Here is a 71,599-nt window from a genome sequence, read left to right as displayed (position 1 = left end):
TTATCTTCGCGCTGCAGGGTGAGCAGACCAAAAGCTTCGCGTTTTCCATGCTCATAAGACATTTTGTTTCAGCATTTGGTCATCGAGAGAGGGAAAAAAATCACGTCGGTCCGCCATCCCCCTTTTCTTGCAGGTGAGCAGTCTAAAAGTCTAGCGTTCTCCTCGCTAATAGGTTTTTTTTTTCGATATCTGAAAAGGTCACCAATACCTAGCCACCTCGTCACCTGATCGTCGTATATCTACGAATATTGCCTAGCCACCCCATTCCAATCACGGGCCACCTCGTAATCTGATCGTCTGATATCTACGAATATCGTCTAGCCACCTCATCGCCATCATTTTTACTCGTCACCTGCGCTCTCCCGACGACCAACAGCATTAATACAGTGCAGACTCGCTGCAAGTTCCCTTAGCCTTGGTTCACAATGTGACTCCCTCGTCAAGCATTCCGTTTTGCGAAAGAATGTGCGCTCTTCAGAATTATGTGGCTCAGTATACGGGTTCTAACACTAGGTACGTCAGGTATGCACCTCTCCAGCGTCGAGATAGTAACAGAAAACTAGGCTAGATCTTGCAGCCCTACCCGTTTCCAGCAGGATGTAGTCGACGTTTGAGGGTTTGGAGCCTGAAACCAACAAAGCTGTTTTTGTTACATAAAAAAAAGAAGGGTGGAAACCTGCGAAGTCGCCTCGTTTCTCACAAGAAATAGGTAAGAGGTGTTTCATTGCTTCGTCTACGAGATGTAGAGAATCCATTTTGTTTCATGGTCCCTTTTATTGTAAACAATTTGCAAGTGACATTGTCAAGGAGTTATCTGAGACGCGAGGACTGTATCGCGCGTTGCTCGTGAGATGTCATTTCACAACTTTTTTGCCTCAGATGTGTCTTGAAACTGCTTGTGTTGTACATATTTGTGTAAAGTGTGTTCAATGGTTTCTTTGTTGCGTAGAGTAAGGAACAAATTAAGCGCCGTATCTGTATTTATATGTGTGCGTGTTTTTAGAGCGTACAAGAATAAAACAAAAATGAAACACCATATCTGTCTCTTCTTTAGCGCGTATGGATGCGGCCACGCTCCGTTCCATATCCCACACTGCTCCGTTCAGCAGACAGATAACGTTAAACTAGCTAGAGATGTCGCGTGATAATGGTAAAAGTTCACGGCAGCTAAGGTATTCAGGTGCGCGCCATCTACAAACGGAATCGACCACTCACACGCACAAAGGCCGGACTTAAATTGCTCGCGTGCGAAAATACGGATGAGCAGGCCTTAGCAACACGAGCAATTTAACTTTTCAGCAACAGATGTCGCAAGGTCACACCCACGCCACCAGATGTCACGCATGTCCCAACAACAAAGACGCTTAGCAACAAAAACGCGCACCATCTATGAACGGAGGTGTCAACTCATACGCCTAAATCCTGGATTTAAACGGTGCGCGCGCGAAATCGAGAAGAGGAAATGGTATCTTTATCTCATTGAAGTTTAAAATAATCTTCGAACTGTTCAAAGTTTTAACGCTTGGTGTCGGATATACCACAATTAACTGGGACTGTGTAAAGTTTTACGCTCTAGGCTGGAAATTTTATCAGGGCCAATTCAGAGTTTTACGCGCTGGGGCCAGCCCCCAAAGTATGGCAGTACCACCTCAAGACTTTACGCTGTTTCTCAACTTAGCACGGTTCGTGAGTTTCGAATTTTTACCGTCACCCCTTTAAATTTAACTGGATGCAGTTGACCATGTGTGCTAAGAACCCGTCATGCCACGCCCAAGTTTAGCGGGTCGTAGCTTTTAACACCATATGTAAACAAATTTACCAAAGAGCACTTCAAAGTTCTAACACTAGATGACACCTATCCCGAAATTCACTCGAATCCAGCACGGTCTGTGAGCTCTCAAATGCTTACGCTGGGACCCAATATTTAGCAGGGCCACTTGAATGTTCTACGCTGGGACAAGATGTAGCACGGCCTGCGAACTTCAAAGTTTTACTGTCACCCAAGCCAAAATTTAGCGCTGTCCAGCTGGTGCTAGGGTAATCTTCAGATGACGCCCAAATTTAGCGTGTCAAAGCCTTTACCACCAGATGTCAGCAATTTTAGCGATGAGCTCTTGAACGTTTTACCGCTAGATGGTGTCTATTCAAAAACAAATCACTGTGTCCAGCACGGTCTGTGAGTTTCAAGACTTTGCCCCAACGCTACCCCAGGTCCACTTCAAAGCTTTACGCTGGACCAAGATGTAACACGGTCCGCCAGCTTCAAAATTTTACCGTCACTTCTCCCCCAATTTAGCAGCACCCAGCAGATGCTAAGTGGACCGTCACATGACGTCCAAAGTTTACAGCGGATCGAAGTTTTTACCACCAGATGGGACCCAATTTTGACGAGGACCACTTCACAATTTGAACACTAGATGGCGCCCATTTCTAAAATTTGGTGGGTTTTTGCAAAGTTTTTCGAGCTGGCCCCGAATTTTCACAGGGCCACTTTAAAGCTTTACGCAGGATCAACATCAATCAGGGTCCGCGAGCTTTAAAATTTTACTGTCACCTCAACCCCAATTTAGCGGGAGCCAGCTGCTGCTATCCGGGACAGTCACATGACGCCGAAATTCAGCGGGTCGAAGACCCCAAGTGCAGCAGCTAGGGGGGCGCCACGAGGCTACACGTCCGCAAGCACCGTTTGAATCGCGCGAAATCACGTGATAGGAAGGCGAGCAATGTTAGCGCCCAGCGATGCAAATAATATTACACGACCATCGTCACATGACCTGCGGCAATGACGTATCCTGTCTTTTAACCCTATTCCAAAAGCCAAGTAGCCGGAAAACACGTGATCGGATTTGCACACACACGGACAACTAAGACGAGTTAAGCGCTCTAGGAAGCAATGTGCCTCTAGCTCAGGGGGTAGAGTGTAGGGCTGCTGCGGACAAGGTAGCGAATTCGATTCCCAACCGCCGCAGAGCCTTTTTTAGCGAATACATTGCATTTACCGCGAGGCGATTCAAATGTTACATGCCCTTCATCGTCATGTGACCGTCCCGCGTTATGACATCATCATGTGGCGTCACCCTCTGAGGAATGACCTAAGTTAATTCGTACCCTCTGGGAACATACTCATTTCTGGACAGGTCCCGAAATTTGGGGCCGAGGACCGGGCCATGGGCAGGGGCTGTGGGAGGGACGTCACGGCCACGTCGGAGGTTGATACAGGATGGAACCAGGTGCCGAGTGTCGTCCCAGCCTCTGACGTAATAATCACATGACTGCCGAATGATTTACAGGTCCCGAAATTTGGGGCCACCCGACCTCTGACGTGACTCTGCCAAATGAATGACAGGTCCCGAAATTTGGGGTCCGAGGACCGTGGGAGGGGGCGTGGGACGTGACGTGATGGTCACGTGGGAGGATGATACAGGATGGAACTGAGTACGTGACAGGAATTTCTTTACTTCTGGTTCGTGTATCATATAACACTACTCATCCCCAGATTCTCTCCCGGATCTTTTGACGGACGTTATTCAAACCCTTGTGAAAGCTGTCGCGTGTGCGACCAGGTGGCCAGCAACTGCACTCTTCCACGCTGGCTGGGACCAGATCATCCTTCCTTGTCGGTGACAACCAGGTCTACTTTGTCTTTGACACCCCTCATCTGCTCAAGTGTACACGTAACGACCAGCGCAGGCATGACCTCCGAATTGGCAGCAGATTGATCAGATGAAAATACATTGGGGACTTCTACAAAAAAAAAAAAAGCACCCTCTTCGATTGACTCCATTCGGAAATATGAAAGTACAATTTTTTGTGCAGGTTTTTAGTGACAAGCTTTCTGTTTCCCTTGCAACCCTTCTTTCACTGAAATAGCTGCCCCCTGAGGCTCAGGCCAAATACGACTTCCTTGAGCACATGCATGGACCAAATTTTTACTCTGGAATGCGGTGAACAAAAAAATGAGATTCACTCTAAGCTCTTCATTAAGACATTAATTTCCTAATGGGGAAAACCTTATGAATTTCAAAGTTGCAGTTCTTATTACCAGGAGGGCCCCACACAGTGAGGGAATGGCAAATTGCCATCAATGCCGTCCTCTTACAGGATCCGTCTCTGCAATGCCGTCTCTTACAACTTTGACTTTGATCCCTTACTAACAAGACGGCTCAACCAGGACGCACTGGAAAATTTGTTCGAGATGGTGCGACAGCAGCATGGGTCTAACGAGACGCCTAATTCCTACTAGTTTGTGGCAGGCCTGAAACACATTTTTCTTGGAAAGATGTTTCAGCCTTCCAGTTGAGGGAACTGTGAGGCAGGCGCTCCCACATTGCTGGTGGAATTTAGGCACCTTCCAGGGTCGACTGCAGCCAGCCATCAGTCCGAGCCACTGCCAGCAATTGAGACCGATGAGCTTGGCCTACCTGATGAGTCATATGACGGCCTCATCCAAGAAAATGTTGAATATCACTTCGCCAGGTTCCTGGTAGAGTCGTTTCTTAAGAAAACGTTTGTGTCATCTTTGCCCGGACTTGTTGAGTGCTGGAAGGTGAGTGCTCACCTCTGAAGTGCAGTTCCATGCTCTCCTCCAAGCCAGCGCTCTTGGGTCGATTGTCGGCTCTTTCTGTCCCCCTCAGGTACATTCTTTCAGTGTATCAAAACTGTAGAACAAACCTTTCTTCAGAAGATCAACGAGCACATTCAGTTGCCGAAGGTTGCTGAACGCATAGCCCATTCCCTGGTCCCTCATTTCGAAAAACAATTTTGTACCAAAGAATGCGCGAAGCAGTTTCTCGATCTTTACGTTAAATAGCGCCTACGTTGGCACTTTCGCCTGATGAACGGGGAACTCCTCACAAAGCGTGCTCTCAAAACACCAGCGCAAAGAAAGACGAAACATTTTGCACCTTAACCGCATCAATAATACAGTTTGATTTGGTTTCTGCACACTGTACAGTAGTTACGGAATTTCTTTTGCGTGAGATACATAAAGACTGGAGGTTCGCAGTCGTAATGTGTTGACAAACTTCCTTTCTATATCAAAAACAGTCATCTCATTTCACGGCAGATTGACATCACGCTGTCTAGACATTTATTTGAACAATTGAGCTTTGCTTTGCGATAGAACCTAAGAAATATTTTATCAGAGCTGAATTGATCAAGCCGTGATATTCAGTGGTTCAAAATGCTTCTAAAATTTAAACAAAAAAATTTTCAAACATGTCGTCACCACATAGCGCCCATGAACTGCATGGTATTGGGGCTGTGTGTGTTCAGTGACTTTACTCATTAACTTAGTTGTTGGATAATTTTAGTTCAGGTACGCTCAAGGACTGCTTGGCAAGATTACGAACGCTATGTCATAAGGAATGGATGCCAGAGTGGCTACTTGACATGCGGCGATTGAAATAATTAACACCATGAAATACTCAATTTGCTGCGTGTTACATTTTCATCAGTTCATAGTCGCAGGGGCCATCACAATTTCTACCACACATGTTTTAAGCTGTGGACATCCCGATTTCCCATTGCAGGTACTTGTCCTCCGGCGACTTGATTCAGGACATGGCCCTCTTTTTTTGAGTGGGCATATTGGCGGCCCGGTTGGCGGTGTGGGTCACCTGCAAGGCTCTGTGGACCAGTCTCCAGCCACTCTATCTGGCGGTAAGTGCCGCATCTTTTTAAGTTGCTGCAGATGCCAGACGCACAGAATTTGTTTTATCGTGCAGCAGTTAGCTCAGGCTTATGTGAAGTGCATGTATTGGCGACGTGAGCGATCGAAAGTGTCGCTGTGGTCGGCCCACCACAATTGGTCGAATGCTGACTATGAGGTCAGCAAAGGATGTCAAAGGCTTTGTCAGCAAAGGGCGTACCTGTGACAGCAGGTGTTTGGTGAGTAGCGCCCCCACGGACCCCAGCCACGTGGGCCGCCATAACCACACGCAGGGGGCACCTACCTTGGTAGGTGCTTGGTGAGTGGTGCCACCGCGAACCCCGAGCTATGTGGGTTTACCCACTAACGCCTGACTTTGCGTGGTTTAACACGTGTCCGGGGAAAAGGGGATCCTGGTAGTTGAGCTGAGCCCTGGGTACGTTCGGACACTTCGGGGTCCCCCGGGCGAGGCAAAATACCGCTTCGGCCCCTGCTTCCCGTAGACTTTGTCCTGGCTTGGCCCGACCAGGATGATTTAGTCAGTCGCCTCTACTACACTATTCTTCCTTCTTTCATTTTTTCTCCCACCTTTTTTCTTTCTTTTTTTTACCCTCTTCCTTCCTTTTTCACCCTGTCAAGTGGCAAGGGATAACCGTGGGTGGCCACAGACACCTTGTCCAAAACCACACTTGGTTATAGAGACTGGGCAGCACTAATAAAGTAACGTCTTCAGCCAAGCCTTTTCTGTTATGATGCGTTACCTACTCCCTTGTTGCGCCCTGTGGTGGGCGGTGCGCCACAGTTTCCGAAAACCCGCCCCATATGGGTCCCAAACTTAAACCTCTTGATCGGCCCCCCAAAAGGGTCCACACCGAAGCACTCAACACATTGAGACAATCTTTTGAACTGCAGAAATTCCCGAAGTTTCTTGTATTGCACTCGGAGAGTGACAAGCCACTTGGAAAACTTCCCCCTTCCTGGTCCCCATAGTTCTTGAGGGTGTTATTGGCGCCAGTCACAGTGCAAAGAAGATGGGAACCGATGATCTCCTTGTCGAGGTCACTACAAAGCAGCAAAGCGATGCCCTTTTAAAACTCAACCTTGTCTCCGACAACAAAGTAACCGTGAGTCCTCACCGCAAACTGAACAGTGTTCAAGGGGTCATTTCTGAGGATGACTTGCTTGACTCACTTGAGCCAGAGATAATTGAGGGCCTCTCTAGTCAAGGAGTTATAGCTGCACGACGAATCACTATCCGCCGTGATGGTGTGGCACGGAAAACAAAACACATCATTTTGACTTTCGATTCGACCACTCTGCCACAGACTGTAAAGGCAGGCTACCTTCAGTGCCGGGTCCGACCTTATGTGCCGAACCCCCAACGGTACTTTTAGTGCCAGCGGTTCGGCCATCAGTCACGGAACTGTCAAGGAAGGGACATTTGTGCAAAGTGCTCCAGCAAGGAGCACGTTGCAGATGCGTGCGATAATGAGCCTCATTGTGCGAACTGTAGTGGCCACCACCCGGCATACTCCCGTCCTTGTCCTCTGTGGAAAGAAAATAAAGAAATTTTTACGTTTAAAGTTACGGAGAATATCACCTAAATTGTGGCAAAGGAGTGTTTTGCCTTTGTATCAAAAGGCTCTTATACCAAGGCCATGCGCAGGGGACCATCGCGGCCAGTGGTTTCGATGGGAACGCAGACGTCTCCGGACGACCTGCATCTCCCGTCACGGTCCCCCTCGAAACCCCGAGGAGCGGCGCTAGTGGCACAGCCTCCGAACCGCAAGGTGAATGCTGCTTTGCCAGCACCCACCCAGAACAGGAGATGACGTCTCCTGCACAACCAGATGCTTCCAGCTCTCGGGGACGGGGCCTACCTCCCCATATGTCTGCTCTCCAGAGGAAGCCCGAAAAAGCGCCAAGGCAGTCGACCTCCAATGGCCAACAGCCGGCAGCTGCAGGCGAACCCATGGACGAGGGTGGGCTGAGATATGATGAGGAGGCTCTTTTCTCAAGATCAGAGTTCACTCCTTCTGCTTCCGGTGATTCTAATTGTAAACAGAACGACCCCCTTAAAAACAAGGTGCGCCATGTGTGAAAATAGATTTTAAACCCTAAGGAACATAACTTTTTAATATAATTTATGTTCTACTTATTTTGTATTTAAATGGTTAAAGATATAGGTATGATGCAGTGGAACTGCCGCGGTCTTTTTCGTAATATCGATGATGTCAACTTTTTTCTCGTTGAGCTCCAGCCTGTTGCCATCTGTTTGCAGGAGACTCATCTTAACGAAACTTATACACAGGTACTACGGCGACATAAGGTTTTTAGAAAAGACCGTTTTTCTTGCAACGCTGTGGTTGTGCAGAGTGGTATGGCCTGTGCTCCTGTCTCTCTCGCAACCCCCGAAGAGGCAGTACCGGTTCGTGTTCTGCTTGACCGCCTAATCACAATTGTCTCGCTTTACCTACCACCAAACCTTCCAGTGCATCAACATGACCTGCAAGGACTTGTGAGCCAACTCCCACAACCTTTTTTAATCTTAGGATATTTTAATGCACACCACCCCATGGGGTGCAGCGGTCGTCAAGACTCCAGTGGCGGTGTCATAGAACGTTTTTACTGTCATCTGGCCTTTGCCTTATAAACAAAAGACAACCGCCTTTTTTTAGTGCACCTCATAATACTTTTACTTCCATTGATCTTTTCATATCGTCACCTACTTCTTTCTTTTTCTTGGAAGGTTCTAGAAAATCCTTTTGGTAGTGACCATTCTCCTGTCATTTTAGAAAGTGCAGTATCACTTCCTTCTCTTCGAGCTTGTGTTCCCAGGTGAAAGTTATATAAAGCCAAACGGCCTTTATTTTCTCTGGAGGCAGTGGTCGATCCCACTGATTTTTTTAGCTATGTCTCCTGAGGAAGCGACTCTTAACCTTACTGAAAAAAATTATAAATGCTGCGTCGGTGACAGTTCCCCGAACTTCTGGAAATACTTCCAAGAAATGTAAACCTTGATGGAACAAGGACTGTATGACCAGAATGAAAGCTCAGAATCAGGCTTGGGGAAGGTTTCGGCAGAACCCGACTGTTCAGAACAAGATCGAATTCAAACAGTGTGAAGCAAAAGCTCGTTGGACACGGAAACAAGCCAAGAAGACCTCATGGGTGAAATATGTGTGCTCTCTAAACAGTTTTGTTCCCGCAAAAGAGACATGGGATCGCGTTAGAAATTTTTAGGTACTTACCACTCCTTCAGTATTTCCCTTTTTCCCTCATCATTCCCATCACTAAAATACCAGGCTAACATTCTTGTTGATCCTTTTCAAGAGGTCTCCAGTTCCTCACATTACACTACTAAATTTAAAAAGTTTAAGTGCTTGGCAGAAAAACAGCATATTGATTTCTCTGGAAGTGATACTGGTTACAATCGGCCGTTCACAGTCTGTGAGCTTGAAATGGCCCTTGCAGTAAGGAAGCAGTCAGCACCTGGTCCAGATTTGATTCATTATGAACTGCTGAGGCACTTGTCGCCTGAATCCTTGGTGATTTGTTGTCTTTAATCATTTTTGGGAAACTTCTTGTTTTTCACAGTGCTGGAAGCGAGCACACATCATTCCCATCTTGAAGACTGGCAAAGACCCCTCCCTAGCAGGAAGTTACCTGTTTAAAGCACTGACTAGTTGTGTAGGGAAAACTTGTGAAAGGCTCATAAACAAAAGGCTGGTATACATTCTCGAACAAAAAAAATTCGATTAAAACCATTGTGGTTTTAGAAGAGGTTGCTCAACCTTGGATCACCTTGTCCGCTTGGAGACTTTCGTATGTGAGGCTTTTGCTAACCGGCAGCATTGCCTTTCTGTGTTTTTTTTTTATATACATAATGCTTACGATACTGCATGGCGGTACGGAATACTTCAGGACCTGTATAGCTGCAGTGTTCGATGTCGTGCTGCGTTCTGTAAGGGACTTCTTGACAGACATTTGTTTTTTAGGTCCGCCTGGGATACACTCTTTCAGATGTTTTTACACAGCAAAACGGCGTCCCACAGGGAGGTGTCTTGAGTGTTACCTTGTTTGCAATTAAGACCAACAGCCTCGCTGCAGTGATACCACCGTCAGTTTTCTATTCATTGTATGTAGACTATGTCCACATTGATTTCTCCTCATGCAACATGTCAATTTCTGAGCGCCAATTGCAGGTAGCAATAAATAGGATGAGTAAGTGGGCCGATGAAAATGATTTCTGGTTTGCACAAGAAAAAACGCTGTGTGCGCCTTTTTCATTACGTCGGGGGTTGTCACTAAATCCCAGCTTGCAGATGAATGACACTGACATTACCGTTAGGCATGAACACAAGTTCTTAGGTGTTATTTTTGATAAGAAGCTCACTTTTCGGGTCCATCTAAAGGAACGGAAGCGAAAGTGTCTTAAATCTGCTGATGTTATCAGAGTACTTGCACACATGTCCTGGGGTTCTGACAGGAGATACATCCTGCGACTCTACAACTCGTTAGTTCGTTCCCGTCTCGACTATGGTGTGGTTGTATATGGCTCGGCACGAAGATCATCTTTAAAAATGCTAGATCCTGTCCATCACCTTGGAGTTCGATTTGCCATGGGGGCCTTCTAAACGTCGCCTGTCCTGAGTTTTTATGCAGAGACGGGCCAAATGCCACTAAAAACGAAGACAGTACCTCAGCCTATGCTATAGTTATAAATTCAAATCTGACCCTGAACATCCGTCCTTCCACTGTTTTCAGGCAGCTCCTCTTTCACGTGTTTTTGAGAACAAGCCGAGGATAGTACAGCCTTTAGGCCTCCGGATTCAAAGAATGCCTGCATCCCTGCAGCTGCACTCCCTGAGCGTAGCTTGATGTCGAGAGTTCGAAGCATTGCTCCTTGGAAGGCGGTGCACTATACCTGTGACTGCACGCAGGCAAAGCACAATAAACAATATGTTGCGCCACTAGTTCTTCAGCAAGAGTTTATGATCTTGCAAGCTAAGTATAAGGACTGTGCACAATTCTTCACTGATGGTGCAAAAACTCCCCACTTTGTTGTTTCGGCTGTATATTCAGAAAACCTTGCGAAAGCTCGACGGCTTGACTCTGTTGCCAGCATTTTCACTGCAGAGCTTTATGGTGTGCTCATGGCTATTGAATATATATTAGGCAACAATATCAGGAAAGCTATTTTTTTTGTTGGACTCCCAGTGTGCAATCCTTTCTCTCTCTTCACTCAATGATTCTAATAATTGGCTTGTGCAACAAGTACATGTATAGTTAAACCTGGCTTTCCAAATGGCATATAATGTCAAGCTGTGCTGGGTACGAAGCAATGTGGGAATTTCAGGTAATGAAAAGGCAGATAGGCTAGCAGCCTCTGTCAGGGATGCTCTGGAAACACCCGTTGGGATGCCTCAAGAAGATTTTAAACTAGTTCTCAAAAAAGCAATTTATAACCCCTGGCAGGACAAAGAAATAGATAATAAGCTGCATGTCACCAGAGAGTTCGCACCATAGAGCCCGTCGCCATGAAGTTTTAATGTGTCAGGTTGAGAATTGGGCATTGACGTGCGACCCATCGACACCTTCTTTGTTGTGAAGGCACCCCAGTGTGCGAGCATTGTGGTGAATTGCTAACTATATTGCACATTCTATGGCACTGCAAATTCTTTGATAGAGAACGTCAAACAAGTTTCCCCACACTTTCCGGATATCTCCCATTTCATCTAGCTTTCTTGCTGGGAGATGAACCTTTAGTTCCTTTTGGTCACATTTTAGATTTTCTTTAAAAAACCGGCGACCTGCACCAGCTATAGATCTTCGGAATAGTAATTCCTTTCTTTTACTATAGACTCTTTTAATTCATTTTGGCGCAGCATGGCCTATGTCAAAATAACAAAATCAAGCACAAAAAACGAAAGAATATTGTCAGGACAGATCTGCTTGCATAATCGCGCTGGGTTAGTCCTATAAAGAGCGCTTCTGACCGAGCGCCCATTTAATGCAGAAAAGCAATGAATGCGCTCTTCGTAGGTATTTCTTTCCCACAGTACACAGTGCTCGGTGAGGAGTGCACTGAATGGGGCTAAACCGCCACGAGGAACAAATAGTATGTTTGAATTAAGCTGCTTATAAATGCATTGAAAACTCAGAGGAGCAGGCAAAATTTTTAATTTTGTTTTTCGAATTAAGCGGAAGTACAAAATAAACGAGTTTGAATTATTGCGTGCCCACTGTACCCACACTGCCCTTAAGTAAAATAATACTGTTCGTGTCATGGGATCTATTCTGTTGTACTGCTTGCCGTTGTCGACAGTGACTACAGGTTCGTTGTTGTGGATATTGTCGCCTACGGGAAGCAGAGCAATCGAGGGGTCCTCCAGCGGTCTGCCTTGGGCCAGCTCCTTGAGCAAGGCCGTCTGAAGCTGCCGAAGGACTTGCCACTGCCCAGCACAAGGCTCCCTGCTCTGTGTGCTCGTGGGGGATGAGGCGTTCCAGCTGAGGCCGGATTTCCTCAGGCCCTGTCCCGGACGTCGGCCTTGACGGCGACAAACGTCTCTTCAATTACCGCCTTAGCCGACCAAGGTGAAATAAACTAGGTCTAGACTCTTGTAAGGACAGAGTTCCTTGAAAATCTGCATGTTCAATGTACTGTAAATCACTTCATTTTCATTCATTTCGAAACCTGACGATGGTGGCATAGAACTAGCTCCGCAAATATATTACGCCACATTATGAATACATACCAAATCACGCCACATCGCAAAATATTGTGTCCGCGAATTATTTCCAAAACTTGAATTTTTAAAGATATAAAATATGCAATACGAGATTTTAGTCGCACAGTATCGAAATTCGTAAAACTCTCACGGGACACCTGTGGCTCGGAACATGCCTTTGTGCCTGAACGCAGAAATGTGCAGTTTGATATCGGCCTTAGCCATTATCTAAAAGGCCCATGTCACAACTACATGTCGCTTCATACATTTCTTTGAATGGCATGAAGTACAGAAACTTCACTGTGCAAGTTTCTTTTTGTGCTCCTGCCCTATAAAACTTGACAAAATATAGAAATGCCGCGAACCCTGCATGTAAACCGGAAGCATGTGCTATTGCAGACAAACATCCCCTGGACGCACGAGCATTCACCGAAATGCATAGGTGCGCTATCCGCTGGGGGCTCACCTGGGTTTGAGACCACATAATAGCGCACGCGAGTCTTTTTTAGCTTCTCATGCATATCTCTTTCGTCTCTTCTTCGATATGGTGCTTTCCCTAGAATCCGACGCGAGGGCCTACTTCGGCGGCCGTTGAGATGAGTGTCTGCTCCAGATTACCCCGACTAGAGATCGCGCTTGTGGTTTTGCGGCAGATATCACCGAGCGGGCCCACCAGGTGTTAGAAAAAAATCTGAGCTTTAACTTGGCTGTTACATTTTTTTTTAAAATCATGTGCATGTCACAGGCTTAAATAAGGAATCGTGAACTCTGTAAGTACAATATCTCACCCAGCAAGCAATCTGCTCACGGTGGCTGTTAGTAAAAGCCCATACGCCGTGCTCCGAAGGTGAGAGCAAGGGATGTGCACAACAACAAAAGAGTTCAAAGAAAAGCAAATACAAGCAAATACGACTGATGACCAGTTAAGTTTCCTTCAACAGCAATCACCTGCTTCAGTCCTTGTGTCGTGATATTGCATCTCAAAAGCAACAACTAAGGGAGAGTCGACTGAGCAATAAGCTCGGTTCTTTCTAAAACGTGGCACACCTGCTCGGCGATATGCAGCGCAAAGCCGTAAACGTTATCTCCAGTCGGGGGAATGCGTAGCCGGCGCTCATTATGGCGGCCGCCAAAGTGGGCCCTCGCGTCGGATTCTGGGGAAAGCACCGTGTTGATGAAGAACCGAAAAAGACACATGCATGAGAAGGACAGAAGGACACACATGCGCTCTTATCTGGTCTAGAAACCAGGTGAGCTACCAAAATATCGCGCAGCAATGCACTTCAGTCGCGGGTGGTGCGCCCTGGGATTTTTGGTTGCATTAGTACATAGGATGCAGCGACTGGATGTATGGCGAGAAAAGAGCGGAAAAACTTGGTCAAGTCAACCCGTCTATCACACTGCTATGGAGTGGGGATAGAAACAATAAAATATAAATTCCAGATATATTTTTTAAAGAACAGAAGAGCTGTCGGTGACAGGTTATGAGGTATATGCCCAGTGCAAGATCAGTAAGAGAGGCAACATCCATAGAGAGATGGCAACAAACACAACTCTCAAACGTTATCAAACATAGATACCTGTACCTGGTGACACAAAAAAGGAATTAAGTATTAGAACTGAAAAACCTCTCCAGTACAGATACAAATCCTCAATTAGCATTGTCCAAAGAAACCATTCCCAACAATAACAAATATACCTCTTGCTAAAGTTCGACACCAATGCAGCCGCGTACAAACGTTAGCCAGCACAGATCCTCGGAAAACAAAACGTGTTGGCTTTTTAATGCCGAGTCCAGTTCGACGATACTGAAACTCTTAAACCTTGTCAGAAGATCACTGCTGGAAGATCTCTGTCGCTGTTGAGTGAAGGGTTGACACCCCACTGCCGCACGCACAGGCTTCGAGAAAGGGAAAGAACACGCCACAGCGGGAAAACTAAGCAACAGCTCAACAGCAAAACGATTCCCACTCATTCACCAATGAGACGGAGGACAAGCAGAGTCCATCAGCCAGGGCTGTCCCACTCCTTTCCCAGAACGGTTGAGTGTGTAACTAAACGCTTCAGGCCACACCATTCTAAAGTTAATCCTCAGCCAATAAACATTCATAAATAACAACAACCATATTTACCGTAACAAATATTCTCATACCACGTCCTCCTAAAAACTCAAGTTAAGCCTTTGAAAGCAGAGAGATCAAAGGTTGAAAGGTTCATAACTGCAACCCATGGGTTAAGCAGTAGACCGCTTGCATCCTCAAGTGTACTACTAGAAAAAACAAAAATACAAATTTGTGCATACCAAAGACAGCCTCGAGTGATTGGCCCCTAACAGGAGAGTCACCCCGGGAACCGAAACAATCGTGGTCCTGTGAAGGCTGAAAGACAATAGACCCTTTGCGAAATTCCCAAAAACCTGCAGGCACCGCGCGACGACTTACGGGACTTGTCGGCACGCCCCTCCCATCGTCTCTCCTCCCGCTACAATGTGACAGGCACGAATAGACGCAGGTTGCCAAGGCAACAACACTCGAGCAGCCGAGTCGCACGAGCCAACGCCTAGATAACAAAGCCGTAGTTCTGATAGAGATGTCCTCAGCGAAGGCTAACGCTGGTTACAGATTGGACACGATGATTGCGTTAGCGTTCGGTTTAACCTTTACTCGTAGCGGAGCGCTGACATTTTTTGCGACGCCAGCGAAGGACAACGCTGGACACCAGCGTTGTCCTTCGCTGGCGTCGCAAAAAATGTTAGCAATATGGCCTTGTCTTCTAGGTGGTGTTGGACGAGCACACGGAACTGGGGGAGGAGGTATCATTGGCTAGCTTGCGGCTTGCGAGGCTGGCCCTTTCTCATCCCCCTCCATTGCACCGGTTCCGTTATCTATTATGTGGTCCGCGACACCAACGCTTTGTCGAACCTAGTCTAACCCTGTCGCGGTTGCGGTACGAAATAAGTGGATTCGGTGACACTGCAAGACGTGAAGGAGTTACGACGCATTACGTATTCAAATCGGTGAATAGCTTCACCTGTCGCAATACATTTAGGCTGCCATAGGTATCGTTTCGGTTTAAGTTTCTAAGCACAACCATGGCTGCTGGCGGTAGCTGCAGCGACTCACGCGCAATCACGGAGACGCAACGAGAAAGTGCGTGATTTGTACCGAGGGTTCATAAAACCCGTGCTGTCGTGGCGCTGTACGTATTGGAGGCAGCCTCTTCAGACGTCTCAAGCTAGTCCCAGCAAGTGGGGCAAACAACTCTAGAGGTTAATGTAACGTGACCTTTGGGACACTCAATACTCGCCAAAACATTTGACACTGACCGTAAACTCTACCAGAGAAAAATAAACACCACCACATATCAGTGAAATTCATAACATTCACCACAAATAGAGGTGGTGGGTATGAGGATTGTGGATGTCTTGCATTTTGACGAATGGGCAGCAAAGAGACAGACAGGTGCAATAGTGATTGCAAACCAACGTTATTATAGGTATAGGTTCAGAAGTAAGGGAAACACCTCCCACGCCTCCTCAGTTTAGAAGAGAGAATGCTGGCGAGGAGGCAACCTCCTCCGGCATTCGCTCTGCTGAAGCGGAAAGAACGGGGAACTTCCCCTGAACTCTTAACCTGTCACTGATTGTAGTTTGCCTTACTTGGCAAACATCCAATTGGACATAGACCCTGTCTCCCTCTCTCCCGATGTTCTTAACCAGCTGGTGCAGTGTGCAAGGTGCAGTGTGTGTCTGAATCGGCAGTCCAGATGGCGAACACATTGTGCAAAAAAGTTGTCTCCTCGGTCTACAGGGGACAACCTTCGGGGAGGAGAGTGGGCTTTGGCTCTTGTAAGCAGCTATCTGTGGGACTTAGTTACGGCACCTTGTGGATCGTAAGGCTCTTTCTCTGCACTTGTCAAGAGGATTTAGTTACGCCACCTTGTGGGTCGTAAGGTTCTTTCACTGCACTTGTCAAGATGTTTCACAACAAAACGTTTATGGTAAAATAGAATGAAATAATTGTGGAATGAGGCCCAAATTCTTTAACTTGACGTAACATTTTGGAGAGTTGACAGGTATGTTCATTTATCTAAAGTGGAAATTGAAGAAATAAACTCTTGCTTTGTCTTTTCTCGCACTTAAAGGAGATGTGTGCAAATGCCTTCGGCATCCTGGTTACCCGTTGGCGGATACTTGAAAAACGACAGGGGGAGAGCCCACAAAACGCTGAGGACCTTGGCAAGGCACTGTGCGTTCTCCACAGTTTTTTGATGCAGCAAAACGTAGGAGATAATGTATACTGCGCAGCTGGAGATGCAGATCCTGTTAATGCGACTGATCAAAGGCAGGGCGGCGAGTGGCGCAAACTGCTTGTTCAGCCACCGATGCAGGTGGCGTGAACACTGGCGCGGAACTTTGCCGACATGGCCCAGTATGTGAGGGACCTGTACAAGTTGTACTTTAACAGTGCTGCTGGCGAAGTGTCCTGGCTTTATGCCGTGCTGAAGTGTTAACCAAGAGGCCCAATTGCAGGTTAAGCATTTTAGTACGGCAACCTGCGCTTTCCAGACTGTGACCTACAGGAGAAAATTTAAACGAAAGACCAGTGGCATCTGTGATATGTCGTATAGTGATGTATAGTCTCAGAAGTCGCCTTCAGTGCTGGTAAAGGCTCTAGTGCAAGCTTGGCTCTGCAGATTTTGTTTGTGAAAATACTTGCGCATAAAAATTTTTTTTGGAAAACCATGCTTGTTCAAGCAGAATTTCTAAGAAACAGGTTTTTGGCGGAAGTTTTCCCCTGTGGGCCACAGCCTGGAAAAAACTGGTAACTGTGATTATGTTCCTTACTAGTATTGAAATGTAAGCTTCTATCGTTAATGACAGGTTAAGAACTCTAGTTCGGCAGAAGGCAACGAGTGTGTGCTGCAGGTGAAGCATCTTCTGGGTTCTTAACCTGTCAATAGCTATAGACGTAATCATCATGCAACTTTTCTTGGAATGTGTGTTTTATTTGGTTGTTTTGTATTGTGTTCTATTGCTTCATGGACAGTCTCGTTTCGTGGCTGGAAGTTATCAACCTATGAATGCAATTGTTTTCCCTCAACTTTGTCTAGGGGAATCTAAAATTAGAGTATTTTTGCAGTGTTTATCTTATAGTTGTGTTCCAGTGGTGAACTCAAGACACAAATTATTTTACGGTTAGCGCAATTATATTACTTCCGACGTTACATGGTCCATTCGTTGGTTAGTAAGAGTGATGAAAGTTAGTAGCAAGCTCAGGCATTATGTTGTGGTGTAGTGCAAAAGTGTCATTTAGAGGTTGTGTTATGTGATAGTTGGTGATTATCTTGTGAAACCAAAGAATAAAGGATAAGTTGAAAGATTGGGCAAACAAACACACCTGTACATCTTCCTTCCCCCCCTCGTCTCATGTGCATTTCAAACGCCCTTAAGAATGTTATTTGCCTGTCCTCCAAAGCAGACGAGATAAGAGCATTTAGTGCTTCCCAATTTGCTCTCTGGGACAGGGAAGTTGCATTCCTAAGGACACACGACAGGTGCGTGTGATGATGGGGGAAGAACTTCACTCAATACAATGTCTTTACTACAGTGCATTATTTAGCAGCCCTTGCACCTGCATCAGCGTTGTAGGTATTACACTACTTCGGTAGTGCAAGACTACATCCAGAAGATGGATCCGGCAGTAGCCGTACGCCTGCAGTGGCACGCTGTGGCTAGACAGGTAAAGTAGGAAGTGTTGGGACGGAATTTTTTTTTTGTAACTGCCGGTCAATGTCTTGGATGAGCTCAGTGTCGCTAGCAGTTGTTTTACGTCTAGGTGGCCGTATATGCTGGAAAGAGTGTTTGTTGAGACCGGGTTTGCAAAAGCAGCAGAGATAGACTGATGAGAAGGAAGGGAACGGCATGGAGCAGAGACAGAACCTTGAGGGTGAAGAGAGGCAGATTGAGAAGGCAGGGCAGGAGGGACATGCGGGGAGTGGGTGGAAGAAGAGGAGTCCGAGTGCGCAGGGCGGTCGTCGTCATGCCCGCCCACGATGGCAGAGAGCTGTTGCGATGCGTTCTCCAGCTCCTCCTCGTATCCTTGTAGGAACCTGTAGGAAACAGAGTTTTTACTCTCCACAACCTATAGCTTGATGTTGCTGGTGCTCCTAAACGCACATTAAACATTTTTATTGGCTGTTAAAGTGCGTTAAAATCATCCACATATTAAAATGTAGTAATTTATAAACACTTGAAATATTGGAATACATACACGCATGGCTCCATGGAGTCCAAAAGGAAGAGCATTTTGTTGAAATATTCCCATTTTAGGTTGGGCTCTGGTGCTCCAGCACCGCCCATTTTCTTCCTCTCGCTCGGCTGCATGCCGAACGTATCTCTGAAGTTTTTCCACCTCTTGGTGACAGCCCTGATGTCTCATAAGGAAAGATTCACATTTCAGACATCTTTAAGTACCATGTGCCAATGTCTGAAAAAAGATTCTTCGTGGAATTGCGTGCAGTGTAGTTAGCGGGGGGGGGGGGGGGGGGATTGTTTGCTGGTGCAGGTTACTAAAGACACTCACTCCACATTAACGCATCATGTAACTGCTGCTGCAGACTTTTCAAGAAAAGGGCATGCACTCACTGCTACACAAAGGCATTTGGCATTGAGCAATATATGCAGTTCAACCTAATAGATATTTTGCCAAATTACCTAAATTGCATAGAGAATGCTCTGAATGTAGGTACTTCAAAATCAGGTGTTGCATAATGCATGTACAATCAATGTAATTTATTCCAAGTGTATGCTGTAGAAAAGATGCTGCAGACGCCAGCATGTGTAGCGCATGCAACTACACTCGAGGCATGGTCCTGTGGGCTCGGCTGGCACGACGCAAAACGTTTTGCTTGTCTGGTCTTACAGGGTTTTCGTAAACACCGCTAAATGAATCACGCACTAGGTTTTAGCGGCTTCTAGAGGTAATTACGCAAAAAAATGCGGTGTATGAAACGGATTGTCAAAACGGTCTGCCCAAGTTGAGGCGTTGCTCTGTGGTGACGGCTGCTTCACACGCAGCGGACCCAGGGTCCAATCCGAAAAGCAGACGGTGCACATTTTTCTCTTTTTTTGATCAGTCATTTGGCGATATCGACAACGTATTTTATTTTACGATTATCATTAAAAAAAATCAGACACTTTCTTTTTATTTCGAAGTTTTTTTAAAAAAAAAAAAAAGATGTGCAGTAGCCAGATAACGCCACCAACCGCTATTCGCGCCCATGTTTTTGACCGCTGATAAGCCCGCCCAGTGCGGCTCGAGGAATCCTCCGCGTCAGACGTGTCAACCGGTGCTCTTCCCGGCAAAGGGCTCCAGCGGTCACCGCCTCGTCGTCATGTGAGACCCTCTTCACTTTCGCAGCCCCGCGTGGACCCTGTGCCTCTTTTATTTTTACCGGTTCCCGTTTTATAATTACCACATTTTCGGCGTGCTAGAATGGGATAATTTTTTTTTCGCATTTTGAACTTCCGCGTCCGTTAGGCCTGTTAGGCTTCGCAGCCGGTGCTGCATTCCTTTGTTCGAGAACGTTCGATGGAGCCCTACTCCCCGTCCGACGGACTGGACGTGTATTATTTAGTTCCGTTTTTTTTTTTTTCTATTTTTTTTCAGGTTCCCGTTTTTGTTGATTTTCGACAATGGCATCCACGGCGTGCAGAAATCTCGCTGATTTTCTACCCACGCCCATAATATGTTTTCGCATTTTGAACTTCCGCGTCCGTTAGGCCTGTTAGGCTTCGCAGCCGGTGCTGCATTCCTTTGTTCGAGAACGTTCGATGGAGCCCTACTCCCCATCCGATGGACTGGACGTGTATTACTTCGTTTTCCGTTTTTCTTTTGTTTGTTCTTTTTTGTTTTGTTTTCAGGTTTCCGTCTTTGTTGATTTTCGACAATGGCATCCACGGCGTATAGAAATCTCGCCGATTTTCTGCCCATAATGTTTTTTTCGCATTTTGAACTTCCGCGTCAGTTAGGCCTGTTAGGCTTCGCAGCCGGTGCTGCATTCCTTTGTTCGAGAACGTTCGATGGAGCCCTACTCCCCGTCCGACGGACTGGACGTGTATTATTTAGTTTTCCGTTTTTCTTTTGTTTGTTATTTTTTGTTTTGTTTTCAGGTTTCCGTCTTTGTTGATTTTCGACAATGGCATCCACGGCGTGTAGAAATCTCGCCGATTTTCTGCCCATAATATTTTTTCGCATTTTGAACTTCCGCGGTTGTTAGGCTTTGCAGCCGGTGCTGCATTCCTTTGTTCGAGAACGTTCGATGGAGCCCTACTCCCCGTCCGATGGACTGGACGTGTATTATTTAGTTTTCCGTTTTTCTTTTGTTTGTTCTTTTTTTTTTTTCAGGTTTCCGTCTTTGTTGATTTACGACAATGGCATCCACGGCGTGCAGAAATCTCGCCGATTTTCTGCCCATAATATTTTTTCGCATTTTGAACTTCCGCGTCCGTTAGGCCTGTTAGGCTTTGCAGCCGGCGCTGCATTCCTTTGTTCGGGAACGTTCGATGGAGCCCTACTCCCCGTCCGACGGACTAGACGTTTATTATGTAGTTTTTCGGTTTTTTTTTTTTTGTTTTTGTTTGTTTTCAGGTTCCCGTCCTTGTTGATTTTCGACAATGGCATCCACGGCGTGCAGAATTCTCGCCGATTTTCTACCCACGCCCATAATGTTTTTTCGCATTTTGAACTTCCGCGTCCGTTGGGCCTGTTAGGCTTCGCAGCCGGTGCTGCATTCCTTTGTTCGGGAACGTTCGATGGAGCCCTACTCCCCGTCCGACGGACTAGACGTTTATTATGTAGTTTTTCGGGGTTTTTTTTGTTTTTGTTTGTTTTCAGGTTCCCGTCCTTGTTGATTTTCGACAATGGCATCCACGGCGTGCAGAAATCTCGCCGATTTTCTACCCACGCCCATAATGTTTTTTCGCATTTTGAACTTCCGCGTCCGTTGGGCCTGTTAGGCTTCGCAGCCGGTGCTGCATTCCTTTGTTCGAGGACGTTCGACGGAGCCCTACTCCCCGTCCGACGGACTGGACGTGTATTATTTAGTTCTCCGTTGTTTTCTTTTTTTTTTTTTTTTCAGGTTAGCGTCATTGTTGATTTTCGACAATGGCATCCACGGCGTTCAGTATTCTCGCCGATTTTCTACCCACGCCCATAATGTTTTTTCGCATTTTGAACTTCCGCGTCCGTTAGGCCTGTTAGGCTTCGCAGCCGGTGCTGCATTCCTTTGTTCGAGAACGTTCGACGGAGCCCTACTCCCCGTCCGACGGACTAGACGTTTATTATTTAGTTTTCCGGTTTTTTTTTTTGTTGTTTTTGTTTGTTTTCAGGTTCCCGTCCTTACTGATTTTCGACAATGGCATCCACGGCGTGCAGAATTCTCGCCGATTTTCTACCGACGCCCGGCGAGCCGGTAATGCCGAGGCTCACGTGGAAGCGAGGTTTTCTGAATCATCTCGAGTCAGTCGATGCCGACAGTTTTCCGCCCAAACGAAAAAGAGCAATTTCGTTGTCTCATTCCTTGGCGAAGAAGGAAATCGCGCTCCGCCCGTTGGCGCGACTCAGGATGAGTTTCAAGTTTTGCTGTCAGCTTTGGACGCGTATTTCGCTGCCGCTCTGGACAATATTGTTAAGTGAGGGAACTTCATTATTCGAGCACAGAGTCCAGGAGAGGCCGTCCTCGAATATCTTGTGGCGCTCAGATGCCTAGCTTCGTTCTGCGGTTACGGCGAGGCTTTGGAGAGCCCCGTCGCGGAGGGGTCCTTATCATTTCGTCGAAACTCGTTTCGTAGAATTGCGTTTCGTGGACAACTTTTCGTGGACAGACGTTTCGTGGAGACACGTTTTATGGACACACGTTTCGTCGACAGCACCACCGTAAAACGTTTCGTCGACAAAACTTTTTTTTTTTTTTTTTTTACGGTTTCGAAAGGAATGCCGGAAACTTAAAGGGTAACTGCAAAGAAAAAAAAGTTTTTTTTTAAACAGCCTAATTGGGACAAGCATGTCACAAAACAAATGTTCCACGAAAAAAATTATTTTTTTTTATCAATATTTACGCCACAGGACGTAATTTAGTAGAGTCAGAACCTTTCCACATTTGAAACTCCCGCTCTTTCGACCCCAGCGGAAGAGGAGTACGCCCCGCCCCTCACTCTCCTTGCGTTGCGGAGTTGAACGACGCAGCGCCTCGACTTCCGGCAAGATCTGGCAACTACGCCAGGCCGCGGTATGGCGGTATTGTCAGTATTGTTTTGGTTTGACGCGGTTTGCGAGCACATGTAGCGAAGACGCGACCGGAGAAGTGCCCCTGTGATGTTCCCGGAAGACGGAAAGTATCGTTCGTAATCGTCGTGCGCGCTTTGAAAGCGAAGGGAGTCACAGAATCCACGAGTGCGCAGCCACAAGCCAAGGTTCACGGCAGCGCTGCGTTGGTTTCGGCGATCTCGTTCTGTTTGGTGCAACACGGCGATGCGACAGAGCTGAAACAGCTGAAACGTTCGTGGTGTGTGTAATGTGGTGCTAACACGGAGCGCAAATTGGTTGTTGTGGGGTTGACGTTCAACCAGTCAAGTCCCGTCGTCGTCAGCTGATCCAGTCAAACTGGTCCGGGAGGACGCTGGGAGCGTTTTTAAAAGTAAATCTGCCTCGTTCTGTTTCAAAATGTGGAAGTTTCCCGACGCATACCGTGAGTAAAAAGCTGCGGGCGTTTTCAACAAAATTACGTCGTTTTAATTGAACAATGAACTCCGAATTGTTGTCCTAAATCTGCCGTTTTTATGCTTCGTGTTGGACTGCGTTTGCACAGCGACGTGTTGCATCGTGCGGAGTGAATAAATTTGGGCATGATTTCGTACCTGCCTACAGATGCATGAACTGAGACCACTTTTTACGTAGTGGACATAGTGCTTTTTTATTTTCTGTCTAGTCGCGGACGTTAGGTGCACACGGGGCGAATCTCGACGGCCTCCAGAGCGATATGACGAGAACGTAACTAAACACGTTGGTCGCTACGCGAACGCCCGATTGCCTCCAGCCAAATAGCATTCCTTTCGGGGCGACATGGCTGCTGGAAGGCTCACTGTCGGGATCACGCATCTGACATCTCCGAAAAGTCAGCATTTGCACGCGCAAACAAGCAAAACAAACAAAATAAAAAAAAGCACGCTAAGCAAGCAAAGAGGAAAACGAAAGAACCGCGCTATGAAAGCCAAAACCCAGCGTCGCTTCCTATCACTAACACCTGCGACAGCTGCTAGACACACACTACTTCACTTCAAGTCTCACTCAAGCACCTGGGTCAGCACGAAACACTGATCACTTCGGCGAAACGATTAGTCGAGGTAGGCGAGACAGGCGGGAGCAGAGACTTCGGCGGCCATGAAAGAATGGCGAAGCTTTTGTTTGTATGAATCCAAACGGAAGTGCCCGTCTTGTAAACCTTTTTTAAAGAATAATAACTCTCATCACATGGGTTATTCTTTAAACGTAAAAATATGCCGCTCAAAAGGAAATTGCAACATATAACAAAGGTTTAAGAACCAAGATCTAAGCTGTCAATCAAACTCTTAGCCAATGAGAACCTTTTGGGATTGACGTCACATAATCACAACTTTGTGGCGCGCGATTTAAAACGGACGAAATAGCCGCAAACTAAAATGAGTCTCACGCAATAAATATTGCTGTAAAAAATGTTTTTTCTCGCGGAAAAATTGTTTTTTGACATGCTTGTCCCAATTAGGCTATTTAAAAAAAAACTTTTTTTTCTTTGCAGTTACCCTTTAAGGTACATGCGCTTGTAAGAGATGGAAAAGACGATGCCTATCTCCAAGGTGAGCAACTGCGCTATCCTCTCGCTCTTATCCGTGTCAGATGGAAAAGCAAGAGCGCGCAGGACTAAGCGCGCGGCCTATTCGGATATTTGCAAGTTCCGATGCCCGTTTATAGAAGCGAAAGTTACTGGAAGAAGAAAAGCGGTGGAGAAAAATGCGTAGGCACAAAGCAAAACTTCGATCCAATGGTGGGTTGCGGAAAAAGGCGTAATCACTGTTTTTTTTCTTCTTTATGTTGGTTATTTTCAAACCAAAATACAGCTTGCAGCTTTTTACTGGAACATTACAACCCTAATATTTGAATTGAAATTAAGCATGTTCATTACCCTCAATTATTCAAAAGGAAAAGTGCTGCAGTGTTTTACTAGCTAGTGCGACTTATACGTGAAAAAACTGTTTAGTCACACTCGTTTCATCGTCATTTATCCTTAAGGGCCGATTAAAAAGGACATTACGCAAGAAGGGGGCTGTAAACAATGTCAAATAAAAATAAATAACAAAAGCACGAAAACCAATAACACTCGCACTTCCGGGAGCACGCTGCCCGCGAGTAAACCTTAAAAAAAAAAAAATCTGCATTGCATTGCAATAAATAAACACGAAAATTGGTAACAGTTAAATAAACCAGTACACCAAGTTTAGTCGTATTACACAAAGTAAACCATAGTTAATAATAATAATAAATGTCTTTATTTTTTTCATCACATGATGAAGGGTAGGCCGGGGAAAAAAGCTGTTAAAACAGCTTGACGGGTCCCCGACCTCCTACAGTGGCAGAAACATAACAGCTCAAACAAACAAACAAAAGCAAAGACAAAAAAATGGCTGTTACAAAAAGAGCCCCGGCATGACAGATTGTCACCAAAACCGTTACACTGTGCGGTTATTGTACATAGTAATTTCGAAGCTCATTCATAGAAAGCGAGTCCAGTTGAAAGTCACGACTAATAAGGCTGTTAAGTAAATGTGGTAAAGTATATTTTAACATTTGCAGGTTATAGTTAGTTCTATGAGGTACCATCCTCCAATATTCAGCGTGCCGTGTAGGATAGGTTACAGCATTTCGAGTTAACCTCGCGAGAGTCGTCAGGAATAGTGAGTTTCGTTTTTGATCTCTTTTAAAACCAGCGGTCAACCTGTAACTGTACAAGTTATGTATGGTTATAACAGCGTATTTTTTTAACAAACCAGCAGTATGAAAGTCATGTGGGGCATTGCAGATAATTCTAACCATTTTCTTTTGAAGCAGGAATATCTTTTCTAGTTTTCCAGCTGTGGTCGTGCCCCAGATAAGGTGGCAATAGCTGAGATAAGAGAAAAAAAGAGAGTTGTAAATAATCAGTTTGGCAGAAGTTGGTAAGATAGAGCGGTTGCGGTTTGCTAATCCAACAATGCTAGATAATTTAGATATTACATATTGTACATGGTTATCCCATGACATGCTCTCAGAAAAGATGACTCCAAGTGTCTTAAAGCTATTAACGATTTCAATGGGCATTGTGTTTAAGATGAGGCTATTAGTGCATGATAAAACCTTACTTTTCGGACGAAAAAGAATGGCTTTCGTTTTATTTGTGTTTATTTGCAATGAATTTGCCTGTGCCCAAGACTCCAGTTTTGATAACGTTATATTTGCATGGGCTGTCAGTAAATTTGGCTCGTCAGCGGAAAAAAATATGCTAGTATCGTCCGCATAAATGACTAGTTTAACCGTTTGATCTATGTTCACTATATCGTTTACATATATATTAAATAGAAAGGGACCTAGAATGCTTCCTTGAGGGACACCTGACGTGATAGTTCTCGTTGCATATGAATGGCCGTTTAGGTATACGTACTGTTGTCGGTGTTTAAGGTAAGAGTTCAGAAGCATTAACGGGCCGCCTCGAAAACCATAATGTTCGAGTTTCTGTAAGAGTATTTTATGATTTAGGCTATCGAAAGCTTTAGTGAAATCGACGAAAACACCAAGTACTAGTTTTCTATTTTCGAATTGCTCTAGAATATGTTCTTTTTGTGCTAGGAGGGCCGCTTCAGTTGAAAGATTTTTTCTAAAGCCAAATTGAGCCGAGTTTAATAAACCACACCTGTCAGAAAATTGGCTAAACCGGTGATGTAGCACTTTCTCAAGAACCTTTGAAAAGACTGGGAGTATCGAAATAGGGCGGTAGTTTCCTACGTCATCTTTCGCACCCTTCTTATGCAGCACTAACACTTTGGCCAATTGCATCCCTTTAGGAAAAACACTCGTAGCAATAGCAACATTAAAAATATGCGTTAGCAAGGGAGCAATAAGATCTATAACATACTTCACCGGGCGAATCTGAATATTGTCGGCGTCAGTGGAACCACTATTTTTTAATAGCATTGTTATAGAGATTACTTCCATCGGAACAACTGGGTCCAAAAAGATAGAGTTAACATTGCTTTGATCAATGTGTCTGTATGCATTAAGGTTAGTTGGAGTGTTGCCAAATTTAATAAAGAATTCATTAAACACATCTGCCAAGAGGCCTCCCGTTAATTTTTCTCCATTTAAAGTCAACTCGTCAACAGAACCTGATGAGCAATTACGATGTAGCAACATGTTTAGGTTTTTCCACATGATATCCGAACGCCCCTCGGATGACTTAAACAATGCATTGTAATAGCGCGTCCTCGCACGACGTAATTCTTTTGTCAGATTGTTGCGGTACGCTTTAAATATCCGAAGCTTTTCCGGCTCTCTTGTTCTTAAAAACCGCTTATATAATAAATCCTTGTGGTTAATTTGACATAAAAGATCTTTTGTTACCCACGGTTTTCGCGCATTTTTTGATGCCTTCAAAAGTTTAGACGGGAAGTGAGAATCATATATATGTTTGAATTCATTCATGAACGCGTCATAAGCATCATCAGCATCATTTTTAAGGTATCGAATGTGCAACTTAATGCATTATATAGCTTCTCTCGAGCAGCCGCCACATGCAAGGCCTTGGAGGAGGTAGTACCACTACACGAAATCTGTCAGTAGCAGCCGACTGGTCCTCACACGCGACATTAAATTGTTCTTTTATCGATGCCAGCAGACAGATACCTGGGGCAAGTTTGTAGCTCTTTTCATAAAAGAGCGGCTTCCAAATCTAATGTTCTTTGGTCACATATTGGTTTATCTGGATGCAAAATTTCAGTACAGGCATAACATATGCAGAACTATTGTGTCATTCATTATCCAGAAGCTAATTATGCTAAAGACGAAAAATCGTATGCGGTCTGGTAAGTACAGTACGTCGAATACGCAGTGTTTGGAGGAGAAAACAACCGTGTTTTATCACCGTAAAAGTAAACCACGCGTAGGAAAATGCTCAGTCTCCTTCAAAGTTTATTGCTAGCGGCTAAGACCAGATGCCAAATAGCTTGAAAACCGATTTTATGCCATTTTCAACGGTAGGAAGGCTGTGTGCACCGCAAACAGTCTTCGTTTATTCTTTCAAATTTTCTTTAAGAGCTTCAGTGTTTTGACGTGTGGACTATCTATGCTATGTTCAGGCGGCTCTTGAGTGTTCTGCCAAAAGACGCGACGCGCGGAAAGATGGCCTTACTCTGGAAATGACCCAGCCACTTTTTCAAAACAGTAGAAGTGCCGGCGGCCAGCCCGCGAAGGGTTGCATTCGATGACGTACAGACACCTCGATCACGTATGCTGCCGAAAGCGTAGCCCTCAAGAGCAGCGCATATTGTTGAATGTTGTAAAAATCTAATTTGAGAAAGGACACTTGGGTGGGGGTCGATAACAAAACTTCCCGGCTTTGACAACGCTTCCCCAAAGGTTCGGGCAAAGACACCAGCGAAACCATTCAAATCGTAAGTTCCGAAATCAGTGCAATCGGCAAGCCCCCCCCCCCCCCCCCCCCCCAAAAAAAAAAAAAAAAAAAAAAGGAAAAAGAAAAAAAAGTATCAACAAAAAAAAAATGGCGATAGTTTAAGTTGGTGAGGCAAGATGGCTGCGCACTGGCTCGCCATACTTGGCCCAGTCGGCCATCTTTCATCCATCCATCCAACACAAGGCCGCGTGCCTCGCAGGCGCAGAGGTCGCGAGGAGGCGCAGCTGGCGGAGCCAGGAGCTGGCAGAGCGAGCTGTCGACGAAACGTCGCAACATCTGTCGATGAAACGAACTGGTGCTCGTTTCCACGAAACGATCTGTCGATGAAATATCGCAGTGTCGGCGAAACGATTTGTTCATGAAACGTCGTTCGACGAACTGATTGCCACCGGTCGCGGAGATTTCGGGGATCCGCAGCACAGAGGATCCTTTAATCCGAGAGTCCGGCGGAGCGCCTCCAGCGTGCCGTGCACCGGGCGCAGTAGGTCGAGTGGATGCCTCAAAATTGCGATTTTTTTCGACGTTAGTCGATGGATCAAGATCCGAACGCGGTAGACGTAGTAGATCGTGTCCAAGATGGCCGCTTTCTTCATCCGTTGGGCGGCCAGCGAGACCAACATGGCGAAACGTCGTCTTCCGAGAGGCGCGAGCGTCCTCCTCTCCCTCCGTGTCCTCCTTCTCCCGTTCCTCTTTCGCCGTTCGCGCAACGTTCGCCTGAAGCGCGAAACACATGCGCGTCAAAACTGTCCGATCCGGCGTGCGAACTGTAGGGAAGATGGCTGCTCCAAATCTCCGCACAGGACGGTTCGCGACACACGGTTTTCGACGCGTCGTTGCGTCGCTCCGTTCAGCTCCACCCAGTTTCGGGTATCCCTCTACCTAATGGATGGATGGATGCTAATGGCTATATATTTATACTGGGCGGTAGCTCGCGCCACCGAGCCTAGAAAACTAAAATACTTCCCTCGTCCTTGATTTTTTTTTACTTTAAAACGAACATAATATTTTTATTTCATTCTATTAAAGTGTGCGTGTGTGAAGATTTTCTGTGAGACTACTTTTCTGCTCAACATCACTTAATCACGATGCACCACAGCGGACCTTAGGAGCCATCCAAGCGAAGCGAGCACTGGGTACAAATCACGTGACTACGTACCGCGCGCATTACTGCGTCTCTCCCGAAGTTCACGTGACACTCACATGACATTGGAGTGGCTCTTAGCGTCCGCTGCTGTCCATCCTAAGGTGAAACGGAGTGTATTCGGGTTTCGACGGTCTCGATCGGTCCCAGAAGGCCGGCTTGCTTTGGCGCGCGAAATCAGCAGCTCGTTTTGTGCGCGCGGGAAAACTCGATGGCGTTTGTTTCCTTCACAACCACGTCGCGTGACGCACCACCACATCCGCTTCCCCGAGCCACGTAGCGCCTCCTCACCCGATCGGTCTGAATGTCACGTGACAACTTGACCTTCGCCCCATCTGTGCTGCCATTGGCTGCGGCCCTCCGAAAATCGGACAACGGTGCGAGAGCCCCCGTCCGACGCTCCGGTGCGACGAAAACCCGCCTCCGAACGTCGTTCCGGCAGTTCGCACGTCGGATCGGACAGTTTGGACGCGCATGTGTCTCGCGCTTGACTCTTTTCGTGAAGAGAGCGCGCATGTCGCGCAAAATCTTTTTCTTTTTTTTCTTCTTTTTTTTGTATGTGCCAGAATTGCGCGCGGCAAGAAGGCCCAGCGTTTCGAGCTACCTGTTTTTCGTGTTTCTGCCTAAAGTTTCCTCGCTTCCCCAAATAATTACATAGTCCTAAATATTCGTATTTTTTACATTACTTTCATTCTTAAAGTGAGGGACATACTATGTAGGCCTGCGTTTCGCAAATATGAGTTCATCGGGCCAAAACCGTGGCCAAAGCAAATCCGGCGAGCGGAAGTGTTACCGGGAGAGATCCAAACTGACGTATGAAACCCTATCTTTACTTTAAATGTAACGTATGCCATCAGAACATGGTAGCGCTTAATAACTCCAATGGCGATTTTTAATAGTCAGTCCTAAACAAAACGTGAAAAACAAGCGACAGTTGTCGAACTCGAAGACGACACACAGTAACTACCATTTCGTGCACGGCACTTCCTAAAATATTATTAGTCATGATAAGTCTATCTCCAGTCATCGCCGTATTTCTTCCTCTACTCAGGCTTTCTCTCTCGAGAAGGCACAGGAGGATCTCGGAAGCTTCCACTTGGCTGATCCTTTCCTCCATAGCTTTCACGGCAGCGTTGAAAACGAATGAAAAATGATTTTGCCGAAAAACGTTGTTCGAGTGCTATAGGGTCATGAAATCCGTTTCGAGTGACTGGTACCCCGGAGCGTTTGAAATATTTTTAAAGGCGTTGAGACTGCTCATTCCTCTACCAGCGGCGTAAATGGCGTACAGGAATTGTATACATCTTTTAGGTCTGCTACATCTTCGGCAACCGAAACTTGCGACATGTGTACACCAACGACGCGTTATGTTTTCCGACCGAATGTGTGTCCTTTCTCGCGGTGTCAATCAGTTCGTCGAACGACGTTTCATGGGCAAATCGTTTTGTCGACACTGCGATGTTTCATCGACAGATCGTTTCCTTGAAACGAGCACCCGCTCATTTCATCGACAGACGTAGCGACGTTTCGTCGACAGCTCGGTCTGCCAGCTCCGCCAGCTGCACCTCCTCGTGGCGCCTGCGCGGCGCGCGGTCTTGTGCTGGATGGGTAGATGAAAGAATGAATGACGGCCGACTGGGCCAAGTAGGGCGAAACCAGTGCGCAGCCTCACCGACTTTCTTTTCCTGCTTATTTATTTTATTTATTTTTTAGGGGGGGGGGGGGCATTGATCGCGCCGATATTGGAATTTACGATTTGTATGGTTTCGCTGGTGTCTTTGCCCGAACCTTTGGGGAAGCGTTGTCAAAGCCGGCAAGTTTTGTTATCGACCCCCACCCCAGTGTCCTTTCTCAAATTAGATTTTTAAAACATTCAACAATATGCGCTACTCTTGAGGGCTACGCTTTCGGCAGCATACGTGCGCGAGGTGTCTGGACGTCATCGAATGCCACCCTTCGCGGGCTGGCCGCCGGCACTCCGACTGTTCTGACGAAGTGGCAGAGTCATTTCCAGAGCACGTGTATCTTTCCGCGCGTCGCATCTATTGGTAGAATCCTCAAGAGCCACCTAAACATAGCATAGATAGTCTACACGTCAAAACACTAAAACTCTTAAAAAAATTTAAAAAGGAGGAATGTTTGCGGTACACACAGCCATTCTATCGTTGAAAATGGCATAAAATCGTTTTTTAAGCTAATTGGCATCTGGTCTTAGCCGCTAGCACTAAACTTTGGAGGAGACTGAACATTCGGTTACGCGTAGTTTACTTTTACGGTGATAAAACACTGTTCGTTTTCCTCCGAGCACCGGGTATTCAACGTACTGTACTTACCAGACCGCATACCATTCTTAGAGTTTAGCATATTTATCTTCTGGATATTAAATAACACAAAAGTTCTGCTCATATTATTTCTGTACTGAAATAGTGCATGCACATAAGACCAATATGTGACCGAGAAACATTAGACAAGGAAGCCGCTATTTTATGCAAAGAGCTGGGTCACGAATTGATTGCCCCTGGTATCTGTCTGCTGGCATCAATAAAAAAAAACAATTAAATGTCGCGTGTGAGGACCAGTCGGCTGCTGCCGACAGATCTCGTCTAGTGGTACTACCGCCTCCAAGGCCTTGCATGTGGCGGCTGCTCGAGAGAAACTATATAATGCATTAAGTTGCACATTTGATATTGTCACGGTTGGTGACCAAAAGAAAACAGGAAATAAACAGGGAGAAATAAACGTTTAATGTGGCGAACTTGTGCCGAAAATAAAGAAGTAAACAGAAGAAAGCAGAGCGTCGCGGGCGTCGAAGTCGGCGTGTCAGCAGAATCGAGCGCTAGGGCGAGACTGACTCGACAAGGTCGCGGGCGGCCTCTTATCTAGGGTGCGCCGCTATCTCGAAGATTCGGCGAAAGCGATTCGAGCGTCGCGTGATCGGGGCGAGAATGAACACGCACTTTCTAGAAAACAAAAGCAGGGACAAATGATAGAAGTTACGTGCGGTACATGAATAAACGGGAACTTTCTGGAGGACCGTGACCGAGCGTTGCTTTCTCAGCCTTGCGCGCGGCAATATCAACTATGGTTCCCTTTGTGTAATACGACTAAACTTGGGGTAATGTTTTATTTATTTGTTACCAATTCTCGTGTCTTTTTTTTTTTTTTTTCACTGCAATGTAGCGTTTTTAGTTTACTCGCAGGATCCGTGCTCGCGGGAGTGCGAGTGTCATTGTTTTTTTATGCTTTTAGAGTAAGGGGCCGTTTAAACAACCAATCCATAAAGTTATTTGCAGATGATTGTGTCATTTATCGTGTACTCCATTTTGACACTGACACGTCTTTTCTTCAGATTGTCTTTAATTCAATTACTGACTGCTCTGGAAAATGCGCCTTAATGCCAATAGATGTAAAATAATGAGAATTTCACGGAAAGCTGCCTGTACTAACCCTCCTCAATATAACATTGGTTCTGTTCTTGAACAGGTGACATCGTACAAGCACCTAAGTGTCCATATAACATCTGACCTCTCCTGGCAAACTCACATCAACTTTATTTCTAACAACGCTAATCGCATCTTAGGTTACTTACGTCGCAACTTCTCAAGGGCTCCTTCATCATTAAAACTACTGCTGTACAATACCCTAGTTAGATCCAAGCTTGAGTGTGCGAGTTCGGTGTGGGACCCAGGCCATGAATTTCTTAATAATCAAATTGAATCCGTAAAGAATCGCGGCGCACGTTTTATTTTGTCTAATTTCTCACGTTTTCCCAGTGTATCATTCATGAAACTAACCTTACATGTTCAGAATCTTTCAATGCGTAGAGAATTATCTCGTTTGTCCTTATTTCACAAAATGTATCACCGGAACCAGCATCTAAGTGAAGAGCTTTTTCTGAACCATCGTATTTATCTCATCGAAATGATCATCGCCATAAAGTCAACGTTCCTTTAAGTCGCACGAAGCTCTTTTTTTATACTTTTATCCCAAGGACTACTAATAACAGGAACCACCTGCCCACCTCTATCGCCACAGTCACAGACACCCCTGCATTCAAGTCTGCCATTGAAAACTATTATGTTACCTATCATGAGTTGAATTCTATTTTTCGTACTTTTGTTTTTCCCCCGTTCCCTTCTGTAACGCCGTGTGGCATTGAAGGTATTGAAATAAATAAATAACGATGAAACGAGTGCGACTGAACAGTTTTTTTTTCGGGTATAAGTCGCAGTAGCCAGTAAAACAGTGCATCACTTTTTCTTCTGCATAATTGAGGGTAATGTACATGTTTAATTTAAATTGAAATATTAGGATCGTAATGTAGCAATAAAAGGCTGCAAGCTGTGTTTTTGTTAAAAGTAACCAATATGAAAACAAAAATCAGTGTCCACGCCCTTTTCCGCAACCCACCATTGGATCGAAGTTTTGTTTTGCGCCTACGCATATTTTTTTCCATCACTTTACTTCCTCCAGGAACGTTCAGTTCCATAAACGGGCTTCGCAACTTGCAAATATCCCAATAGGCCACGAGCGAAGTCCTGTGCGCTCTTGCTTATTCCATGTGACACAGATGAGAGCGAGAGGGTAGCGCAGTTGCTCTCCTTGGAGAGAAACTGCGCTAGGCATTGTCTTTGTCCTCTTTTACAACCGCTTGTACCTCGAGTTTCCGGCATTCCTTTCAAAGCCGCAAAGAAAAAAAAAAGAAAAAAAGTTTGTCGACGAAACGTTTCAAGGTGGTGCTCTCCACGAAACGATTTTCGACGAAACGTCACAGTGTCGACGAAAAGTTGCTCACGAAACGTAATTCCACGAAACGAGTTTCGACGAAATGATAGGGACCCCTTTCTTGTGTACGGAGAGGTCCTGAAAAAGTTGCCGCACAAGATGATCACACGACTCATTTCGTCCGCACACAGAAATTGACTCGTGGTTTTAATTAAATTCGACGGCTCTGATCAACAAGGCGTTTTTTTAACAAGTTTTATTTTCTCTTTTTTTTTCTTTTTGCAGATGGAAACTCATCTTCTCGGCAAGAAGACCATCGTTTACGACGAGCAACAAGCGGCGGAGCTGTTGGAGTCGATGGAGACCCGTCCCCAAGCGAACGTTCTGTGATACATCGGTGAGCGAAAAGACCCCGGTTGCGGTAAATACATCTACAGACTCGTCCTGGACTTCGACTGCCAGCCGGACCACCCCGTGTTGACCGTGGATGAAGTCGTGTCGCGCGCCGGCAAAGGCGCCCAGCACCGTGTGAATCGGTGCCGCGAGTGCACCGTGACGACCAGACTACGTTTTCAGTGGAAGTCGTATTGACGAAGCGGACGAAAACCACAGGCGACGCGGACGTGGTACGTTGGCACGTACACTACACAAACTTTGCGTTCGTGGACGACCCGCCGCGCAACGGAAACCGACTCTTGACGCCGGTGCGCGAGCTACTCGCCGAGGCTGTTCCCGAGGATTGGCCGGACTTTGACATTTCTACCGGAGCAAACCAATTCATGATTTGTGTACGGAAGCAAAAGGTTTGACGCCGCGAGCGCTTACGAGTACGTAAATAGTGTTGAATTTAATTGCATTATAATTGTAAATAGTGTGACGTACAACGTCGACGTCGAATCGGACGACGTGACCGTAGAGGACAGAGGGGCTGTAGAGTACAATCAGGGCGTGGGCGTGGTTTCCGAACGGGGCTCGGACGAGGAGATGGACGAGGACAGCGTATTGCACCCCCACGACGAGGGGTTTGGTAAAGTCGAGGTCGACGAAAGCGGCGGCCTTGAGATAATTTATCCCACGGGCACACCGTCCTCTCCGGGCGAAAACGTCGTCGAGAATTCTCTTACGACATGCATCAAATTGGCAAAAGCGTACGACGGCATTTACGTGAACGAGGGTGAGTCCAAATCCACGGTGGCTATTCTGGAATTCATTTTCAAGTGGGCGTTGCTAAAGCTGATGTTTTTGGCGGATTACGCGAAAAAGCGTGACCATTGGAACAAGTTATTGTTGATAATAGCCAGCACCATGAATTACACCACGGGGCTGCGAATCTTTCGCGTTTTGTCTCGGGAGTTCCAGCCCAGAATGAAAGAGAACCCGAAATACCATTACGATCGCGCGGTGGCCTGGCTCTGGAAATACACATCCGCGGATGGTTTGCGAGACGACGACGGCGAGAGCTCAGAAGACGACAGCGAGGACAAGGATTTTCTCCGGGACAGAACCAATCGCTTGATACCCGTTCCCCCCAAAACGCAATACGTCGCACAAAAGAGGAAACGCTCTGACGGTCGCAGTTCTTCTGCGAGTAACGTCGAACATAAGCCGTTGAATTTGCCGAGAAAAGTGTTCCGCATTCAATCCGAACCGCTTTTCACGATGACTAAAGAGGACGAGGAGACGTCCAGGTGGCTCTTGAAGGAGCTGGCGAAAGGATTCGGCCTTAAACGGTTTGTTTACAGCGAATACATAAAGCGATTGCTCGAAACCAACAAGATCTGCACTTTGATGCTCAACAAGGGGTCGGGTAGGTACGATCTGTTTAAATACAACGAAACTACGGGCACAATGATGCCCAATGAGCCCAGCACGCTGTTGTCGGACTTGGAAACTGTGGCCATAAAGACGTGCTTCAAGTTTGAGTCGTGGAGAGAGGACGTAAGTCCGTTCAATTTGTGTTACGAAGTTTTACTAGAGTTGACGAATCAAAGAGAGCGCAAGTTGGATTTCTCTAATCTACACAGGTACCTACAGCCAGGAGCAGCCAATACGCATTCGATAAAGCTCACCAGCAACAGACACTTGGTGTTGCCGAACGGGGACACGTACGACTTGTACGACAAGCGTTACGTGGCCTGGAGCCCGGACCAAGTGTGTACCGTGCGCAGCGAATGCGATTTGACTCTGGGCGTCGGCGAAAAGGTCGACCACTACTACGTGGAAGTGATTCCGACTCGAGGCGGGTTTCGCTACCGGTGCCAGCTCTTGTGCAAAACGATCGAGAATGCTTGGTCGGTGTTCAAAAACAACAAACTGGGTCACGAAGTGTTTGCGGTGATAAAGGCGATGAGCGACCGGGTGTTCAAAAAGATGAGCAAGTTTTCCGATCCAGAAGAGTTTATGGATAACTTCTTGAAAGAAATGTGTAGAGAATCGCCACCAAAGAAGTTCCAGGAATACTTCGACGTGAAGCCCAAGTACGATGACACCCAGATAAGTCCGGACGACGTGCCCACGCAAGGGGACATGAACGAGATAATGCGCAACGCGGAGAGCAAGCTCGAATGCATTTCGAAACATGGCACGTCCTCGAAGAGCAGTCTGTATTGCTGCGTCGTCATTTACATCGTGTCCCTCCGCTTTCTTTTGAAGAGGCACCCGGGTTTACACAACGCCGTGATGGACACTGCCCTGAAGCCGAGCGCCCACGACGACGATGGGGGTCCGATTTCGTTCGTGTGTTCCCAACTGACGTGGGATGAGCTTATGTGGACGATGCTCATTGAATTGTTTGGATCATCCGAACAGGCGCGCATGGTTCTAGAGTTTTTAGCCCTGGGTCTCTCCACCGATTACAGCGGCCAGCAGCTCATGTTCATGCACGGCGAGGCCGCGAACGGAAAGTCGTTGTTTCTCGGGATTTTGCGTCACCTGTTCGGAAAGGACAGCAAGTTGGTGCGGACCCTGCATTCCAACTTTTTCACGTACAATTCGGAAGAGCGAATGGCCGCCCCGTTGAGAAACAATTCAGAGGAAATTCGCTTTGTCATCCAGAGGAAAATCCCGATTCTCGACATGGACGAAAGTGGCCGTCGGCTGTTGAAGCAGATTACGGGCGGGGACAGGGTGTCCATTCCACAACAGTACGATCGGTACCATAACGATTTCATGCTCTCGGCAAAGTTTCTCATGTCGTCGAACGACATCCCGTACTTGTCGCCCTCCATGGAGGCCGAGCAGAAGCGCTTCATGATCGTGCCGACCCTTTCGACCTTTCTCGCAGACAAGTCCTGTCTGAGAAAACAACTGTTGAAACACCTGTCCGCGGACCGTTACTGTAGGCGTCTCTTCTCCACGCCGTACCCGGACTCGGAGCGTGACTACATTAAGGAGACCAACAAGCAGGCCAACACAATATTTACGCAGTCGGGGCCTATTTTGGGAGCCCGAAACATGCTCTTTCGCGAGCACTATCTCAACATACTCGAAGATTCGTTCGCCACCGAGCTCTGTTCCGCTCCGCGTAGCATACCCACGCAACGTTGGCTGTTGGGCAATCCCAACCTGATGTTCGACGAGGCCCAGGAGAAACTTGGCGCCGCTCTCTGCCGCATTCTACTCGACCACATCGTGCCATCGATGGGCGGTCTCGAAAACGTGGATCGCACAGTGGGAAAGCTGCAAAGCTACGTGTCCGAAAACGCAAACACCTTCAGCAGTTATAAAGACGTCCTGTACGTTATTCTTAAGCGCCTGATCGTAAACAGAAGGGGGTTTTCCATCAAGATTGACAAATTGATGCCGATGGTCGCCGAAGAACTGACCGAAGCGAAACGCACACTGAAGCCGATTCTGTTCGGACGGGACGAGGACGCGGGCTCCGAGGCGTTCAAGTGCGTCGAGGGCGCGTGTAAGACGGAAGCCGCGTTTTGTCGCACTTTGAAGGACTGTCATTTCAACCTGTCTAGCATGGAAGACGGGATGCACTTGAACGATTTTCAGAGTATGGAAGAATTTTTATTGAACCGTAAAAATCTCGACGTGTCGCCCATCGAGGCGCTTGTCATGCGCGACGATCTGAAAAAATACAAGCCTGACAATATGTTTTACGGACCGACCAACGACGAAGTCAAGACCATCCGCGACAAGTATTTGAAACCTCCGATCGTTCGCTCGGATTTTAAACATGGAACCGACGCCGGCAATTCCGTCAAAGAGCGCCGTAGAAACAGGCACTTGATGACGAGGATCGCCAACATTCTACGCATTCCTTGTTAGTATTCCACCTCTTCTTCTACTCCTTCCTTCTCGTCGTCTCCACTGAGGTGGGAAGGTGGGAAGGTCTTCAACCACTTCCTCAATCGGAGGGTGAAGCTCGTCGCCCACCTCAATTCGTTTGTTTTTGTACGCTTCGGCAACCCTCGTCAATATGGTGTCTGTGTCTAGGGGTCCTCCCTCTTCTTCTTCGTCATTCCCCTAGATCGCATTGACGGACCCGTTGATATCACACCTTGTGCGTGCGTGTATGTCTTGTACAAACGACAGCACGTCTCGAAAGTGATCCCGTAGGCGTCGGATTTCATGCCTATATAAATATTGATGCTGCTGTACGGAGACTGTAGGAAGTCCCACGTCGTCGTATAAATCCAGGAGGTCGGTGTAACTAATCTTTTCGTCCACGCCGTCGTCGTATTTTAACGTCCTTAAAGCATGTAGGAACAAGATCAGCAGACGTTATGCACGCTGACCTTCTTCGCGGCTCAGGACAGGAGCTTTTTGAATAAAATATGCATGGTTTGGAAAAACGAATGCAAAAAACCACGCCGTCTCGTTCATTTCTTCGAGGTCCAATATTCTGCCAAATTTCAGGTAAGCCGTAAATTTAACTTCTACATACATCTGGGCCTCTCGCAATGCCAATATCCTCTTTCACGCGCATGTATTCCGTTACGTCGCTGGCCTCGGACGGATATTTATTTACCCTTCTGAATCACTCCAGCGCCTTTTACTAAAATTTGGGGATTGGTATTCTTTGCGTTAGCGCTGTGCATTTACACGTTCACCCTGATCAGGTGGCTCAAGAGATTTAAAGGGATACTTCAACGAAATTTGAAATATTCCCGTCGTGTTCAAAAATGATTGAATATGATCCACAATATCCGTAAATGACAATCACACGTTTGTATTTTGAGCCTGGTGGCTGTATTTTTCGTTGTAAACGGCCCACTCTGGCAAGCGCTCGGAGAAGGCCCAGCGGGGACCACGTGACATCCAACGCAATCATGACGTAGGTCTCGGGACGAGCAAAGCTACGGCGAGGCTGACGTCGAGAGGATGGCCTAGTCGTTTCAGCCACCGAAGCGGCTGCTATTGTACGAATTTCGAGAGACTGGTTAATCTTCTATAATCTTGTAGGGGGACAATAGCGACTTCTGCGACACACAAAAGGGATTCTCGGAAAGAGGGGAGTTCCTTTTTCCCATCTTCTCTCGTCGAGGCCGGAGGCGAGACACTTACCGTCACTAGCTGTCAATGTTCCTAGACGAGCATTACAAGCGAGGCGTTAGCGACATCCACCAGGTGCTCTTTGCTAATCGCTTAATTCGTTCTAAAATTCCTTTTCGAGACTTTTTTTAACAAGATATTGGTATGTTCGATGTGATACTGCTCCTTTGAACACATAGAGACCAAAAAATGACCGCCGAAATTTCGTTGTAGTATCCCTCGAAAGGGATAATGACACGCACATTAAACGAATAGATTATTCCTCAAATGAAATGCTCATAGGCTGTTTAGCATATACACAAATTTACGCGATTTTTAGAGTTCTGGTAATTGCAATAATCAATTTACGAATTTTTATCATTTTCATCTGGCGACCAGGCAACACTGCCCAAGTTAGTCACACCATGGTGTTCATAAACCACGTGATCATGAACGCTCTCTCGTTCTAGGCGCCCCCATGATCGCCCAGGCTGTTTTCGCCGCGGTACGATCAAAACCGCTCATGCAACTCGCTAAGAACAAAAAGTTGGGGCGCAAACAAGCTGGTGAAGCTTTAACATGTTAGACAAAACCCCAAGATTGGGGGGGGGGGGGGAAGGACAGCACAACACACTCTCAAACAAGCGTGGTTGAGACTTTGTGTTGTGTTGTCCTTTTAGAGCGCAGCTCTTAGGGGCCCGTTCCCGGCTTGAGCGGCGTCGCCGTCGCCGTCGGCGTAACTAAGGTCATCCCAAGGTCACTTGACCCCAAGGTCATCCCAAGGTCACTTGGCCCCCAAGGTCATCCCAAGGTCACGTGACCCCTCCCCAAGGGTCACCGGGGGTCACGTGACTCCCCAAGGTCACCCCAAGGTCACGTGACCCCTTCCCCAAGGTCACGTGACACCCAAAGTCACGTGGCTCCCCAAGTCACGTGACACCCAAAGTCACGTGGCTTCCCAAGTCACGTGACCCCCGGGGTCACGTGACCCCCGATGACGTCATCAGTGACGTCACTGATAACGTCACCGGCATCCGCATCGTCGTCGTCATCATCACTGATGACGTCACCGGCATCCGCATCGTCATCATCACTGATGACGTCACCGGCATTCGCATCGTCATCATCGATGATGACGTCATCAGTGACGTCAGTGATGACGTCACCGGCATCCGCATCGTCATCATCACTGATGACGTCACCGGCATCCGCATCGTCATTGTCATCATCACTGATGACGTCATCAGTGACGTGACTGATGACGTCACCGGCATCCGCATCGTCATCAGTGACGTCACTGATGACGTCACCGGCATCCGCATCGTCATTATCGCTGATGACGTCATCAGTGACGTCACTGATGACGTCACTTGCATCCGCATCGTCATCGTCATCATCACAGATGACGTCACCGGCATCCGCATCGTCATCATCACTGATGACGTCATCGGTATCCGCATCGTCATCGTTACTGATGACGTCATCAGCATCGTCATCGTCACGTGACCCCCCTAGGTCACGTGACCCCCACCCAAGGTCACTTGATCCCCCCCAGTACCCTTCCCTCCTCCTCCTCAAGAGCTGCGCTCTAATTCGGCATTACAGGGAGTTGTAAACGGCTTTCACATTTTTTTTCCCCCAGTGTCGGGGTTTTGTCTAAAATCTCACCTCGGTTACCCGAACGCCATTCTCACTCTCGCCCCCGGCCCGTTGGCCTTGTATACCCTGCACGCGCGTGCGAGATACTTCCGGACGACGGTGACCACGGCGAGTTCGTGCGTAACCCGCCGTGGGTGGAGCCGGTCCCCAGCGGGTCGCAGTCAAAATGAACAGCTTCTAACATCTCTTATTAGAAATCACTCTAATCGCTGCTGCAATCAACGTCGAACACTTTGACAAGGCGAGCGATGCCGTAGACGTAATTGTCACGGACCGTATGCTCGAAACGCGGAAGGTAAACGAAGAAGGTAAAGCTCGAGACGTCAAGAGAGCCAAGTCTGAGTGCGTGCAAGGGGACGCCGCGCGGGAGGCTGGCTACGTAAGCAGCCTCCCGCTCCGCCCAAATCCGCCCCTCCGAGGGACCCGCATATAAATCGATTTATCCTCGAAACTACCCTGCCTTTTCAAAGCAAATTTAATTTAACAGGATTATAGGAACATACAATGGGTACTAGCAGTGCTGTTCTCACATTTCATTTTTGGCGTGTCATAACCCCTTTAGGAGAAATCCCGCATGGAAATCTTATATCTGGGCCATATCTGGCCATATCAAACATTATATGATTATATACGGCCTATATACATTCTTATCTGGCGTATATACAGACATATCCGGCGTATATACAGCCTGATATGGCGTATATACAGACTTATCTGGCGTATATACAGTCTTATCTGGCATATATACAGCCTGATATGGCTTATATACAGACTTATTTGGCGTATATACAGACTTATCTGGCGTATATACAGTCTTATCTGGCATATATACAGCCTGATATGGCTTATTTACAGACTTATTTGGCGTATATACAGACTTATCTGGCGTATATACAGTCTTATCTGGCATATATACAGCCTGATATGGCTTATATACAGACTTATTTGGCGTATATACAGACTTATCTGGCGTATATACAGTCTTATCTGGCATATATACAGCCTGATATGGCTTATATACAGACTTATTTGGCATATATACAGACTTATCTGGCGGCCGGTTTTCAATATATTAAAAAGCTAAAACAAGTAAAAAAAATTCTTTGTTAGAAAACTCTGAATGACTTATTGTTCGAGACCTAAATGTTAGCACAAATAATTCCAAACTTCAGCTTCGACAAGCTTAAGTTTAAGATTATTTGTGCTAGTTTTCGCTTGGATTTCAATGTAGCTTAATTATTTCAAAGTGTTAACATTACGCCCGAATAGACAATTTGCTAAATCCTCTAAGTGCCTCGGCCCGTACTCGAGGAATCATGGGGACGGTGTTTCTTCAGCTGCCTAGTGATCGAAAATTTTGAGCAATTCTATGGTTACACAGATTTGAGTGTAATTCGGAGTCACCCTGAACACGTGCCGTACAGAACCTAGATACCTGCCATACCACTTTTAAAATGTCCCGCCAGTGTCAGTACTGTGCATTCCGTCCAACCTTCAACCTGGGTGAGCCGCAGACATATCTCTTACATTATTATCATTCTCGTACAACTTCAAAGACGCTGATATTAAGTTACAAACGCTAAAAATGTCATAAACAGCTCCGCGGAATCCGAGCTAAATCCCGGTTTTGGTTGTTGTGATTTCTCAGCTTTTAAGTAATTCCTGCTAAAACAACAATCATGAGAATGATAATATGGTAAGAGATTTCGGCGGCTCAGCCTGGTTGAAGTTTGGACAGAATCCACAATATCCTGAACGCTGCCATTGACGAAAAACCTAAAAGTGATATGAAAGGTACTTGAGCCCTATGGGAGGCTTGTTCACGGTGACTACGAATTACACTCGAAACTGTGTAATCATGGAATTGGTCAAAAGTAGCGATTACTAAGGAGCTGAAGGACCACCGTTTCCATAACTCCTCGAGTGCGGGCCGGGGCACTTGGGAGAATTGTAGACAATAAAAAGATATAAAGTGCTGATTTCAGGCTTTTGTACTTCTGAAATGCCTGGCCAGATCTGGAATTTCCTTACTTAGCCAGATCTGGGATTTCCATATCTGGCAAGGGGTATCAGGCTATATCTGGTGTTATGAGGCTATATCTGGCAGATATACCATATCAGGTTATATGTGGCCAATTTTTGATATGGCCATATCTGAAATCTTCAGATCTGGCCAGATATAAATTTTTTGTAAGGGATACGCTATCGCAAGCATGAGAACGTAGGACGCCCCTCAGCGAAACGATGCGGAGGTCGGGTGTGACATAAACGTTGTACAGGTCCTTTATGCTGCTCTTGTTCATTCCCATGAGACACATAGCCATGGCGCCTCGCCTGTTTGTATCGAAAATGTGTTTGGAAAACTACGCGACGGTCTTTAAATCGTCGTTGTCCTTGAGGAAGATTCTCGCGGCGTTTATGTGGTACCTGTTGCGAATCGTTTCAGCTGCTTTACTACGTTGGGACAATCCGAGTCTATTATGTCTTAACCTTGTAAAAGGGCCACCAGGCGATGCAGAATGGCCGGTAACATGACGCTGCTGCCCCCGCTTTCGAAGAGACGAAACAAATGACGCACGCGGCACAACGCCTGGTCCAGCAGGTGCATCGCACCGGTTTGGATGTCGATGCTGGGCTCGGCGTCAAACTGCGTGGTGCTCTCGACGAATTACGATCAAATGCCCCCGCATTCGGCCTGGTGACCGGATTCCGATTTCCGCAGTTGTTTCGTCTTCCACGTGTGTTTAATTTGGTTAATGTAGTGTTTCCTCCATCAGAAAGTACGACGGTAGGATGTGAATCAGCTCGTTTATCGTTGTATGGAGAGCCACTTGCGAGAACACCTTTTGTAAGGGTTCCACATCCACGAAAGCCTTCTCGTACTATCCGTGATAAACGCAATTGTTGTGTTCTTTATTAACGGCCGTAGCCAAAGCAGGTCGCGCCGTGTCTACGGTTTTCACCACGATCGACCCGGGCATGGAGAGGTACGGGACGAGGTAGTCCGCGTCGTGCAGAGGCTTCAGCCACTTTGAAAAATAACTGATCGCATACGCGGCGTCGTTGCCCTCGGGTATGTTCAAGGTAAACGATCGGCAGCCCTCTGCCGGCTTAGGAATAGACATGAAGCGAAAAATAGGGACTCTAACCAAAAATATATTAAAGATTTCCCCGACGTTTCGGGCCGAAACGTCTTGGAAATCTTTATTAAATTTTTGGTTAGAGTACCTATTTTTCGCTTCATACGTTCAAGGTGGGTACGATTTCGTATAATGTTTCCACGTATTGGGGCTCTTGTTTATTTCGAGCATACTCTATCATGTCGGACATGATGCGTTCACCGACCGTTTTGGCACACGCACTTCCCGACCATTCTATGCATCTCGCGGAAGTATCGATGTCGAAAATGTTTGCCGAAGCCCGCACGCCGTGCACGGTGACGTTGGGAACGTCACGATCGATGTGCTTGGCGAAATTAACTTTGGCGTTTTTTCGTATTTGCGAATGCCATAATAAACTTTTTTATCGATACGCGTGATAAATCTTTATTTCGGGGTCGGATAAAAAAAATTGCCTTCCTCCTCCCATGAGCGTGTGTACAGTGGCCCAATTTTTTAATAATATCAAGCGAGAGTGCGCTCCGTGCGCTCCGTGCGCTCCGTGGCACGGAGCGCACGGCTCCGTGCCACGGAGCCGTGCGGCGATACGGGAGAGATTAAGCGCATGCGCAGAAAGCCCTTTCTGGTGGGAGCGTCGTCCGCTGCGAGCGCCTAAGGAGAGACCTGCCCGCACCTAGATCTGGGGGACAACGCCAGTGTAGGGAAGACCGCTCGTGGGGAATCCGTTGATCCGTTGATCCGTTGGTTGCCAACATCACAGCCGTGTCCGGTGTGCCGGGGTGGCGTGTTTACAGTGGCGTAACTATAGTCAGTTACAGGTTAAGAAGGTAGCGGCAAATGCTCCTCAAAGGGAATCGGATATACCTCCGCCACCTCCGCATCCAATGGCGTCCCACCGTGTCCGTGACGTCGCGGCCAACGCGCGAGGAGGGTCTTGCCTTTCTGTACATATTTGCTTTATCTTTCGACTTCGACTTAGCATTGTGGAAGCCACGAGAGGGAGATTAGAGTTTTCCCCCACCGACGGAAACAAATACGACTTTCGGGGATTAGCTTCCCCCCCGATGGATACAAAGGCTGCTTTCAGGGGCTCGGTTCCCTCTCCGATGAATACAAAGGTCGCTTCCTTAAAAAGTGGGATCGGAGACAAGTGGGAATCCATTGAAGCGGAACAAGGAGCGTTTTTAGTGAACTCTTCTTTCGACTGCGGAGAGATTTGAAACGGGCGCATCACACTTGTGGGAGGAGCTTCTCCTACCTTCTTGACTTGTAACCGACTATAGATATGACGGCGCCCATGGCAAATGAAATTTCGCGCCCCTCATGATGATAGTGATAATGACATCATCATCATCATTATGTTGTTGTTATTAATATTATTATTATATATGTGCAAAAAAGACCATCTCACTGTTTTGGGCAAGCGAATGTGTGATTTTTTGAATGATTGTTCACTAGAGTGGATTATAGCCGTCTTGTATATCCATGCATCGTACGATACACCAGAAGTCCACTAGGTTTGCAAAAAAAGTGAAAGAAGAAATGAACCTTGCCGGTCACCCGTTGTCGTCCCTCTTTACACGAAATATGCGAAGTTCTTAAATTACATTGTCACGCTTGGCTCGGCTGAGCGGACACTTTCACATACGTGCTACACTCCTTTATTCTTCCAGCGCCATCCTTCACTCCCCGCCGTCCCTCGCTCCTTCCCGCGACTCGCGGGAGCGGGGACAAGTGTTGTCCCTAGGAATCCCCCCTAGGGAAGGAGTGTCCCCGCACGGTCCCGGTTGTCGCCGGCGCCACACACTCCTCACATTCCTTACAGGTCTCCCCCCCTTCATTCGTGAAATTGCAGGAGTGGCATCTGGTCCATCTTCGTGGTAGGCTGTCAACTGGTCTGCGTGAGCCACTCCGCGGCGACGTCCGGTAGTTGGGTCCCTCAGTAGGAAGTCATTCTCGCCCAAGCACTGTGCCACCCGGAAGGGCCCAGAGCGCCGCGGTGCAAGCTTGGCCGTGATGCCCTTGGCCGCATTACTCAGGGTGTGGCTATCCAGTAGGACGAGGTCACCCTGTTTTATTGTTGTAGGCTTCCTGTGCCGGTCGTAGTTGGCCTTTTGGGTTTGCCTTGCTGCCTCCTGGTGCTCTCTTGCAAAGCTGAGAGCATCCTGAAGGCACCTGGTGACCTCAGCAGCAAAGGCATGGCAAGCCGTTGCAGGCGGTTCAGTGTCGTCTTTGCTTCCTGGCTGCTCCCACGGGGTGCGCAGTTCCCGACCGTAGCACAGGAACGCCGGCGTGTATCCCGTCACTACGCTCTCAGCCGTGCGCATGGCAAAGGCGATTTCGGGGATGTGACGGTCCCAGTCTTTGTGGTTGGAGCAGTAGGCTCGGAGGCACTCCTTCACTGTGCCGTTGTGGCGCTCCACCATTTGTCCTACCGGTCGATAAGGCACTGTATGGCGGTCCTTGATGCCCCAGTGCTTAAGGAGACCTTGCCATACGGTGCTCACGAAGGGCTTTCCATTGTCACTGGATATTGTCGCAGGTGTGCCATGACGGCAGAACACCTGCACCATACACTCCACAATGTTGCTGCTTGTTGCCGCGCGCAGCGGGAAAAGTTCGATAAACTTGGTAAACTTGTCAATTACCACGAGCAGGTACTTGTGGCGTCGAGGCGTTGATGGCAGAGGTCCCACGATGTCTACACTGAGCTCCTCCATGGGCGAAGTGGCCCACTGACTGCTCATAAGCCCTTCGGGCCTCTGGCGGCGGGCCTTTGTCCGCTGGCATACCTGGCAGCACCGGACGTACTTGGATACATCGGCTCGCATGCCCAGCCACACGAAGCGTTCAGAAACACGTTTGAGGGTTTTGAAAAACCCTGCGTGAGCTCCAGTGGGGTGGTCGTGTGCCATCTTGAGCACTAACTGGCGAAGTTGGTCCGGGAGCCAGGGTACCTTCTTGTTACCTCTGTGCTGAACGAGCAACCCATTGGCCTCCAGCTCTGTCGTCTCAGCCAGGTCGTCCAGTAGGCGTTGGTCTGTACTGTCGTCTGGGAGCTTCGTTCCCTGCATCACCATTCTGAGCTTGAACAAAAGGGCGTCTTGATGCTGCTCGTGGACCAGGCTTCCCGGGTCACTCAGGACTGTGGCATCGTCCATCATGGACACTGTCGCAGCTGGTTCAAAACTGATTTGGCACTCAGTCTCCGGGGCAGCAATGGGGAAAAGCGTCTCTGGCAGGCTGTGTCCAGGGGTGTCCATACACTGAAGCGGAGCTCTGCTGAGGGCGTCGGCTGGGACATTTGCAAGCCCCCTCCGGTGCTTGATCTTGCAGTTGAAGCCCTGAAGCCGAAGAACCCATCGCTTGACTCTTGGTGAGGCTTGGTCTGTACTAAACATCCAGGCCAGTGAGGAGTGATCGCAGTGGATCTCGAACTCTGTGAACTCCAGGTAGGGTCGGAATTTGTCCACAGCCCAAACCACCGCGAGACACTCCCACTCCTGAACAGTGTAGTTCCGCTCCGACTCAGTCAGCACTCTACTGATAAACGACACTGGCTGTAGCTGGTCTGGGCCCCTCTGCAGCAGCACTGCCGCAATGCCAACACCACTGGCATCAGTCTCGACGACGAAGGGCTGATTCAGGTCGGGAAGACTCACAACCACGTCGTGGGCCAGGGACTCCTTGAGTGCGGCAAATGCTTGCTCCTGACGATGAGTCCAGTGCCATTTATGGTCCTTCCTCAAGAGGTCTGTGAGTGGTCGGGCAACAATGGAAAATTGAGGAATAAAGCTCCGGTAGTAGCCGGATAACCCCAGGAAGGCTTGCAGTTGCTTGACTGTGCTGGGCCGAGGGTAGTCCAACACCGCAAGCACCTTCTCATCGTCGGGTCTGCATTCCCCTGGGGAGATCACGTGGCCCAGGAACTTCAGAGACCGACGGCAGACTTGGACCTTGTCTGGATTGATGGTGAGTCCCGCTGACCTGATGCGCTGCAACACCTCCCGCACATGCGTGACGTGGCTCTCCAGAGTATCCGAATACACGAGGACGTCGTCCATAAATGCCATGGTGAATTGGTGATTTATGCCGTCCAGAACCTTGTCCATCAAGGTTTGGAAGGTGGCTGGGCCCCCTGCCACTCCAAATGGCATCCGTGTGAACTCGAAGGTTCCCAGGTGGCAGATGAAGGCGGTCTTGGGAATGTCCTCTTTGCACACAGGAATTTGAAAAAAACCCTGAGACAGGTCGAAACTCGAAAACCACTCTGCCTGACCCAATTGTGCCAGCAGCCAGTCCGTCCTGGGCATGGGGTAGACTGGTACCCTGGTACATGCGTTGAGTGGCCGATAATCGATGGCAAGCCTGAAGCCACCTGACTTTTTTGCCACCAACACTGGTGCGCTTGTCCACTGGCTGTTGCTTCGGCGGATGAGTCCTTGTTCCAACAAGTCCTGCACACAGCCGTCAATGATCTTCTGCTTTTTGGCGTTGACAGGGCGCAGCTTGCAGCGCACGGGCGGACTCTTTCCCGTGTCTATCTGATGATGAGCGAGGGTGGTGCAGCCCGGAGCTGTGGTAAACATCGGCCGGAAGTCCACCAGCACATTCTCCATGCAAGTGTCCACCTCCGGTGCATGACTCTGAGGCCGATCACCTCTGGAGGTGGTCTGGTCAGAGGCGCTGGCGCAGGCAGGTTCTTCCTCCGTGAAGATGCCCTGGAGGCAGTAGGAATCCTCCCCGACCAGAGGCTCCTCAGTTGACCTCTTTTCACCCTTAGCAAACGGAACAATGCACTGGGGTTCTGTGCCAATCGTCCACCCCCCAAGTGCCACGTGCACTGAAATGCCGGTGATCGTCAAAAAATCTCTCCCCAGGACAATGTCTCGGCAAAGGTCGGGCACAAACAGGAAGCGCTGCCTCCGAGAACCGGCCGCCCATTGGATTTTGCACCTGAGCGATGTGGAGGACTGAGACCAGCCTGTTGCGAGGCGCAGCGTGCGGACTTCCCTCTTGTGACTGGCTCCTGTAGCTTGGGCAGCTGTCATCGCCGGCAGTCCCAGCAGACTAACGCTGGAGCCCGTGTCGAGCAGTGCCTGGAAGGTCGTCGAACCAATCCGCACGTCCAAGAGGGGTTCTTTTCTACCGGCAGTTGTCGCCACCTGCAACGCGCTGTCGTAGATGCCCGCCGGGGCAGCATCTACCAGTTCCCGTTTCCCGGGCACTGCGCTTGGAAGTGGCCCGGCTGCTGGCATCGGAAGCAGATAAGAGACGCAGCGGGTGTTGACGCAGCCCGCCGACCGGTGGCGCAGTGACGAGCGGCGTGGCCGATTCCTCCGCAGCGCTGGCAGTGAGCCTGTCCTCCGCTAGGCTGCTGCCACTGGGTTGCCGGCAGCGCGAAGGTGGCTGGGGGCAGCATCGGTAAAGCTGGGCCGTAAAGCTGGTCCCGGTGGTAGGATGGCTGGATCGCTGCCGGGTGAAGTGGCCAGGGGTACGTCGACTGCGTAACTGCGGCCGGGGAAGCGAACGTTGCAGCCGCCGTCGATGGCTGGACCGCTGCCGAGTGAAGTGGCCAGGGGTACGTCGACTGCGTAACTGCGGCCGGGGAAGCAAACGTTGCAGCTGCCGTCATCGCCGGTTGCGGTCTGGGAAGGCCCGGAGCACCAGCTGCAGGCCTGAAGGCGAGGTCTCTGGCCACTTGGTTGGTTTGGGGAGGCGGCGGCACGTACTGCAGCCGTCGCCAAGCGCGCTGCATGAGGCCGTCGGCCGCTTTCGCCAGCTCCGCCAGGTTCGCGAACTGCGCCCCCTCTGCCAAGTCCTGCAGCTGCGGGTGCATTTGCCGGAGGACCCGGTCCACTTTCTCCGAGTCCGGCACCTCTTCTCCGATTCGGTCGTAGTATGCCGCAATCGTGTAAATAAACTCCTTCAAGTTCTCTTCCGGGTGCTGTGTACGGAGTCGCAGCTCATCCTTGAGGCGACGCTTCGCGTCGATGGAGGCGAACTCCGCACGGAACGCGGACGTGAAGTTATCCCAGCTGGCGAAGTCGCCCACAAAGCGCCACCACAATTTCGCACTGCCCTCCAGTGCGGCTGGCACGACCTGGCTCAGTCGTTTGTCGGCGGCGACTCCCGTCACCAAACAAAAGTTCTCGAGCCGCTCCAGAAATTCCTCGGGCGACTGAAGATCGCTGAAGCCCGAGAACTTCGGCAGCTGGGCCGCGATCCTGGGCACAGGGCCACCGGAGGGATGGACTGTGGCCACAGTCGCCACGGGCACTTCGGCGCCGGTCAGCATCGGAGCCGCCATTACGGCTTGCCGCAATTGTGCTGCAGCGTGCTCACGTTGCAGCGCTGATCCGTCGGTCTGTCGAAGGAGCTGCTGAACTAGCCCCTCTGGCACTGTGAAGGAGTCCATGCTGCAATCCCGGACGAGCCCCCACTTGTCACGCTTGGCTCGGCTGAGCGGACACTTTCACATACGTGCTACACTCCTTTATTCTTCCAGCGCCATCCTTCACTCCCCGCCGTCCCTCGCTCCTTCCCGCGACTCGCGGGAGCGGGGACAAGTGTTGTCCCTAGGAATCCCCCCTAGGGAAGGAGTGTCCCCGCACGGTCCCGGTTGTCGCCGGCGCCACACACTCCTTACAACATAAAACCACACAAAAGAGAACTACGAAGTAGGCATGTAAACAGTTCTTTGTTGCAGTTTTTCTCTGCATTACAATGAAATATGTTGCTCGAATTTATTTATTACATACATCAAATCTGTATTCTATGCCTACATGTTTTTATGAAAAATTCGTTTCGGCAAACTCGGTCGTCTCCTCGCTGTCGCATATTATTGCCTTGTGTGACGCCGGTGCTGTTGTTGATCATGAAAAATTGTCAAGAAACACGCGTTCTTTATGTTTAAACGCTTTATTTATATCATTTGGTTATTATTTACACAAACATAAAAAGGACAGTACACTAGGGCACTCCGTCAAAACTAGAGCAGCACTTTTCTTGCTTTCGATGATGCAAACTGTTCTAGAATGACATCAAAGTTCGTTTTTTTTTGTTTTTTTTTTAGTTTCTCCTCTTTCTACACTCAGAAGAGCAAGATCAGAAATTCCGTCCTGGCCCCTTGAGGCCCGCTAATAAGAAAGTATCAATTTCAGCTTGCTGAAGGACTTCTCACAGCCAGCGATGGAAACTGCTATGGTTAACATTATCTGAATAGCGACGCGAAAGTTGGGGAATATGCTGTCGGTCTCCATACTTCACAATAAATTTCAGAAGTTCTTCAGCTCTTGACAATTTCTGGTCAACCCGCCGTGAAATCAGCAGCCGGCAATCTAAAATTTCTTCATAAAGGTCCAGCGCGTTAACGTCGGAACTGTAAAGCTCGCCAAAAGTGTAGCAATATATTTTTAGTTCGTTTTGGTCGTCCCTGTAGCACAGCTTGTTGATGTCGAGGAGAAAGGCAAACTTGGCATCGGTGTCCTGCAGGCGAGTAAACCTTTCGTCGATTTCAAAATGTAGACGGTCGAGTGTGAATTTCATGGCCCTTTCTATTCCCTGCTTAGCCGTTAACAATTCCCCTTTGGACTTTTTACCAAGCATCTGTTATTTTCGTCGTGAGCGCCTTTCAACATCGACATCCCATGCCTCCCCGCAGGGGGCACCTGTGAAAGCAGGTGTTTGGAGAGTGGCGTCTCCACGGACCCCGAGCCATGCGGGTTCGCCCGCCCACGTCTGGCTGTGCGTGGCTTTCCCGTGTCTGGGGAAAAGGGAATCCTGGTGGTTGAGCTGAGCCCGGGGCAGGTTTGGACCCTTCGGGGCCCCCCGGGTGAGGCAATCCCTACTAAAAAAAACCATTTGGAGCCTGTATGAAAATAAACGGGTCCATACCGGTAACAGTTTAGCCATACCGGTCACGAGTTTGCCAAAGGGGTCGCCCGTATGGCTCAAAGGGGTCCCCCGTATGAGCCATAAAGGTCACCTATTTGGGCAACCAGGTCACTTCCTTGGCAAACGGGTCACTCGTCGGGTCAAATGGGCGACTCGTTTGGGCAAAGTTGTCGCACGTTTGCTCAAACCGGCGACCATGTTGCACAAACGGGTGACCGGTGACCGTCAAACTGTACCGATTTAATCAAACGGCTCTCGGGAGCCCGTTTGATATTGAACGTACAGATCGGCGGACTGGGCACGCCTAGCTGTTTGAGCCGTGGCAGCCAATGTTTCCGGAAGGCTGGCAGCGCCGGTTCATTGATTTCAGATCGTCCGCGTAATGCAAGTAATTGTATGTATAGTTTAAGTGCGCTGATGTGCGCTTATACTGCAACTAAAACTAACACTTTTTTTTTGCGACGTTGGTGAGCCGATATTTTTGACAGAACTTTAAAACTTTGTCCATCTTTTTTGCCTCAATTTTCTAGTTCAGCTCGAATATTTCTCGCAGAAGACGCGGCCGCAAGAAAGAATGTACTTCTAGAGTCCGTTTCACTTCATTTCAAGACGCGGCGAAGGTAGCGCGAACACGTGCCTGCAAGAACATCGAGCATTGCGAGAGCACCCCCGCCGTTGCAGCAGTCAAATTACGAGCTCGTGCTGGGTGCTTTTTTGGCTCGGGCGCAAGCCGAGCTCATGGCCGACGCCATTTCCAGCGTGCGTGCTGAAATTCGCGCGTTTCGCCTCCTTTCCAAGGCTGCAAACGCGACGTGCAGTGGCAACTCCAAGAGAGAAGAAAAGCGCGTGTAGAGGTAGAGCGGTCCGTGCACCCTCTCCCCTACCATTGACTGCATTGCCACAAAACGCCAACCACAAGTTTTTTTTTGTTTTTTTTTTACATATATAGAATGCATGAGGAGAGGGTTGCGAAGGAGGGGGGTGGGGTGTCCCGGTGTCATGCTCCTTGACCTCGCCGTCGCCCCCTTCCTCCTCTCTGGTCGGCTTTGTCACGTGACCAGAGAGAGGGTATGGCAGGCTTCACGCTGATAAGCAAAGCCACATCCGGCTGCGCGCGCGTTGACAGTCGCTTGTTTCTTTGTCTGCTTGTTTTCCGTTGCAACTTCGTTTGTCCTGCCTGCTTCGATCTGCCGCCTTTCCCTGCGGTCTTATAAGAATGTCTCTCGACAACGCATGGGATGTGCACCAAATGTTCAAAAAGTCCTACGCGTATATCGGCAACAAGCGATTCTTCAAAGTCAGGAATTCTTGCGGTTTGGCTGGGTTCGGCAAATGACAGCTTGTCCGCCGCATCGTGTTGAAACTTCAACGAGCCTTCCTTCTTTTTTTTGGGTTTGTGTGGTTGTCCTGCTTTGACCGTGACGACAAATATCACGGATTACATCTTTCAAGTCCGCTATTATTATGGTAAGTGCACTGCAAAATACGTGTTGGCAACGATTGACCGCTCTTCTACGCGTACTCTTCCAGGTTATCCGTAGACTTATGCAGCGCCTATTCACGCGGCAGCGGGGAGAATAATTTCCTCGAAAGTCTAGCTGTATAGTCTAGAATTACCTCGGTTCTTGTTTGCTTTGCGATCTTCTCCGTTGATAAAAGCTCAAAGTGCCTCGCACATTTCACAGATCGCTTGCACGTTTGTACTTGTCGTCAGAAGAGGTAATAAACTTCGAGGAGAATTGAAAACAATCCTTTGTGTCTGTTTTCCTGTCCATTTGCAAGCACCTACGCGAGCGCATTTGTTCTACGTGTTTTCTCCATGTTATAAATACATTTATGAGTTTCAAGACGTCTTAAATAAGTTTAAAAATAACCAACCTCCCAGACGATACCCATTTAGGGGTAGCGAATCCGAATGGCACGTTCAAACGCGTGGTCACGTGCCAGGTCGAACGGGCACCCGTATCAAACGGGCACCTGTATCAAACGCGCAACCGTGTCAAATGGGTACCGTTTCAAACGGGTACCAGTATCCCATAATCACGTTTGATTCAAACGGATCGACAGGTTTGATTCAACCGGGTCGACCAGTTTGAATTTCAAATGGTTTTTTTCAGTAGGGATACACCACTTCGGCCCCCGCTTCTCATAGACGGGGGTCCTGGTAAGGCCCGGCCAGGATGATTCAGTCTAGTCGCCATTTCTTCTACTACCCCCCCGATCTCTCACTTTTACCTTTCCTGTTTCCTTTACTTCTCTCTCACTTATCTTACTCCTTTTTCACCCCTCTTTGGCGGCAGGGGCTAACCTTGGGTGGCAATGGACCTCTGTCTTGACCCACACTTGGGTATAGTTTCCCGGCAGCACTGTTAGCGTAACGTCTCCAGCCAAGCCCTTCTTGTTATGGTGCGTTACCTAACCCCTTGTTGGGCTCGGTGGTAGGCGGTGCACCGCGGATTCTGAACACCTTTTGCCCTCCTATGGCGCTCCACCCCTCTAAACCCCGTTCAGGGCAAGCCTTTAAAAGGCGTTGTCTTGAACCCAAGACCACTGACAAAGATCCTGAAATTGAAACATTTACAAAGTTTTTCATTGTTCATTCGCTCGATGAACATAAACCTGTTGCAAAGCTGTCGCCTTTTGTTGTTGCCAAGGTACTGGAAAACCTTGTCGGGTTTTCCTACAAGGCTAAAAAGCAGCACTCCGGAGACCTCTTAGTGGAGGTAACCACCAAAAAAACAAAGTGAAGCGATCCTGAAGTTGACTAGTTTTCTTAATGTCAAAGTGTCAGTTAGCCCTCACCGCACGCTCAACACCATCCGTGGGGTCCTCTCCGAGGACGACTTCTTGCACACTAGTGAGGAAGAGCTCCTCGAGGGACTCCAAGGTGTTGGTGTTGTTGCTGTTAAGCGCATTATATTCCGAAAAAATGGTGAGAAAATCCCTTCCAAACACGTCATTCTTACATTTGAACGACACACACTGCCAGAAACCATCAAGGCAGGATACCTTAATTGCCGCATCCGCCCCTATGTCCCCAACCCCCAGCGGTGCTTCCGTTGCCAGCGCTTTGGCCACGGATCGCGCAGCTGTCGAGGGAGAGAGACTTGCGCAAAGTGTGGCAGCCACGACCATCAAGCCGACATCTGTGAAGATGCCATTTCCTGTGCCAACTGCAAGGGTCCTCACCCTGCCTACTCTCGCGCTTGCCCCTTGTGGCGACAAGAGAAAGAAATCCTTACCCTGAGAGCCAAAGAAAACATTTCATATCCGGAAGCTAAGCAAAAAGTCTCCTTTCTTTCAAAAGGTACGTACTCCGATGCGGTGCGGAGGGGCCCTCCACCGCGAACGGAATCGAAGGTCACCTGAAGCCCTGGCAGTGGCCCTTCGGGCCCCAATTCCCCCGCAGGGGCAGCAGCTCCCCCCACCTTGTGGAGGGAGTACACCAGCTGCCCCCAAGTCTAAGGACAGGCAGGCAACGCCATTGCCAGTCCTTACTTCGTCGCCCACCCCCAGTGAGAAGGAGCGACACTCCCGCCCCAACTCACTGGGGAGGGCCTCCTCCAAAGAGCGGCACAACTCTCGTGCTGCTCTCCCAGTATCCAAGGGGCCGGAGCAGGCAGAGTTCAGTGATGTGATTGCTGCGCCAATTGCACCAAACTGCGCCAAGGGGCTAACCCTGCTACATCCTGCTAAATTTTGCCAAAATATGGGTAATCTGCGCCAAACCTGCGCCAAAGAACCAGTTTTGGTCGCCTTTCAAACCGAAACTAAACTGAGTACCGTAATTGAGCCTGCGTGACCTAGGTGGCGCAAGCGGCCACCCGACACAAAGTACCCTGCATCAATCGTGACATTGTAACCCTGGAGCCGGGGAAAAGAAGGGACGTAGGACAGGCAGAAAACTCCAATGTCAGTATTGAACCGATTGAACCAGCTCGCCTGCACCCTTGCTTTAGTTACATCGATCGTCCATCCGGTCTCGCATGGTTTTTCCCGCCGTCTTCTTTCGCGCTCTCGTCGTCTCGTAAATCTCGTCTCGCGTTTATTATTATTATTTTTTTTTTAAATTTTTGCAATGATACATGCGGGCGTGTGCGGACGCTCCGACGCTAACGTGCTGGGTACCAGCCATGCCGTCACGCTGTGAAACGAAATTACGTTTTTGCGCGGAGGGAGTTACTTTTTGAGCTTGAAGCATTCGCTTCTGAAAGCAACGGCCGTGGGAAAACTGTATTTGGTGCCTGCCTGCCAGTCCGCGCGTCGCTACAGTTATGGAGCTTGCTAAACTGAAACATAAGGACGCCGCATGTTCATCAACATTTTTGTTCTTGTTTAAAACATACGCTACTACAAAAATCCTTTTTTTAAATCAAAGACTGCTGGGTGGAAGTATTGATTACCTAGGTTTCTCTTGGTTGGGTTTTTTTCGAGAGGGACCCCGGTACATGAAAAATCTGTCGCGCAAGAAAGTTACTGAAGAGGAGTGAGCTGAAGTAAAGAAGGTAATGTCTGCACGCTGAACCCTCACAGCGCGCTTGTTTTTCTCGAGTTCAGTCGTTGCAGAAAGCGCTCCAAGAACGTTTTGACCCTGACTTGTCCCGCGCCGATGCGCTCAGGTTCTTTTTTTATGTATGTTTAGCTTGTACCTCGCCTGCCGGCCTTGCAAGCACGCGCCGCTGGACTGTTTTTTGTCGCATGCTGGGCAGTTACACTTTACATACATTTTTGGAAACCAGTTGGCGACGGAGCGGAGAGACATGATTTCGGTTTCGATCGAACAGCCGGCTCCGCTCGCGCGACGAAGCACGTGCTGCTGCAAGCCTGTCGAAGTTGCCGCCCTCACGTGCATGCGAACATGATTGCACGACAGAGGCACCAGCCGGGACGCTTGGAATCCACTGTTTCACGCTTACATTTGACGAAAATCTGGCACGTCGGGAATCAGTAAAACGGTGGCAAGCGGTTTTTCAGAATTTCTCGGCAACGCCTACAGCACTGTACACTTTTGGGATGTCTCAATGTGACTTTGGAGACATTGAAAGTGGACATTCTTTACTAGCCTAAGCCAAAGCGGGAGACATTGAAAGTGGACATTCATTACTCGCCTAAGCCAAAGCGAAGCTTTGCAGAAAGTTTTGAAAAGCAAAAAGTACTTGCTAAATGCAATGCACATTTTTCTTGTGTGCAATTTCGCATTGCACTGCAGTAGCTATGTGTTTCATCAGTCGGGGACTGCTTCCATATATTATTTTATATCAATAGTCAACCTAATGCTGTGATATTTACTACTAAGCTTGTCATTTTCAAATAAATTTTAATATGTGAAGTTTGGTTTTCAAATAAATTTGAATAAGTGAATGAATGAATTTGAATGAATATGAATAAATAAGTTTTCTTATATCCATTCATTCGTTCCAACCCAGACGTGGTTCTCGGTCTTACGTCGCAGTTTTGAGCGTCGTGTCGCATAGGTTATCTTCGCCACCATATAATATCAGTCTGCGCGCTTACAGTCAATCATGGGCGTTCAGGGAGAGATCCGTTATCGACCGTTATTTTTGTTTGATCTTTCGAAGCTCGTGCGGGCGAGTCGGGCGAGTGGCGTGCGCAAAACGCTCGAGCGACACCGAAACCTTCGGCGGTGGGGGTCTGCGCGTTAGATGGTTCTTTCAGTTTTCAGTTCGGTGGGATTGCTGCTGTCTATGGATATTACTGCTCAGCAAAGTGGTGCCAGCATACGACAAAATCCGCTGTCTGCAGTTTTTTTTTCATTTTGCGACGGACGATAGGTGAGACTACAAACTTCGTATGCGCGATACTGAAACAAGTGAACGCGTTAAGTTATGCGCGCTATTTTTCTTCTTTTCCGCTTACTTTTTCAAATAGAGTCAGTAAATGGATCTGCTATGCAAATTGCCCAGAGTTCAAGTTGCTGCCGTTGAGCAAACTCCGCGAACGTCGTCTCTGCGGCGAACGGCTTGTTTGCTTCTTGCTCGAGTTTTTTTTCTTATTGGCTCTGTGCAACTTGGTGCATATATTCGTTACTTAAAATCCTGTAAATACTTCCTTGCGTATTGTATATTGTCCTTTTAAGGTTGCTCATACATTGCATAAAAATGAATTCGAATGCTGTGCACTGGAGTTTTAGTACGCTTTTTCGTGTGATGACTAGTACGGCATTATGGGGTATAAAAGTAATTTATAATTTCTTGTAAATGTTTTATTGAATGTCATGGGTAAGAGCTTAAATAAATGAGATGTGCTATTTGTGAAAACTGCTTGTTTAAGACGTATGTAGTAATAAAGTAAATATGTAAAATATGTAGATACTAAGTGAAAGATTGCGAGATGCCAGTGAACGCAATGATTTCTATATGATGTCACATGTTACATGTTTGTATATCTATGTTCTTGATCTCGCCATAAAGTTGACTTATTCATTGTTTATGTATTCCTGTAAACTTTCTCTTAATTCTGTAAATAGCTAGGCATTTTTAGAACGTGAAATGACTTCAAATAAAATGCGTCTTATTCAATCTTCCGGTTTTATGACGTTTCCTTGGCGAGGTTATGTGAGTGTGCTTGTTGTTAGGCATCGATAAAAAACAGCAAAAACAGATGTCCGTATCAAGCGACGTCCGTGTTTACAGTGTGAAAAAGCGATGCTTTAACACAGACGCACCAGTGCGCGCCGCACGCAAAATCTCAACACGCATCACCACCCATCATCGTACACGCACGCGCGATAAACACACGCCGAAGAATGGATAGTTGGGCGAGTTGGTGGAAATTCATCGTAGGAAACAGCGCGAAAAACAGACGAGGACGAAGAAAAAACACACGGGACGAGCGCTCGTCCCGTGTGTTTCTTCTTCGTCCTCGTCTGATTTTCGCGCTGTTTCCTACGGTGAAACACACACATACAGTCCAACCTCGTTATTACAAACACTGATATACCGAATTATCGGATATAGCGAAGTAAATATAAATTTTGGTTGGTTATGCTTTATTTCAATGGAAGTTCGACCTTTAAAACGAAACCGAAACCACGGAATCCTACGCGGTATCGGTTATAGCGAAATTATTTTCGGCCGCGCACGGCTCGAAATATGTGTAATACCAAAACAAAAAGAAATAAAATCTATAAATTACCATGTAAAAAGGCAATGTACCTAAATTCAGTGCCGATTTTCAAGATACCGAACGTTGCCAACGCTCGAACGAGCACATTGGGAGGTGACTGGCGCCATCTATGAAGCGGGTGCATAAACCCTAAAAGATGGCGCACCAGCGGCGCCACCTATAAGCGTCATCGAACACTAAAATTTAGAGTGCCAAAGCGACAGCGACGGCAGTCAGTCAATCTGGGAGCAGAAAATGGCGACGTTGAAGCGCAAAGCTCTGTCTCTTGAGACGAAAGTTGAAATTTTAAGAGCAGTTGACAGCGGCCGCAAGAAGAAAGATGTTGCGGAGGACTTCAAGATCCCACCCAGCACATTGTCTACTCTCTTAAGTTCGAAGAAGAAGATTGAAGAGACCTACGCCAACAGCACTCTGAAAGGTGACAGAAAGCGTGACAGGCCTTCTCATTACCCCGATGTGGAAGAGGCTTTGTTCTCCTGGTTCAAGGACGTCAGAGCGCGAAACTTGCCGGTGTCTGGTGCTCTTCTGCAAACGAAAGCCGTCAGTTTAGCGTGCCTCTTGGGGCATCATGACTTCAGATTGATTGATTATTATGTGTTTAATGGCGCAAAAAGCAACATAGGCCATGCTGCGCCAAAGAGATAATTAAAAGACTCTATAGTAGAAGGAAGGAATTACTATGCAATGCACTATGCAGAGGATCTATAACTGGTGCAGGTAGCCAGTTTTTTTAAGAAAATCTAAAATGTGACCAAAAGGAACTAAAGGTTCATCTCCCAGTAAGAAGGCTGGATGAAATGGAAGATATCCAGAAAGTGAAGGAAAACTCGTCCGGCGTTCCTGATCAAAGAATTTGCAGTGCCATAGAATATGCAGTATAGTTAGCGATTCACCGCAATGCTCACAGACTGGGGTGTCCTCACCACAAAGATGTTGATGGGTGATACGTGAATGTCCAATTCTCAAGCGACACATTAAGACTTCATGGCGACGGTCTCTATGGTGCGAACTCTCCCATAACTCCAAACGTGGTTTGATAACATGTAGCTTATTATTTATTTCTTTGTCCCAGTCTTGCTGCCAGGCATAATAAACTGCTTTTTTGAGAACCGGTTTAAAATCTTCTTGAGGCAGCTGAACAGGTGTTTCCAGAGCATCCTTAACCGAGGCTGCTAGCCTATCCGCCTTTTCATTACCTGAAATTCCCACATGGCTTGGTACCCAGCACAGCTTGATATTGTATCCCATTTGGAAAGCCAGGTTTAACTCTGCCTGTACTTGTTGCACGAGCAGATTCTTAGAATCATTGAGGGAACAGAGAGAGAGGATAGCACTCTGGGAGTCCACAAACAAAATAGCTTTCCTGATGTTGTTGCCTAAAATATATTCAATAACCATGAGCACACCATAAAGTTCTGCAGTAAAGATGCTGGCAACAGAGTGAAGCCGTCGAGCTTTTACAAAGTGTTCTGAATATACAGCTGAACCGACGAAGTGTGGAGTTTTTGCACCATCAGTGAAGAATTGTGCATAGTCCTTATACTTAGCTTGCAAGGCCATAAACTCTTGCTGAAGAACTAGTGGTGCAACAGATCGCTTATTGTATTTCGCTAGCGACCAGTCACAGGTATAGTGAACCGCCTTCCAAGGAGCAATGCTTCGAACTCTCGTCATCAAGCTACGCTCAGGGAGTGCAAGTTGCAGGGATGTAGACATGCATTGAATGCGGAGGCTTAAAGGCCGTACTATACTTGGCTTGTTCTCAAAAAGACGTGAAAAGGGAGATACCTGCAAGCAACGATAGGATGGGTGTTCAGGATCAGATTTGACTTTATAACTATAGCATAGGCTGAGGAACTGTCTTCGCTTTTCTAGTGGCATTTGGTGCGTCTCTGCATACAAACTCGGAACAGGGGACGTTCGGAAGGCCCCCGTGGCAAGTCGAAGCCCAAGGTGATGCACAGGATCCAGCATTTTTAAAGATGACGGTCGTGCCGAGCCATATACAACTGCACCATAATCGAGACGGGAACGAACCAGCGAGTTGTAGAGTCGCAGGAGGCATCTCCTGTCAGAACCCCAGGACACGTGTGCAAGTACCTTGAGAATATTGGCAGATTTAAGACACTTTCGCTTCAGTTCCTTTAGATGGGGTTGAAAAGTGAGCTTCTTATCAAAAATAACACCCAAAAACTTGTGTTCATGCCTAACGGTTATGTCAGTGCCATTCATCTGCAAGCTGGGATCTAGCGACAACCCCCGACGTAATGAAAAAGGCACGCACACTGTTTTTTCTGGTGCAAACCGAAAACCATTTTCATCAGCCCACTTACTCATCCTATTTATTGCTATCTGCAATTGGCGTTCACAAATTGACAAGTTGCATGAGGAGAAAGCAATCTGGACATCGTCTACGTACAATGAATAAAAAACTGATGATGGTATAACTGCAGCGAGGCTGTTGATCTTAATTGCGAACAAGGTAACACTCAAGACACCTCCCTGTGGGACGCCGTTTTCCTGTGTAAAAACATCCGAGAGCGTGGATCCAAGGCGGACCTGAAAACAACGGTCTGTCAAGAAGTCCTTTATGCAACGCAGCATGCGACCTCGAACACCGCACCTATACAGGTCCTGAAGTATTCCGTACCGCCATGCCGTATCATAAGCTTTCTGTAAATCAAAAAAGACAGAAAGGCAATGCTGCCGGTTCACAAAAGCCTCACGAACAAAAGTCTCTAACCGGACAAAGTGATCCAAGGTTGAGCGACCTCTTCTAAAACCACACTGGTTTTTATCGAAAATTTTCTTTTGTTCTAGAATGTATACTAACCTTCTGTTTATAAGCCGTTCATAAGTTTTTCCTAGACAACTAGTCAAAGCGATAGGCCGATAACTTGCTGGTAGGGAAGGGTCTTTGCCAGGCTTCAAGATGGGAATGATGTGTGCTTGCTTCCAGCACTGTGGAAAACAAGAAGCTGCCCATAAATGATTAAAGAAAGACAACAAATTCATCAAGGATTCAGCCGACAAGTGCCTCAGCAGTTCATAATGAATCATATCTGGGCCAGGTGCTGACTGCTTCCTTACTGCAAGGGCTATTTCAAGTTCATACATTGTGAACGGCCGGTTGTAACCAGTATCACTTCCAGAGAAATCAATTGGCTGTTTTTCTGCCGAAGACCTGAACTTTTTAAATTTAGTACTGTAATTTGAAGAACTGGAGACCTCTCGAAAATGATCAGCAAGAATGTCAGCCTGATCTTTTAGTGATGGGGATGATGAAGGAAAAAGGGGAATACTGAAGGAGTGGTAAGTACCCCGAATTTTCCGAACACGATCCCATACCTCTTTTGCAGGAACAAAACTGTTCAGAGAGGATACATATTTTACCCATGAGGTCCTCTTGGCTTGTTTTCGTGTCCAACGAGCTTTTGCTTTGCACTGTTTGAATTTAATCTTGTTCTGAACAGTCGGGTACCGCCGAAACCTTCCCCAAGCCTTATTCTGAGCTTTTATGGTGGTCGTACAGTCCTTGTTCCACCAAGGCTTGCATTTCTTGGGAATATTTCCAGAAGTTCGAGGAACTGACAAAGAAGCAGCATTTATAATTTTTTCAGTAAGGTAAAGAGTCGCTTCCTCGGGAGACATAGCTAAAAAAACAGCGGGATCGACGGCTGCCTCCAGAGAAAATAAAGCCCAGTCGGCTTTATCCAATTTCCACTTGGGAGCACAAGCTCGAAGAGAAGGAAGGGATACTGAACTTTCTAAAATTACAGGAAAATGGTCACTACCAAAAGGATTTTCTAAAACCTTCCAAGAAAAACAAGGAAGTAAAGCAGGTGATGATATAGAAAGATCAATGGAAGTAAAAGTATTATGAGGTGCACTAAAAAAAGTCGGTTGTCTCTTGTTTAAAAGGCAAAGGCCAGATGACAGTAAAAAACGTTCTATGACACCACCACGGGAGTCTTGACGAGCACTGCCCCACATGGGGTGGTGTGCATTAAAATCTCCCAAGATTAAAAAAGGTTGCGGGAGTTGGCCCACAAGTCCTTGCAGGTCATGTACATGCACTGGAAGGTTTGGTGGAAGGTAAAGCGAGACAATTGTAATTAGGCGGTCAAGCAGAACACGAACTGCTACTGCCTCTAAGTGGGTCGCGAGAGGGACAGGAGCACAGGCAATACCACTCTGCACAACCACAGCTACTCCACCAGAAGAGCTGTTGCAAGAAACACGGTCCTTTCTAAAAACCTGATGTCGCCGTAGTACCTGTGTATGTGTTTCATTAAGATGAGTCTCCTGTAAACAGATGGCAACGGGCTGGAGCTCATCGAGAAAAAAGTTGACATCATCAATATTTCGAAAAAGACCGCGGCAGTTCCACTGCATTATACCTATATTTTTAACCATTTAAAACAAAATAAGTATAACATACAAATTCTACTAAAAAGCTATATTCCTTACGGTTTAAAATCTATTTTTACACGCGGTGCACTTTGTTTTTTGGGGGGGTTATTCTGCCTCCGATTAGAGTCACCGGAGGCAGAGGGGGTGGACTCTGATCTTGAGAGGAGAGCCTCCTCATCAGATCTCGACCCACCCTCATCCATGGGCTCGTCTGCAGTTGCTGGCAGCTGGCCCTTGGAGGTCGACTGCTTTGGCACTTCCCCAGGCTTCCTCTGGGGAGCAGAGGTGTGGGGAGGTAGGCCCCGACCCCGAGAGGTCGAAGCAGCTGGTTGAGCAGGAGACGTCATCTCCTGTTCTGGGGTGGATGCTGGCAAGGCAGCATTCACCTTGCGGTTCGGAGGCGGTGCCACTGGCGCCGCTCCCGGGGGTTTCGAGGGGGACCGTGATGGGAGATGCAGGTCGTCCGGAGACGTCTGCGTTCCCATCGAAACCATTGGCCGAGCTGGTCCCCTCCGCACGGCCTCGGCATAAGTGCCTTTTGAAACAAAGGCAAAACGCTTCTTTGCCTCAGTATACGTGATGTTTTCAGTGACTTTTAATGTAACAACTTCTTTCTCGTCTTTCCACACAGGGCAAGAGCGGGAGTATGCCGGGTGGTTGCCACCACAGTTTGCGCAATGGGGCTCATTACTGCACGCATCTGCGACGTGCTCCTTGCTGGAGCACTTTGCACAGGTGTCCCTTCCCCGACAGTTCCGTGACCCATGGCCGAACCTCTGGCACTTAAAGCACCGTTGAGGGTTCGGCACATAAGGTCGGACACGGCACTGAAGGTAACCTGCTTTTACAGTCTGTGGCAGAGTGGTTGAATCGAAAGTCAAAATGATGTGTTTTGTCTTCCGTTCCACACCATCACGGCGGATAGTGATTCGTCGTGCATCTGTAACTCCTTGACCACCAAGGCTTGCATTTCTTGCATTTCCCTCAATTATCTCTGGCTCAGGTGAGTCAAGCAAGTCATCCTCAGAAATGACTCCTTGAACACTGTTCAGTTTGCGGTGAGGACTGACGCTTACCTTGTAGTCGGAGACAAGGTTGAGTTTGAGAAGGGCATCACTCTGCTGCTTTGTGTTGACCTCGACAAGGAGATCATCAGAAGCCATCTTTTTTGCACTGTAATTGGTGCCAATAACACCTTCAAGAACTTTGGAGACCAGAAAGGGAGAAAGTTTGCCAAGTGGCTTGTCACCTTCCGAGTGCATTACAAGGAATTTCGGGAATTTCTGCAGTACGAAAGATTCTTTCATCGTGTTCGGTGCTTCGGTGCGGCCCCTTTTGGGGGGCCGATCAAAAGGTTTAAGTTTGGAACCCATATGAAGGGGGAGGGTTTTCGGAAACTGTGGTGCACCGCCCACCACCGAGCCCAACAAGGGAATAGGTAACGCTCCATAGCAAGAATGGCTTGGCTGAAGACGTTACTCTATTAGTGCTGCCCAGTTTCTATAACCAAGTGTGGTTCTAGACAAGGTGTCTGTCGCCACCCAGGGTTAGCCCTTGCCGCCAAAAGAGTTGAAAAAGGAAAGAAGAGAAATGAGAAGAGTGAAAAGAAGGAGAAGACAAGGGTGAAGGAAGGGAGGGGATAGTAGAAGTGGCGACTAGACTGAATCATCCTGGCCGGGCCTTACCAGGACTCCCGTCTATGAGAAGCGGGGGCCGAAGCGGTGTATTGCCTCGCCCGGGGGGCCCCGAAGGGTCCAAACCTACCCCGGGCTCGGCTCAACCACCAGGATGCCCTTTTCACCAGACACGGGAAAGCCACGCACAGCCATACGTGGGCGGGCGAACCCGCATGGCTCGGGGTCCGTGGAGACAGCGGAATGCGATTCCTCCGATTCTTCTTCTTCAAGAGAGTCTGGTGCAGCCTCGCCGCCTACGCCAAGGTGCCTCTACAAGAAGCATAAGAGCAGCGTTGTCCTCAACCGAGTTGCACGGCAGCTGATAATGAACGCGTACGTTAAGGTGCAACACGAACCGCCCGTCAAGTCCGGCCAGCCCGGCCTCACTGTGAAGGAGTTCTGCATCAGAGTCAGCAAACTGCTTGGCGTTGGTGTACGCACCGTCCTTGAGATTAGGAAGCAGGCGAAAGAAACCGAGGGACAAGTTGCGACACCTTCTCAGAAGCGCCCAGCAAGTGAAGGCAAGAGGCGGCGCAAAGTCAGGTACGGCGAGTTCACGTTGTGCGTGCTGAGATCGTGCGTCCACCGTTTCTTTCGACGAAACGAGGTCCCCACGGTCAAGAAGATAACGGCCGAATTCTGCGCGAGCACTGAACTTCCCTCGTTGAAGGCTTGGACTGTGCGTCGCCTTCTCCACAACATCGGATTCGAGCATGACAAGAGGGAACGAAACTCCCGGTTGATTGAACGAGAGGACATAGTTGCCTGGCAGCAGAAGTACCTGCATGAGATCGCACGTCACCGACAAGATGGTCGGAAGATCTTCTACTTGGACGAGACGTGGGTGACGGTAGGGCACACTGTCTCAAGGGTGTGGGTAGACACGACAGTGGCCTCGTCTCATGACGCCTTCACGCGTGGTCTCTCGACTGGCCTCAAGCAGCCATCGGGGAAGGGCCAGCGTCTTATTGTCACCCACATCGGCAGCGATGAAGGCTTCGTTGACGGCTGACTGGACGTGTTCCGTGGACAAAAGACCGGTGATTACCACGAGGAAATGAATGGTGCCCGCTTCGAGAAATGGTTCGACGGTGTCCTCGACAAACTGCCGACAGGAAGCGTTATCGTCATGGACAACGCTTCTTACCATTCACGGCGGTTGGAAGCAGTGCCGACGACGAGTTCCCGGAAGGATGACATCCGACAGTGGCTCACGTCTAAGAAAATTTCATGGGACCCCAAGATGGTGAAGAAGCAGCTGCTTGACATTGTGGCCTTGGTGAAGCCACAGCTCGTAAAGTATCGTAGGGACACTGCTGCCGAGACAGCTGGCTGCACTGTGGTCAGGCTGCCACCGTATCACTGCGAGTTCAACCCCATTGAACTGATATGGGCGCAGATCAAGAACGGCGCTGCTGCTTGAAACACGACGTTCAAGATTGTCAACGTGGGGAGACTCCTCAACGAAGAAGTTGACAAGGTCACCACTGACAACGGGATTAATGCTGTCAGGCACGTTATTGACATTGAAGCAACATTCCGACGAGGCGGTGCCACAAGTGCCCACATCCAGCCCATCGTCATCCAGCTCAATGGAGAGGACATCCCGTCCGAGTAACCTGTCTGGTGTCGAGCCCCTTGACGAAGCTTAAGGCCACCATTATGGAGAAAGCGTGGAACATCTCAGAACACAAAACACGCCTTTTAGGACCACTCATTTGCTTTGAGATCGGATTGTTGTTCTTGATCACCACTAACCTCCCGTGTCTCATGTTGTCATGCTTCTCTGCTCGTTGCCGTATAGCATTTCGATATGCAGCCACCAGACAAACTTTTTATTTTTGTTGCGATAATGTCTAAGCTGGTCAATACATTGCACTGTGCCATGAATCACCAGTATAGATTTCAACTTAACGAAAACAAAAGTTTGCAGCCCATCTACGGCAAAGACATCAGATGCCATATTGACCCTTCCTGCTGTCTAAACATCTTTGTCACGCAGCAAATGGAATTTTGATTGCAAATAAGCTCTTTTTTGTCTAAGAAAAACGACACAACATATCACTGCCAGTGCTCTGCTTTAAAGCATAAATGGGACGTCTGTGGCCATTTACATGACTGAGGCTTCTGGGAATAACAAAGCCGTGTGTTAGCACAGCGGAGAGCGAAATCGCAGTACCAGTACTCTGTTTCAAAGTCTAAAGGGAACGCCTATGGTCATTCACATGACCAAGGCCCCTCTGAAAACAACAATAATGTGTGTCAGGACTGCGGGCAGCTAACTCTTAATGCCAATGACCTTTTTCGAAGCATAAACTGCACGTCGGTGGCCATTCACATGACCGAGGCCACTCTGAGAATAACAATAACGTGCATCAGCGCTGCGGGCAGCTAACTCTAACTGCCAATGACCTGTTTGGAAGCATAAACTGGACGTCAGTGGCCATCCACACGACCGAGGCCACTTTGAGAATAACAATAATGTGCATCAGCGCTGCGGGCAGCTAACTCTAACTGCCAGTGACCCGTTTCGAAGCATAAACTGGACGTCAGTGGCCATCCACACGATTGAGGCCACTCTGAGAATAACAATAACGTGCATCAGCGCTGCGGGCAGCTAACTCTAACTGCCAGTGACCTGTTTCGAAGCATAAACTGCACGTCGGTGGCCATTCACATGACCGAGGCCACTCTGAGAATAACAATAACGTGCATCAGCGCTGCGGGCAGCTAACTCTAACTGCCAGTGACCTGTTTCGAACCATAAACTGGACGTCAGTGGCCATCCACACGACCGAGGCCACTTTGAGAATAACAATAATGTGCATCAGCACTGCGGGCAGCTAACTCTAACTGCCAGTGACCCGTTTCGAAGCATAAACTGGATGTCAGTGGCCATCCACACGATTGAGGCCACTCTGAGAATAACAATAACGTGCATCAGCACTGCGGGCAGCTAACTCTAACTGCCAGTGACCTGTTTCGAAGCATAAACTGGACGTCAGTGGCCATCCACACGACCGAGGCCACTCCGAGAATAACAATAACGTGCATCAGCGCTGCGGGCAGCTAACTCTAACTGCCAATGACCTGTTTCGAAGCATAAACTGGACGTCAGTGGCCATTCACACGACCGAGGCCACTCTGAGAATAACAATAACGTGCATCAGCGCTGCGGGGAGCTAACTCTAACTGCTAATGATCTCGTTTCGAAACAAACAGGACGTCTGTGGCCATTCACACAACTGATGCCACCCTGGGAATAACAATACCTTGTGTTAGCACAGTGGAGAGCAAAATGCCAGTGCTAGTGCTCCGTTTCGAAGCATAATAGACGCGTCGAAAGTTCCCTTGAACTTTCGACGCCATTGTACTTGCTTGAAAAATATCGTAAAAACAGCACTAATCCAGAGATAAACATACATCAGAAATGTAATTAGGCGGTTTGAGCTGTTGCTTGATTAAAACATTGTTGATTTTATTGTTATAAAGACAAATCATTCTGCCACTTGCATTCGGACCAAGATCAGGACATCACGAGTATTCGGTATGTTTTCAATTCTTGATTTAAACAAATATTTCGCATATAACAAAGCCACAATTCATGAAGCGGGAAGCTGCCCTTACAATCAATTTTCATTGACATACTTTTCATCTTTTACAAATTATCAAACCAATGCTGCGATCCAATATTGTGGACACATTTAACTTCTAAAGTAAATTGGAAAAATTTGTGCGTGTTTACCGGTAATACCTCAGGCCGCGATGCGACGCGAGTGGAGGTACACACGTCACGTACCCGGGTTTCGAAGCATAAACATACGACTGTCACCGCCTCGAGAGCAAGCAGAATGTTCGGAAGCATTTGAGAGAACCGAATGTGCTTCCCTCAAATTCTCTGGTATTTGCTCCAAAAGAAGACATCAGCTTCTTAACGTCCAAAACAATATCAATTAAATGTTCGTAACATAAGCATCACTGGCTTTATCATTTGTGTGTCACCTGTATGTAACAGCTCATTATTGCGAACGAGGGTGCACCCGCGGGTACTATCGCAGTCATAGATTACCGTGCAGCTGATTGCAATGCGGAAACTTGAAAAGGATGCCACGTTTCACAGATTAATGCATACTGCTTCGAAGGCGTCATTTCAGTAGACAGAGCATTTATTAACGCCAGCAAAGATACGGTCGAAATTGGGTAAAGACACCTACTGTGTTTGCGGTTCACTTATGCCCCTCCGCACAGCCCACTGTACTTATAAAGAAGAGTTTGGTGACCGCTGCATTTTAACGTCGCTCCACGGAAACCACTGCGAAGAAAAGCCGATGCCTTCACGATGTTGAGGCGCAACCCGAGGCAGAGAAGCAGACGGCGTTCGACGTATGTACGATGCTAGGCCTTACTCCTGCATCGAAATTTTCTATGGCAATGCTATCGCTGGATTCTCAAGCTGTCGCGCAGAACCTATTGCGAATAAAAGTGGACGCGGTTACGACTTAGCGACGTATGCTCGGGTAAGTGAAAAACCGCATTAAAAAACAGAATAATTGCTGCAAGATACTCGAGTCGTAGAAAATCTGCCCAGCAGCCATGTTGAAAATATTCATTTGCCAGAACAAGATTGGTTCGGGCAGGTCGTGACGTCACGGAAACAACGGGGCGCGATTGGTGGCGGAGGAATACAAGATTCCCTTTGAGGGGCATTTGCTGCTACCTTCTTGACTTGTAACCGACTATAGTAATGGTGAGTGTCTTGCCTCCGGCCACGACGAGAGAAAGGGGGAAGGAGGAACTCCTCTCTTCCCGGGAATGTCTTTTGTGCGTCGCACAAGTTGCTATTGTCCCCCTACAAGATTATAGAAGATTAACCCGTCACTCAAAATTCGTGCAAAAGCAGCCCTTCGGTGGCTGGAAGGACTAGGCCATCCTCTCGACGTCAGCCTCGCCGTAGCTTTGCTCGTCCCGAGACGACCTACGTCACGATTGCGTTGGATGTCACGTGGTCTCCACTGGGCTTTCTCCGAGCGCTTGCCAGAGTGGGCCGTTTATAAGAAAAAAATACAGCCACCAGGCTCAAAATACAAACGTGCGATTGTCATTTACGGATATTGTGGATCATATTCAACCTGTTTTTGAACACGACGGGCACATTTCAAATTTCGTTAAAGTATCCCTTTAAGGTATATGTGGCATGCGTTATTGTGGTACACCAGAGCACTTCAAAAAACCTATGTGACAATCTTTGTTCATATGACATATCTAAATTTCCTAAATCTTACTTTAAATGGACAGTTTCAGACAGCTGTCTCGGCAGTACAAGCACTGTGAGCAGCCATACCTCTTTTTCTACCTATAGTAGGCTGCAGGTCAAGACGGTAGGGCGAGGAAAGGTAAGGCTGGAAAGGACAAAGCAAACAGAAGGCTGGAGAGGAGAGATAGAAACCTCTGTCAAGCATTCTGTCTGCTTCCCCCTCCCCAGTCTCCCTTTCCATCACTCTATCTTCTTAAACTGTAACTTACTTTGGTGGTGAAAGTGCTTGTGAGATGCAGACACCTTCAGTGGTGCAACTTTTTTTGTAGTTGAAGTATATCATGGGCAGATCTCATTTGGACTTTACCCTCTTTTTAGGGATGCCTGCTCACGACAAGTTTGCCGCCATCGTGACCTCGAAACGCCTCTTGAAGGACTTGCGCCAGTTGTCGCCCGACACCCAGACATTTTCTCTGGAGTCATTTCACAACGTCTTGAATGGGTTCGCTCCTAAGTCGACAGCATTCTCATCAGAGGGCATGCTTGCCAGGTTGGTATATATATATATATATATTACATACACACACATATACACAAACATACGTGACATGGCCAAAGTTTTAGATCAACATAATGTATCTTACAATACTAAAGTCTGATGGTGAATTCCGCTCGCAGATCTCGAGCGCTCCAAAAGCGCTCCCATTTGGAGCGCGCATATTCCGCTCGCAGATCTGGCTCAGGTTGGTCATCTTCCACTCGTAGATTCTGGCAGCGCCCGCTCCACGGAGCGCCCCAAACTCCGCCGAACTTGCTCTGCGGGATTTCACAGATCTCTCCGGAAGTTGATAGAGCGGCCCACGTGATTTCCGTCTAAATCGGCGGTGCGCACGCGCGGCAAGGTTGGAGAGATTGGTGGGCCGGTAGGGCCACGGCCGGTTGGTGGAGT

The 71,599-nt window shown here is 47.9% G+C and overlaps 2 protein-coding genes, 1 long non-coding RNA gene and 1 pseudogene across 7 annotated transcripts in view; 3 read left to right on the top strand and 1 right to left on the bottom strand.

The window, feature by feature from the left end:
- The window catches only part of LOC115322931, a 14,678-nt gene extending 1,788 nt beyond the window's left edge, over positions 1-12,890 (top strand). The window contains exons 2-5 of one of the 4 annotated variants that reach the window (XR_003919080.2): positions 73-133; positions 5,532-5,661; positions 7,317-7,440; positions 12,025-12,890. This is a non-coding gene — a long non-coding RNA (uncharacterized LOC115322931). Of the gene's footprint in view, positions 1-72; positions 134-3,137; positions 3,231-5,531; positions 5,662-7,316; positions 7,441-10,417; positions 10,624-12,024 lie in introns of those variants that run through there. The other 3 variants (XR_003919079.2, XR_003919078.2, XR_003919077.2) reach the window with 3 other exon arrangements.
- A 3,628-nt stretch (positions 12,891-16,518) lies between these two features.
- On the bottom strand, positions 16,519-18,972 carry LOC115324734 (annotated as a pseudogene).
- A 713-nt stretch (positions 18,973-19,685) lies between these two features.
- On the top strand, positions 19,686-38,825 carry LOC120838795. Of its 2 annotated transcripts, none has more exons than XM_040500422.1 (2): positions 19,686-19,778; positions 34,289-38,825. In XM_040500422.1, exon 2 carries the CDS (start codon positions 34,988-34,990, stop codon positions 38,279-38,281), a length of 3,294 nt encoding a protein of 1,097 aa, XP_040356356.1. In that variant the 5' UTR covers positions 19,686-19,778; positions 34,289-34,987; the 3' UTR covers positions 38,282-38,825. The 2 variants fall into 2 exon arrangements, with proteins under 2 accessions (XP_040356356.1, XP_040064794.2); XM_040208860.3 differs by lacking the exon at positions 19,686-19,778 and adding an exon at positions 21,795-21,855 and having other exon boundaries at positions 34,289-38,819.
- A 32,205-nt stretch (positions 38,826-71,030) lies between these two features.
- The window catches only part of LOC120838885, a 3,879-nt gene continuing 3,310 nt past the window's right edge, over positions 71,031-71,599 (top strand). Inside the window, exon 1 of the mRNA XM_040209013.3 lies at positions 71,031-71,200. Within this exon, the coding sequence (XP_040064947.3) occupies positions 71,031-71,200 (170 nt within the window). The remainder of the gene's footprint in view (positions 71,201-71,599) is intronic.

This window comes from Ixodes scapularis, unplaced genomic scaffold (assembly GCF_016920785.2).
Source record: "Ixodes scapularis isolate PalLabHiFi unplaced genomic scaffold, ASM1692078v2 PGA_scaffold13__105_contigs__length_92229423, whole genome shotgun sequence".
Lineage (NCBI taxonomy): Eukaryota > Metazoa > Arthropoda > Arachnida > Ixodida > Ixodidae > Ixodes > Ixodes scapularis.
The sequence above is the reverse complement of the archived record's forward strand: the minus strand, read 5'-3'. Positions and strand labels throughout refer to the sequence as shown.

Excerpts from the sequence above, each read along its gene's own strand:
- LOC120838795 (XM_040500422.1), top strand. The coding sequence starts at position 34,988 with ATGGACGAGGACAGCGTATTGCACCCCCACGACGAGGGGTTTGGTAAA.